We start from the raw sequence: 60,818 nt of genomic DNA on the forward strand, positions 1-60,818 counted from the left end.
AAGGCTTATAAATACTACAGCAAAGCACCCTTCGCGTTCTTTTCCCCAGTATCACCCCCATCATGAGAGCCCCAACCATCAACCCTACCCCCAGCCTCCCCTGACCCTCTGTAATTTTCATCATCTTGACCTCATATTAAGTGCAGTAGTAATGCAAGCAATGAACTGACGGAAGGAAACATAGTTACATAGTTACTACCCTGGATAGTTCCGGGTAAAGGTATTCCTAAAATGGTTCTGAAACTGGTTCTGTAAGTGCATAATGAGAATTCAGTACCTGAAAGTTAAGGAGCTGAACACGTTGAGCAGTACATTTAAGCAGTCCCACCAACACTGAATATGGCCCTTAGGGTCAACAGACAACAAATAATAATAGATGAAAATGAATAATTAGTACAACAAGGGCACAAATCTAAAGCCCCGTTTACCTCATGCTTAAAATATAATCTCAGTATGCAGATACCTTATCTGGATTCTGCTGCATTATGATTGGCTCTCTGTAGGTTGGCCATTAGTTGATTTTTTCTCCTTGCTTCAAGGTCTAGTTTCAACCGTGGATAAAGCAACTGTATAATAGAGTCACTTGCCCTTGCACATATGCAGTGAAGTGCTTGCTATGGTATATTCTTGCTTTCAGTGCCTCTAGTTCTCAGTTTCTCGCCTATCCTTCTTCTTTCTCTCTTCTTTCTTTATTTTTTTTTGCATTGGCAAACATTGACATGTCATTTTATCTTCCAACAACAAACAAACAACAAGTGGCTAAATGCAGCGATCAGCAGCTGAAGGATGACAGTGACCGGAAAGTCATGTGTCACTCGGAAGTGATTCAGTTGAGGCTATGAGAAATGTTGCTTGTCAATAGAAGGACTTCGGTCCAGATAAAACCTACAAAAGTAAACAGATTAGACCCAGAATTGTTTCTAACATAAAGCAGCACACTTAAGTTGGTGCAGCATTTTGTAAGACCACTGCACTGCAAAACAGCCTCTGAATATAATTTAAAAAGAAAGATAGATAGAAAGACAGACCGGCAGTGTGTGTGTGTGTGTGTGTGTGTGTGTGTGTGTGAATTATGATGATTAAACATGGCTCAGTCCCCAGGAGATGTTGGGACTGCAACACTTTGTTTTCCTAAATAATTAACCAGCCCACTAAAACATCACTACTGTGCGTGTGTGTATGTGTGTGTGTGTGTGTGTGTGAGAGAGAGAGAGAGAGAGAGAGAGAGAGAGAGAGAGAGAGAGAGAGGACAATAACAGAGCATCCAGCTGTCGGCCATAATGAGTCCTTTAGGATGAGGAGAAGCAGGAAATGGGGGGGGCAAAAAAAACTGAAAAGGAAGGAAAAAATTGTACAAGAGGAGAGAAAGAATGGTAGCAGGAGGATGACGAAGGAAAGCAAATAAATGGAAAGTATGAGATGGTGACGAGAAAAGAGAGAGAAGATTAAATGAAACAGGAAGGTGGGAAGAAATGGGGGAGGCAAAGGAGGATGAAAAAGGAGGCAGAAAGAATAAAAGAAAGAAGGGATCAAACGTACAGGTACAGGGGGAGTGGTGAGAGGATAACAAGGGAGAGGAAACAGCAATGCATGAAGGCACAATGGGAGAAGGGATGGAGTGCTGGTAGATAGGAAAATGGAGAAAATGAAGAGAGGCAGAAAGAAGGGAAATGAGCAAATAAGTAAGGAGAAAGGGGGAAGAATAGAGGAAAGAAAGGAACAGGAGGCAGGATGGGAAGGGTGGAGATTTTAGAAATAATGTGGAGAACAGGGGATTGGAGAAAAGAAGGAGGTGAAAGCATATGAGGCAAAGACAAAAGTAAGGAGAAGGATGAACGTGTGAGCAGAAGAAAGAGAAAGGTGAAGAAGACAGGGTGAGGAAATAATTAAACAAGGAGGAGGAGGAATCACGGAAGGAGAGATGGAGGCAGGAAGAGGAAATCAGGGGGGAAAAAATCAGGAAGGACAGGAAGTGAAAAGGGTAGCGGTTCCACAAGCAAGGAGTGAGGGAAGAGGGTAGGAAAGCAAAGGGGTGTGGAGGAAAAAGGAAGAGGGGAACGATGTCCACTTGGCTGGTTTGGTTTTGGAATGGAGATATCTTTATTCCATTCACTCATAACATTCATTTGAACTCATCATCTTTATTAATGTCATCCATTCATTTGGCAGATGGAAAATAAATTCTTTGTGTTGGGGCACTGAGCCGCGCTGTGCCAAGTCTTATCAGCCGACACTCGAAGCGTTCATGCACAACTTTGTTATTAGGACGTGAGACGGTACGAGGTGACGGTGAGCCATGGGGATGAATAATTCTGAGTGTTGTTAATTATTTCCAGAGGGGATTTGGAGCACAGGGGCCCCAGGTCGGTTTCAAATCGACGAGCTGACCTGACAACCTGATGAAGGGAGCAGCATCCTCCTGCACAACTGTGTTTGTGTACGTGTGTGTGAGAGAGGAAGGGAGGGAGAGAGAGGGGGGTAGAGATACAAAGAGAGAGGAGGGGGAGGACATACAGCTCTTGAATCCATGTTCTCATTTTCTTCATTACCTCCGTCTGTGTTTGTTTGTAGGATTACTCAAAAGGTCATGAACTGATTCTTACGGAAGTGGGTGGTGGTGGAGGGTTTGGGACATGTGAAAAACTCTCATCTTAATCCGGGTCAGATGCAGAAATGCTCTTGGAAAGGATCTGCTACAGTCACACATGATGTTGGAAAAGAAATCAATCATGTATCTCATTAATAGACCTTGTCTTTAGGTACAATTTGGTCCGGATCAGATACATTTCTTACGCTATGTCCTGTTACTCCATTACTTTATGGCAGCACAGTGGAGTAAGCACTGTTTCCCCACCATTGAAGTTTTATGTTAACTAGTGTATAGTGTTTTGTAACGTGACATCTTCGGGGCTTGACAGAAGTATGAGCTGTACTACAAGAAGGTAGACAAAAAGGCACATTCGGACGATTCAAATCTGCCTCATCCAGTCGACAACTGCGAGGTAGCCAGGGACGTCTGGTGTTCAACTGTCCACAAATGAGGTTCTCCCCAGTGTGCAGTCCCTCCCCGTTTAAAACAAAACCTGCCTTTAATCTTCCCCAAACCGGGACCAATGGGGTGAGGGGTGCAGAGAGGTGGACAGAGATGTCAGGTGTTTTTCTTTCTTTGGAAATATTCTACTAAATCATTTGGTGCTCCCACCCAGAAAGCGGCGTAATATTATGAACATGTAAAGTAAAGATCCTCAGTTCTCTTATAAACATATTTCTATATTTTCCCTTGACAAAAGCAGGAAATGGCACAGGTCAGTGATGGACTGATCGGGATGTATGATCACAGGTAATCGAATCACCGTTATAGAGACATGCGCACAGTGGCTGGTAGATACAATGAATGTTAAATATATTTATTAGAAATGTAACTGCTTATTGTAGTGGCAGTGACAGTGCTGTCTCTGTGTCCGCTGCAATCATTATGATCTTCAGGCGGTAAGAAATGTTTCCTGCTTTCCTGCACATGTCAGACAGTTTCCTGCTGAAGATGACCAAGAGTAAGGAAAAAGGACTGCAGTTCAAAGTCTGAAATGTGGACTGCAGACTCTGTTTGGTGGAAAATCTGTCTGAATCTGTGCACCACAACTTTAACCCCTGACAGATTACAAGAATAAGTGTGCAATATCAGCAGCTGAGTGATTTTTTGGAGATGTGCGATCTGTGTTTTAGCGTTAGTATAAGAAGGGAGTGCATAAGCCCAGAGCTCAATGAAGCAATACAATGACACTGAAATGGAGAGATGGTAAATGTATGATTTTTTTTGCAAAGGGAGCTAAAATGAAATTGAAGAAAAAGAAAGAAGGGTCAGATGATGAATGGAAGAGAGTGAATGTTAATGTGATCGAGGTTTGCAGGCTGTACAGGTAACAAGTGGACAAATGGATTGGCTTTATGTGCTAATGGAAGGGTGGTAGGATGCTAAAAGTCAGGCTCTCAGTGTGCAGTATTCTGTTTTTACTTGCAAAAAAGTAAACACTTTTGCAGGAAAATGTACATTATCAGTAGGCTCACCACTAACATGCATTCACCACAATCTGAAGTCGATAAAGAAGGATTTCACAAAATTGTAATGGAAACCAACTTTGAGGCTTAATGCTTATATAGGATAGGACATCAATTCCGGGTAACAGAAGTGTGACATCTTGAATTTAATCCATGAAAATTAAGTAACTAAAACCAACAATATAGAAAGAACCTTTCTGCAAGGGGATCTGTGTGGCAAACCATCATATGCACTTGAAAGCAGATTTAATACCAAAATTACCCTTCATACAAGTGTAGAGGCGATGCATAAACATGTTAGCAGACACTGAAAATTAGTACTGAAACAGAAAACAGCAGCCTTCTGTAAACATTTAGGTGATTTGTGAGTACCACTCCTGATCATCAACACCATCTGCACCAAATACCCAAGCTCAGCACATGATTGATCCTTTCTGTTCTTCCCACTTATGGCGAAACACAGAGAGAGTGTAGGATCACACATTTATAAATAACTCTGTCAACATACTGCACATTAACCTTCTGTTTAGTCAGTACACTTCTCCTATAAGGTACAGGCTTTGGTAAGATTCAAAACAGGTACTTGTTTTGAAGGACATGACACATTGAAACATCTCATTCCCACAAAGCTGAACGGCCTGCGATCCTGGCAACTTGAGGTGTTAATGTGCCTGTCATAGCGTTACTCCATGTTTCTGATGAGAAGGTTGCACACAGCTTTTACAAGCTGTCAAGGGACATACAATTTTAGTTTTAACTCAAAGGTGATTGTTGCTGCTTGTGTTGTTCTATTCTCATACCATTGTTGTACTACTTCCAGAAAGTTCAGTTTCTTTCTGTCTTTAAGGTCAGCATTAGCAGTGGTTTTAGCAATTGGTGTTAACATGCTAAGCTACTGTTAGCTAAAAGTTAAATCATTTTGTTGCTTGTGCTATTCATATTAACATTTATCACAAACAGTGGCAAGAAATACAACAAGGAGCACAGGTTTCTCTGAGGTCATTCTTGAAAGATTCTGAACAAAGATGTGAGTGGCTTTGTTGTGAAAGTCCTCTTTATCTTAGTTTAGAAACAGCACATTTTCTGTCCCTCCATTTGAAGTAGGTCCTTGAGCTCAGGAGTCTTCCTTTGTTTATCACACGTGTTTTGCTTGAAAGTCCAATTTTGAGGATTTTTTAAGGTAACAGTTTCCATCTTTAGTTAGTTTGCTAGTCGCTTTGAGTCACTTCAAGTGGTGGGAGAGCAAGCTTCAATTACGTGGGCTGAAGCCTCTCCTGCTACTAATTCATTGCAGGTTTATGTCAAGACCAGTGAGCCTAAATAGGTAGGGTTTGCCAACTTTCTCACTACCAATACTACCAACTGTCGCTAATACGAGACAGTTGGCAACCCTACGTCCACCCATAGGTCCAATTTCTCTCTCAACTCTGAATATCTGTAGCTTTCCACACAGATCTCTTGACTTAATCAGTCCCATTTACTCACTCCATTTAAGATATTATATAATGATTATGAATTCCCCAAGTGCTAACAGATTGTGTGAAGCCAACTCCATGTTCAAATCTGATCTTAATATCCTTTCAGAGACACAATCATTAGTGTCCTTAAACCATTCAATGGCCATACTGTCAGCTTTTTTTACTTTTAAAAATTGGCCTATTTTTTGTGCAAGACTGGAAAGGAAACACAATGATAGAGAAAAAGAGTAAACTTTAGAATACACATTATTTATTTAGTATCTGTTATTTAGGTCTATATCTGTGTTGCTCACCGGTTTAAAAGATGGATGAAAAGAGACATCAAGAAAGTGGATGACTAAAGGCTTAAGAAATAGCATACGTACTCATTACTACATATGGGTGTCATTTCATGAGATGTAGAAAAGTGCATATGGATAATGAGCCTAGAAGCAAGTGCAAGTGCTCCATGACTCATATATTAAATGTAAGATATACAAATATACATACAGATGGCATGTATTGTCATTTCTGAGGTCACTTAGAAGACTTATACTGAGGAACAAATGTCAGGCCTTAAACCAGCAATGTATTGGCTTGCATTTGTTACTGTTCTTAGATATCTCTTCTACAAAACAGGCTATCTTAAGTGTTGTTACTTAATTTATTCAAAGCAAGGGTTATCCTTATGTCTGTTTTTGTTTCGGAGTGGATTATATTGTCATATGGTCCAGGCTTCAGATGGACAACAGATAGTGGTGACTCGTCTCAGCCATGTGTAAATAGAAAACATCTTTCTATAGCCATAAACATTCAGCTGATACTGCCTATATTTTGTAATTTAATGTTCAAAAGGGGGAAAAAAAAGTAGTTGTTACGGTTCTTTGCCTTATTTATTTTCTATTTTGTTCTTTCTATCATCAGCCTTCAGCTAAAATGTCCCATTAATAAATAGAGCTTCATATATTTTTCAACAGATCAAATGTCACCCCTCCTTTGTTTGCCGCAAAAAACATTGGAGTCAGATGATCGACTTGCCTGAGTGTGTTTAATAAAGAAATCTAATTAGGAATCTTGATCAAGAGAAGAGATGGACACGGTTCACGGGACATCAGTGCAGATGTTCAATCAGACAAAGTAAGCAGGTAGCTAATTTACGCATGGTTACATTAAGGCATGTGCAGTGCAGGAACCCTGTTGTTTGTGCTCCAATTTTTGTTATTATTAGATACATGCAAGTAAGTTAGTCTCCTTTAGTAAGGTTTCACAATGCTAAAAATAAATAACAACACGTCAGGCAATACAGAAATGGCAGAAATGTGTCCAGATTCTATTCATTTTAGCAGCTGTACATACAATTAATTGAACTCTCCTACTGCAGGCTGAGTTTCACTGGAGGTAGCTGGAGTGTTACTTGACCTGCAGCTGTAATCAATAATCTTAATATTTAAACATCCCCATGTTGTTATTATTACAGATAGAGAGGGGCAGAGAGATCGAGAGAGAGAGAGACTTGATAACATTATGAATTTATATAATGATGTGTTCATGACAGTTGTACATGTAAGTCCACTTCTTGACAGCTATAACAATGAGCATTTATCTGTTCTACACTAAATGAATGGCCACAGTATTGAAGAGTGTATGTTACCACTATTGTGTAGCTCGGTGTGTAGCTTCAATATACAATTGACAATACACACAATTGACTTCGTGTTCTTCTGTATTTCTGGGACCAACTTTATGTCATCCATCTTCACGTTGTTTCACATGGGTATGTAACTGCGTAACAGGGCCCTTTACAGATATTTGCGGTCCTCCACATCCGATGTGGCCCCAATTTATTTTGATTACGATGAAGCATGCGGTAACTATGAAAGGTCTTCAGTCATTATGGAACTGCACACACTGTTGACGTCAACCCCCTCATGCTGGTATACCAAGGCTAAAGACACAAGTGAGGGAAACATGGAACAATAAGCTTTAGAATGCTAATTGTAGTCTTTACTAAACGAATTTGTGCTGTTACTATGGCAATCTTATTTTCACATGGGTTTGTTTGGACAGTACATGTATCAGTGGAGTTTTTCAACAGTCAGGTTAGGCAGTAACTCTTATTCCTGCTCTGCTCTTTTAGATTTCCCTCACAGATTCATAGTCAATAGTCTTTCTCATTTCATTGTCTGAAATGGGAATTGGTTTGCTGCTGCAGTTTATTTAACATTAATTTCAGTCCTGGTGCTGGATCCAAACTGCTGATTTCCATTCTCAGGGTTCTCTAGTTTCTTCTTTTTCTCTAAATGACCATGACTTATCTTTGTTCTTCCTTTCAGACATTTGCTGCCCCTGCCGGTCTGTTCCAATAACATAATAGGCTGTGTTAGATGCTGTAATTTTGGTACAAATTCTGCTTATTTTTCCTCAAATGGCTTTACATAGTCTTTAAATTGTCCAAAAATGCAGTAAATTACCTTTAGTTTCTGAAGAAAACAAAAACATTGTGGCCTTTGTTGCATGATAGCCGAAAGTTACAACATTAAAACAATCATCAAATAAGACGAATCATCAAGATCATCTATATTACAAAATTGCATGTTGTATGGCTGTTATCATGTGTGCGGCCCAAACACATTCATGTTAAGCGAACTGGAAACTTTGAACTGCTGAAATATGTGTGTGATTGCCCTGTTGATGATCAAATAAACAACAGGCTCCAGGTCCCCCTCGCCCTGCACAGCACAAAGACGCTGTGTCTTTAGATGCACCCAAGACACCCAAATGAAGTATGTGGAGAACTGCATGTGCATCTGCTATCCACCACGCATCTGCTGAAGCACACTTATGTGTGGTTTGGGAAATATAATCAAGGTTTAACAACGGTGACAAAATCATGATGACATTTATGGATTCTAATGAAAAATAGTGGTCCTTGATCAGTGATCACAGTATGAGAGGAATCTACTAATCTCTCTTTCAATTTACTGCTCATGTGACAACAATACTGACAGTGTTAGAAAATTAGGAACAAAGTCCAAATTTGATTGCAGCCTTAATCAACAACTGTAAGCAGATGGATGAGAAGCTGACAATGCATTTCTGCCTGCACAGATTTATCCTACTACATTTTTACCATTCATTACTCAAAAGAACATAGTCGGACACAGATTTCAATTTTAATTTACCATCTCACTCAGTGTGAAATGCAATGAACTTATACGTTTCATTGTCACGACTACACAGTGTGCAGGAGGCTTGAGAGTATAAACAAATGACAGATTGTCCAAAATCTCATCTGGAACTAAAGCATCTTTAGAAAGTATTGATGCTGGTATATCTTGCTGCTTTATGTCTGTCTGGCACCAACACATGGACTTCTTGGCTTGAAGAGGCAGCTACACTGGAACATCTGGTTATACCCTCCATCTCTCCTGAGGATAATAGTGTGTGTGATTAGCCGTTGTGTTCTGAGATTGCTTGGCTAATGGCTTACCTCTGTTGGCTACTGCAGGTAAAACAAGTGCACAGCTCATGCGACAACGTGCATACAGATGGTTGGTTTGAGAGTTTCAAGCAGATGATTTCATGAAAGCTTACATGAGTGACATGGACATGACCAGGTCCTCCTTCACCATCTGGGAAGTACGCCAACAACCAGCTTTACCCCTCTTAACTTGATGTGAACCCCCGCCATTGCTGGGAGTTTAAGGAAGTGTTGGATTAGTTTCCAGATGTCTTTTCAACCAACTGTCATCTGCTACAACAATCGAGGCCAGGAGGAAGCTTAGGAGATAGTGCCCATGCATGAAGAATGGCACATTTCAGTTCTACATGGAACTCTACAAGTCTGTAACAGGTGACATTTTTACTCTATGGCCCCTGATAAGTATTCAGCTATGTAATCTGTGTAATGACACCCGATACCAGACTTGCATTTAATCATTGCATCAACATGCTTTCTTGTTATCTGGATGCTTGGATTGGATCTCAAGCCAATCCATTCATTCATTAACAACAGTGTTTGATAACTTGTTAGTGCTTTGATAGGTTTAATTCAGTGCATCTGGAAGCGGCTCTAAGTCTTAGAGCGTTTCACTGACTGAGCAGCGAGCAAGAAGATGGCCCGTCGTTTTATACAGTACATAGATAAAGACAAGGCCACATCCGTTCAAGGCAGACGAATCAGGTAGGGCTTAGACTAAATGAATAGTACATGCTTGCGATAGATATGCTGAATTTTCAGTCAGGTTACAGTGACTTGTATAAGATTGTGACCGGTCAGTATTATATGGTTACTAGACACAGCTATCAAATGGTCACACAAGTCAGATACCTTCTATCAGAGGAGAAATGGGATTTTTGCCATGACAATACCATTCTTTTGAGCACACTGATGCTCACAATAACATTAAAGAAACATCTCGTGCAATAATCAAAATTGGTGTTCAACCTAAAATATCAAACAAGAAGAATTTCATCAATCAATCAAAATACTCACTCAACGGTGTAATCATCTACAAGGGAGTTTCTGAAATGTGTTACAATGATGAGGCTCAATTCAATTCTATATCGTCTCAAATCACAAACATTTTTTTTTTTTAAAGAGAAAACAAAAACATAATTTAAAAGAAGGTACAGAAAACAAAACATCATTTAGAAACCATGAGACAGTGGTAAGGAAAAAAAAAAATCAGCTTTTACCGGAGAAACCTCGCGCTGAACCAGGCTCAGGGTAGATAGATATAGTAAACTCAATCATCCATGTCATCTAGATCAAAAAATCCACGCTGGGGGTGATTCAAGAGTCAGGACTGCAACTTTATTAGGCAATTTCATATGTCCAACAGCAAACCTAATGAGAGAAGCAATCAGCGCTTAAGCACAAATAATAACACAGAAAATCAATAACATCTTCATCAACATAGCTTTCCAACTGCAAGTAGCCAGCCAAGACCACCATCCATCAGGAGCCTGAGAGTCCTGGCTTTTCTCTTCATGCAACAGATCATTCAGGTGGGAGGGAGACAACATGCATCATGTTGTCTGCGATGTCTGGAATGTAAGTACAACCATCAGTCCTGATTCTGTGCCAAACTCCTCCTTGGCTGGCAAGTATGTCCAGTCCAAGGCTTTCTATCTTCAGTGGATTGTAACTTGTTGTTCACCATGGAAGAAAGCAGTGAGGAGCTCTGTGGAGCTCCTACAAAAACTTTGTCAGTGAATAAACAACCTGCTTTTCTTCAGGGAGCTTTCTTGTCCTGAGTCACTCTGGCTTGCAGATTCTGTAAGTCAGCTGTGGGTGAGTTAGAAATAGCAAAACATTGAGCTGTTATCTTGTTTTTGTTGCTCAATTTACACTCTGTACTGTATGTTAGGATCTGATTTTTTTTCTCCCTCTCTTAACATCATAACTTGTTTTAGTCCGAGGTCCCAGCTCCTGCCACCTTATTTTATTTTGACTTACTGCATCATTTGTTTTGAAAACAATGGCACACCCAGTTTCACCCTCCTGTATGAGAACAGAGCTGATGCTAGAATTTAGAATTTCCCACTGGTATGCATGAATCAAATCTGCTTTGTCATATTTTGCTGTTTCAGGGACTCTAGTAACAAGACGATCCCCAAAAAGCAAAAAGCCTTCGCATCACATTTACTGGACAGTGTGGTGACTGCAAAAATGTCTGTTTGCCTTTTCCCTCCACTTCATCAAGACATTACAAAGTAACTATGTATCTTTCTATTGTTAAGTTGACAGATCTACCAAAAAAAAGTTCAGAGTCCCCTGTCAGTAAATCCACTTGGGAAATGTACAGACTTGGTAGATTTGGTAGGTTTAATTCAGCGCATCAACTCCTAAGATTTTGCTTAGAGCATTTCCCAGACCGAGCAGCGTTCTTTAATACACTACATAGATAAAGACAAGGCAGACAAGGCCACATTTGTTCAAGACAGACAAATCACATAGTGCTTAGACTAAATGAATAGTACATGCTTTAGGTAGATATGATGAATATTCACTCAGGCTACAGTGACACAATGCTATGCTGACACCCTTAAAGATTGTATAGGAACCTGGTGTCTGGTGAGTATTATATGGTGTAATACAAAACACAAAACAGTTACAGCAAAGTCAGAATAGAACAGAATAGAATATCTGTATTGTCATTGCACATGTACAACAGAATTAAAAGTGCAGTCCTTCTCTTGTGCAAAGGAAAGACATCATCAAGCTTCTATCAGAGGAGAAATGTGATTTTTGCCATTTTCGGTTCTTCAGTTAGATCCGAAGGTAGAAGCAAAGAGCGTGACATTGTTTGTGACTGGATATGAAGCTGCAACCTCTATGTATTCTGAATTGCTACAACTGTTTACCTAAACTTTAGACATCCAACCAAAAAAATATAAATCATAATAAATTATAAATGGATGATCATCTACAGAGCAAGAAGCACAAACCAAACCACCAAACTACCCACCTACGGATATCCAATCACAATGGAGCAGAATCCAGATAACACAGGGCTTTAATGCAGCAATGTGCAAAGGTGTGAAGTTGAGACATTGGATATCACCCAAAAGCATTTTAGCATTTTCATGCAAGGTGTAAATGGGGTCTAAAGACTTTGAACTCTATCCAGAAATCGGACAAAAACATGTGGTAAAGCTGCAGGAACAAAAGCATACAAACTCATGGCCTGTAACAGAGTGTGTGACCGGTGAGGAGTGCGTTCAGACTGTAGAACGCTCAACTGTACCTGAACCACCAGGACAGCCGGTTGTGATTGACTAACATTCCTTTCCTTTTATTTCGTAGTTATCTCAGTGTTTCAGCCCTGCATTACACCTCTGTCTCTCTTCTCATTCATCTTATTTCTGACTGATCGATTAGTCATGCCTATTTTTGATTGTCTCCACAGGGGACTTAATTAAATTTCTCAGGTTAGAGGATAATTATTTTTAATTGAGCTCTGTCATTGAATCTGCTCTGGGTTAAGAATGATTATTTTAGCAGAAGTTGACATCCCCGGTGGATTTGTGCCTGTGTGTTCTTTACCGTTCACCGCATATTCGTTATCTTCAAACAGTAAATTATTCTCGTGTACATCCACTTATTCAAGCGGCGGTAACATTTGGGACATTCTTGGCAGTGTCAGGGAAAAAAAGCGAAAAAGTGGCTCATACCATCTGTCTATCCCAACTCCCAAACCCACGCTCCCTCAAATTAGATACATGAGTGGTGCACTGATATCTGTGTGGACACGTACTTTAGCTCAGACTATGATGCCACAGACTTCTCCTTTACTGGTTAGAATAAATTTCTGAGATTTTTTAATGTAATCTAAAATAACAAACAAACACTGTACTCATGGGAAGAAGAATTATGCTTTATATGAATAGATGTTCAGTATATTTTGAAAGGTTGAAACACACACACACACACACACACACACACACACACAAACCGAGATATCTGTAAATGTTACCAACTGCTAGCTGATTGACTAAAATAAATCTATTCAGTGCCTTGTTCATTCTAAGTGGGCAGACACACCAACAGCTCATGAAATGGGTGAATTTTGACAGAGTTCATGGGCATTCAGGCTTGTTTTTGAACATCAGCGAGGTTGCCAGACCAGAAGAAGAGCAACTGTTTCATGCACGGTGCCCACTAAAATAGATGAACATTTTTAATACTATTTTGAATCTTCAACAGCAGAATGGCAGTTTTTCCCCATTTAATGATGTTTGCTTTCCTGATCCCAATACATTAAAGATCCGAGTTCCAACAGAGCCGCCTTTCCGCAATCTCGTCGACAACCTAGGGCTTTAACAAGAGAAATGACCATCGGCAGGTTTATAGTGACATTATGTTGATAAATTCTTACATTTGCATTTGTGACTTCTGTCCGGTGTAGCGTTTCCTTTTTTCTCTCTCTGATTAAATTAAAGTCTCAGTCTCCACTTTGCTCCACATGCAGCTGTAAACATCCGCCAAGCCCAACCCAGAAATGAAACACAAGATGTTACATCCAACATAACCGCTAATTCGCCTGCTTCCATTACAGTTTTACCAATTACTTATTTATGGTCTGGACAAAATCGTCCGAGCATAAAAATATTTTGCGGAAAAGGTTTTATTTTTCAAAATTTGGGTGATTCCATTACACATTTTTGAATTTGTAACTTCAAATTCCACAAAACGTTAGTCAATGGAAACCACACGACACTCAGGTTTTCTCTGTCACACACAAACATTGTTTTTTCTATGATTGCCTAAACTCTTTTGAATTATAGGTACCTTGGCCTTCATAAAATCAGCAACATGCCTGTCAGTTTGCAAGGAGATGGTGTCTATCAACAACAACGAGCACAAAGGCTCCTGCTTTACCGGTCTCATTGGTCTCACAAAATGTAAATATGCTTTTATATTTATTCCTGCAACCCCCCTGCTTTGTGTGTGTGTGTGTGTGTGTGTGTGTGTGTGTGTGTGTGTGTGTGTGTGTGTGTGTGTGTGCGCATTTGTGTGTGTGCGCGTGTGTGTGTGTGCTACTTTTCATGCTCAATGAGACATTTTCATCTACATTAAAATCATAAAAAAAGGGTCCAAAAACACCTGCTGAGAATCAAACCAAATGCCTCTCCATTTTTACGGCTACATTTAGACCTATTGTGCTTGTCCGTGACTGAATAATACAGTATTTACCCCTGCATTATCATTATGTGGGCATGTAAGCAGAGGATGGAAAACAATGGGATAGTTAGAGGGAAACATTAACACAAATATGAAACAATGTGAAAGGAAAAACCTGTCCTTCAGCAGAAAAGCCCCTCTAGCCTGCATGTGGTCCTAATTAGAAGGCAGGCTTTCTGACGCTAAATTGATTTTTAATTGTTCAGTCTCTGTATTCATCCAGGTGGCCAAGTTCCCCCATTTCATCTGTGTGTGTGAGTGTTTCTCTCTCTTTGTATTTCTCTCTCCCTTCTCTCTCTCTCACACCCTCTCTCTCTCTCTCTCTCTCTCTCTCTCTCTCTCTCTCTCTCTCTCTCTCTCTCTCTCTCCATGTATCTCTCTCCCTCACTCTTCCTGGCTCTTTATATCTCTCACCCTCTTTCTCTTTCTGCCTCTTTCTCACTGTCTGTCGACCTCCCTCTCCCCCTCTCTGTCTCTTTCTCTCCCTCCCTCTCTCTCTGTCTCTGTCCCTATCCACTTTGTGCATTCGTTGTCTTATCCTCTCTCTCTCTCTCTCTCCCTTACGCATTTGTGTTCTATGATGTTTGTCTCTCTTTCTCCCTCTGTCTCTATATCTGTCTGTCTGTCATTTTCTCTCTCTCAATCTGTCTTTCTCCCTCTCTCTTCTGCCTCTCATACGTGTCTCTCCTTCTTCCTGTCTCCCCCCTCCCCCGCTCTCTCTCTCTAGTTCTTTCTCTCGGTCTCTGCCTGCCAATGTAAGCTGACAAACGCAGGCGTTCTGGCATAATTGTCAGTAATGTTTTTCTGCTTTAGTCATTCTGGATGTGGTACAGGCCAAACAGTCAGCGTGGATGTTTTCCATTTTGTTCCTCCTCGTGTCTTAGAGAGAAGCCACTCAGGCAGAGCAGGCTAATGGCCATGACAGTGTGTGTAAAAGCAGTTTGACAGCAGCGATCTACGTAAGCCATTGTTGAAGGAGGCCTGCGGATCTGGCTGATCTGATTATTATGCTGCTGGCTGAGCCAGTGGATCTGGCAAGTGGAGGACATGGGGAGTCTGTTTTGCGGGGTTATGCCAATATATCCATTTGTCAATATTGGCCTTTTATTAATAACCAGCCCTGCGCCTCCTCTTTGTCCACTTCTCGTGATGAGGTTCTGCCATCACACCATTATTAATTTTTATAACAGATCAAACCAGACGTTACCCGATATAACTGCTATGAAAGCTGCCATAACCACTTGACTGAGGAAGTAAAAAATCATACTTGTAGGCGTGTTTCCTAATAAAAGGAGCTCATTTTGGCAGTTGTGTAAAATCATGATAGGGGGCATTGTAGGGAAGACTGGCCAGCGTGGCTAGAGAGGTGGTGGGAGGCAAACGAAGAAGACATTTTGTCCAGGTATAACAAAAGGTGGTTTAGTAACAAAGAGAAGCGCTAGGCTTCAATCTGGACTGTTCCATTCCTCATTCCTGCAGGTAAATCCAATACCACACCACAGGTAGAAGAGGTAAGCAATAAAGTTCTTCCTTACTTATCTCTCCCCCTTACTTGGTCTAACTAAGTGACATCGCTGATGACGTCCCCAGTGTATAAATACAGGAAGTGGACTGATATCTCCTGCCTTTGTCTCTGAAACACTTAGTGGGTAACATAGAAAGAAAATGATTCACTTGTGCAATACAGAGCTGAATGAACCAATACACAGTAACTAAACTCAATACTTTAATCAATTTTTAATAAAGGGGATTTAAAATGAATGTTGTAGTAGATTTTACAAAATACAAAATCATATCAAAGATTGGTTTTGATATGTTTTCAAAACTAAGATAAGAAGGTTTGTGATTACCAAATATAGATTTATGGATTTTTATGTGTTTTAGCTAAATTTGATTAATCATTTTGGGTTAGTTTGTGTTTCGGGGTATTTTAAGAAGCAAACAATACATTATCAAAAGAAAAGCATCAACATGACAAGAAAATAGAAAATATACATACAATAATACATGAACAATAATAAACGTTAATAATAAGTCTTGCATGAAGATGAAGACATCAAAGACGCAGGGAACAGTTAGTGGATTCTGCATGATGTGCCTTCTACAGTGCTTTGTGTATGGTGGAATTTGCAGCCCCATCTTCATTATTGTTTAACACACATGCATACATACACATGCATTCATTAAATTCAGTTCAGCCACATCGGGTTAAATATGTCCTGCTGGGCAAATCACACCCTGCATATAATACACCCTCTTTTTCAGCAGACCTGCATTCATAAATGTGGAACATTCACAGTGAAAATTACTATTCAATAATACCTTCACACTCATTAAAAAATATCACCACAAAAGCTTTTCAAGTCAATCTTTTGTACAAATCTAACCATGCCGTTCCTACCAGCCTCACCTAGAGTCAACAAGTCCAGCTCTGTTTAACAATGTTCCACCAGGCTGTGTTGATTGATTGATTGATGATTTCTAGGTAAGGATCGCTACCAGCAGCTTTCATGCCCACATTAAGGGACTTCCTACATATAAGGAAAGTAACTACCCCCTTCTCTATCCCTTCCTATTGCCCAATACAGCACTGCCCTCGGACAGTCTGGGTTAGAGTTGTTATTTCAGGAATCTTAGACGTCCCATTAATTTGTCTGGTTGTAATGAACAAACTTGCTCGTAAGCTGGTGACTTCCTGTAATGCCTCTTGCAGGGCTCAAGGGTCAAAGAGGCTGTTAAGACCTGTTCATGAATGAGGGAACATGTTTGCATGATGCTATTTGCCCTCTCCAAAATGTTCAATCTGCCACTGTTGTTTTATTAAGTACCTCCCTGGGTTTGGTTTCTCATACAACAGATTTCCTATGAATGGTATGGATAGCCTGATATCGTAGAGTGTGTTCAAATAGAATAGAAACAAGATATTTTCATAAAAAGTTAAATTGTGTTTTAACAAATGGTTGAGCAAACTTTTAAAAGGGTAAAACCCCAACGCAATAGTTAGTACATTATCCATGTTGCACGCATGTATCTAAGATGCATGTCTTCATCTCTAGTGTGAAAGCCAAGTCACACTTTAGCACTGCAATATACACTAGTCATCATCATCATCATAATCAGCATCATGAATCTGGAAAAAAGAAAGATCACAGCCCTCTGAACCAACCAGCTCCCAGCCACTGTGGGCCTCTTTCAGAGCTTTGCAGGAGCTGAAGTTTTATTTTGAAAAATCAATCAGACAGACAAACTGGTATGAAATGGCAGTGAAATAATGCAATGGCGTAGTGTAGTGACCTTTAAACACAGCCTGCCGCTACATCCCAACCACTGAAAAACCCTGACCTTTGTAGAACCATTACCGAAGCCTCTAATCAGAAAGGTGGGGGATGGGTAGGAAGGAACACACACAAACACACAGACACACATTGAATTTCCATGCAATACTACTTTTAGTCGTTTCTGCACTTCACTAAACAAGCAGTATATACCGTGTTGTGTAATTGAACCATGAGTCTGCCTAGTGAGGAAATGTATGTGCAGGTGGCTTGTAAATGTTCAGTCAGACTCTTTATTTATGTAAATGGAAAGTAAAATGTAAAAGCCCCAGACTCGAAATGAAGTAAAATGGCGGCACAGCTTGGGATGGTAGAATGGTTGTCTAGGTGGAAGGTTGGAAGGTTTCTGTTTAAGTGTTGTTGAGCAAGACTCTGAACTAAACCTAACTGCTCTTGGTGTGCAGGTTGGTACTTTGCAAGGTAATACCCTTCAATCAGTGTATAAAGTGCTATAGTCCATTTACCATTAGCAAATCAAATCAAAAATTGTTTTATGTGAAGACTAGTGGTCCCTAAATATCTGAAGTGAAGCCAGTGAAACAATCAGGTCATTAACATATCCTTTTAACCTTCCATTATGCTGTAATGTCCTTTTACATGTCAACACAAATCAAAGTAAGCTTACTCTGAATCACAGACCTAGATTTTGTAATTGTAAATCAATTTATTTGACCATATAAATGTCTTAATCCCAATATGCCACCCATGCATTTCCTCAATGGGAGGATTCCGCATTGTGTGCAAAACATTATGGCGGACTTCTATTGACTATAAGTCATTTTTCCCCTTAATTACAGTAAGGACAAATACTCAAAGTACTGAGTGCAAGGAAACAAACTGAAAGATATCAATAAGAATTTTGACCATTTTTCCATGGGTAACACAGCTCCCAGGGGCAGAGACCCCTCCAACATGATATGGTGACAAGGTTTTTAAAAGAAATTTATTTAAGAATGTTTGAATGCAGGATTTTCTACTCAAAATTTGAAAATTTCCCCAGTGTTATTACTGCCTTTACTATTTACTTTAAGTAAAGCATTTAAGCACTTCTAACTTCAGGTGATTGCCACGGCTGAACATGCCCGCTACAAGCACGTATACATTCTGCTTCATGCATATGTACTAACAAACACACACACAACCATTGCACTGACAGTAAGGTAGACAAATCAACACACACAACACAAGCCCACACACTGTGTAATCAGGCTGAAACATGCACACACGCATACACACATGTGGAGCGTGGCTGCTTGCTGAAAGGCCAGATGTGATAATAGCTTCCTGTATGTTAATGCTGCTGCTGAAACGCCTCTGTGCTCGTCAGTATTCTGCTCGGTCTGCACTCGCATCGTTTTGAATTGCAAAATGCCAAAAGTGGAACGACACATTGTTTGTAATGCCATTGGCACAGTGCATTTAGAGAAAATACAGAAAAAATATCCTGTGGAGTGTTTCAATAGATAATTATGTGTGTGTCAGTGTGTGTCTGTGTGTTTGTGTGTGTGTGAGGTTGCAACACGTTCAGTGTGAACATGTTGGTGTCTGTGTATGTACGTGCTTTGAGTACATACTCAGACTGAACAATATGACCCCAGCAAGTGGGAGAATGGCTGTAATTGTTACTGTAGAGAAGAAAATTGATCAATAGTTATTGATTATTTCATGTCCATTAGGAATAACAGCTGATGTTTCACCCAGAAATGAGATGACACGTCGATGTGGAGTGAGCTGGGACTAAAACAGGATTGATCAGAAAGAAAATGTGCAATCTAACAGTCAGTTTAGTTGATGTGTCACAACTTGATCATTGACAGCTTTGCTATGAGAGGATAAATCGATTTGAGTGGGCAATTTCCTCTGGATGAAATAACAACAGACTCCACCGACTTTGATTTGATTTTTTTTGACACGAGAAGTTTACCTTCATATTTTATATTTTACACAGTGCAGTCCAAAGTCATTTTATCAGTTTCTTGTGCATTGTTTTTCATTAACCACCTAGACGCAAAAAATCCCTTACAAACAGAAGGACCTGTCAAATACATTAAATAAAGACCTGATAAGAGGAAAATTACCCCCCACACTCTCTCCAACATTTTTCTTCTAGAATCAAGTGAAAAAGAATTTTATGGATTTTATTTCTCTCTTCGAATGTTGTAGGCTCTTTTTCTTAAGCACACAGAATGATTTGCTTGATTAAAAAAACAACAACAAAATCACTTTTTCTTTTGTTGTTTCAACAGACTTCTTAGAATTTGTGATGTTTGATGTTTGAACCCACACTGAGCCACGTGTGTATCTCTTGCTCCAGGTTACACAACTACTGGTCTGGTTACTTTAACAAAATGTCCACCATATTGGGAACGCAGTTTCAACCTTCCCCTCACATTGCCAACCTTCGGGATTCCACTCCACTCATGTCATCAAAATCAAGCAGAAAGAAATGACCAGTTGCACATTCCTACTTACCTGCTCTTACAGTGGAAATCCTCTACCCCTCCCTCTGTCTCGTAATGGCTGAAGGACACCATGTTTTTTCTGAAACTGGAGAAAAACAATCACACAATGAGGAGATAAGTTCTTTCACAAATGGCAACCATTCTTATCTTGCGCCACAGATCTACAGGTTATGCCAGACTAATGACTGGATACTCTACTCTACTGGATACATTTATGTGTTTCTTCATGACAGGCAGGTTAGCATGGAAGTGTATGAATGTTGTTTGGCTGTTGTGGTGGAGTTTCTCCCCTTATTTTTTCTTTTCTTTTCTATTCTTTTCTTTCTTTTTTTTGTCTTTCCTCTCCCTTTTGTCTTGCCACAGCCCATGATGCATCTTGTAACCCCTGGTATCGTGGAATGCTGTCATCCTGTAAATGCACCTATGAGATCATCGCACTAGCAACACTAATGTCATTTGAAACTCCACGGTTACATTGTCATTTCCTTTCATCATATTTTCACCGGCTGTGCTTAGTTGCTGTTGCTCTGTTTCTCATCCCTTCACCTTAATTCACATGCATATCACATATCCATTGTTTTTGTATTTTTTCCCCCCCTCTTCTTCCCTTCTGTATGTATAAAAACAATCTTCAAATTTGTCCCATAACTGGATGTTCATAATTCTGTCAGATGCTATACAGACGATATTTTTTGCAGATATGTGCCTAGAACTTCTTTCCTCTTAGATTTTGAAGAATCACTGAAAAAGAGAATTAGCAGGTTTGTCAGATATGTCCAGATTTTCACGAGCCAAAATTTATCACCCAAGTAGCGAAAAAAGACAAATTGAGGGAAAAGTGTCTCTTGTACTTCACCTCCAGAGGGATAAGGTGCCTCTTATCACTTGTCTCTGTGATATGATGACTTGCCATTACAACCGATTGCAACAAATCAATTGTTTCAAGAATATGCATATATAAGTTTTCTTTTTTACTGGTAATCTTATACATTTACAGAAAAAAAGACAAAAACAGTATGGATGTGTTTGTATTGGAAGCAATGGAACATAATATCACTGAGGAAAATAAGACAACAGTTTTGTTTTGTGTGTTACTTAGGCAATGTTCTCTCAATGTTAGGCAATGTTCTCTATTTAGTAGCTTGTATTGTAGCTATGTAATGAATGTTATGAGGATATCTTTTGGTACAGAACAGCTCATCCAAACATGTAGTTCTTACATGGAAAGTGAGCCTCTTGCATGACATAATGCATTTGTCTTGAGTGGAGAAATCCATTCTCACCGATATGAAAAAAGGAAAGCCTTTGCCTGAAATTCTAGGAAATGGAGATTGGTTGTTTTTCAGCATAAGGAACGTCTGGATCTGAACACAGAAGAGAGACCACACCAACTGAGTACAACTTGTGCAACACTGACATCTGCAGGCTCTTTGTATGCTGGAGGCGATGAAGTGCTGTGCGTGTGTGTGCATGTGTGTGTGCCTGTAGGCCAGCCACACTACAGTAAATAAAGATTATCATTACACTATGCAAACTGATTTTTCCATCTCTACACAGCTCCCTGTTTGTGTGTGCATTCTTGGAGTCCACAAACAGTTACACAATACAGAAAATGCTGCTTTGAGACAAACACACACACACACACACAGAGACACACACACACACAAATACACGCACGCACAATTACATGTAAAAACTGTGGTCCATTTTCACCTTCGCCACACTGTGAAATGGCACAGCAGAAAATGGCACTGTTTAACTGTCACTCCAATCATTTTCGTCTCTGTCCTTTCCTTTTCCTCCAGCATGGTTTGAATGCATCCATTGCGGCATGATCCTGTACGAGTCCTTGTCAATTACCCCAGTAAAATGAAAGCTATATTCCTCCCATCTCAACTTGCAGAGCTGAAGTTCTTGAGTGAACTACTAGCGGTAAATTCCAATTCTAACTTGAATAGATGTTCCAAATAATAATTCTTTGGTCTTGATCTAGATTTAATGCTGCTTCCTCCGAACTACTGGGTAGCGTTGCTTTCCTCCATATTTTATTACACTGCTCAAGTAACATATACTTAGATGATTGAATAAGATGAGAAATCGTCACATAACAAATCTGATCCCTGTCATCCCTGTGTTCCAAACAGCACAATTTAATTCAGCCTTTGTGAATATGAGATCCAATGTTCTGCATCATTGGCATCTTCATTTTCCAATAAGAAGTCCTCGTTATCTGCTATTGTTGCCTCTCACACTCTTCACTCCTGAACACTAATATCATTTGTGCTGTGAACTTTAACAAATCATTGCACAGGCATTTCAGCTTTTTTATCATCAGTTACAGCTGCGGTTTCACCTCTATTATCTAAAACTGGATAACCATATTTTCTTCTCATCCCATTAGTTTTCCTACTTTGTCTCCACACCTCATCAATTTGTGTTCCTCTTTCAAATGAATTCTCCATTCAATTCTGATTTATTCAAATAAACATACAGCCTACAAGATATGTCCAACCCTCTAGTATCGTATTCTGCCAATCTCATCCCTCCACTTCAATCATTGATACAAACACTTTTCATTGGCATGAAACTGGTAACTTGTGTTTGCTTCGTTTCCTGTGCAGTGGTAAAAAATAAAGTTGTCTTTAAAATAAATGGGAAAATACATTTTGAAGAAAGTTTGTTAACAGTATCTGGAAATTAAAAAAGCAGACACAGGCTGAAACCACTTATTTATTCTATATTTTCCTCCTTAAGGAGACATTTTCAAGGTTTTTTTTCTCACAGATTCCTTTGCTTTTATTTATAAATAGAAATTCTATGAAGGAAGCTATTGTGATTATTTTTTTATTTTTTTGCTAAGTAAAATTCTGAATTCTGTTTGCTACATACAACAAATGATCTCATGCAAAACAAGTAAACACACTATGACTTCAGCAGGGATCTTTGTACTTTGTGACTGTAAATGTATAGCGACGTTTCCGCATCTGCGCGCTCAGCTCCACCTAAGTGCGTCAAGTTATTTAATCGTGCTGGAAGTTTCACGGTCGGCCTTCACAACAAAAGACCGAATTGTACTGCTGCTGCTGTTACTTTAAATACCACTAATTATAAAGTACTGTATATGATTGGCTCCCGATGGAAGATCCAAGCCGGAAGTCATCTTTCATTCTAAACATTCACAGAATAGATTTATGCACCAGATTCCAATAATCTTCCGAACTCGGTTACTAAAGTTGAGCTAAAGAAGTGTTGTTATCATAAACTCCTCAAGACCACAACAACAAAAGAAAGAAACCGGAAGTAAACAAATACACCTCAACAAGGTAAACCAAACCCGGAAGTAACAGCTAGGATACGTCGAAAATTGAGTAAACATAATATAGAAATATAGCACAGACAACCTTGTTTTTCCTCTAATATCATGACATGTATCGCTGTATTGATATTAAGAAATTAAAGTTATTATAATGATTATTGTCTGACTATTATTATTTGTATTAGTATTAGTATTAGTATTGACAGCAGCAGCAGTTCTTGCTTCTTCAATATAAAGTGAAATGAGAATTATATCCCAACTGTTGAAATAAAATTCAGCTGCACAAAGTTTGACAAACAGCCTTAGTTGGATAATCGGAAGAACAGAATATAATATCGAACCACAAACGGACAGTGCCTTAGTCTTGAACAACTTAGATAAGGTTTTAAAGAGACGCTTGTTTATGATGTAATGTTGTTATGACTATCTTGTTTTTAATCTGGTTTATGTTATTTCTCTGTAAGTGGGTTGAGATGGAATGTATTTTATTTTGAAAGTCTAAGTGAAGTCCATTTACAGGAAGTGCGGGTCTTGTGCCGCTGTGTCTTTCCGCTCTGAAGTATTGAGCAGAAGTTTGTCCCCGGTTCTGTTTATGAGCCCCGGTGGTTTATGAGGTTTTCGGTGAGATGAGCAACCACTCGGTCCCGACGGACTTTTCCGAACACATGCTGGACCTGGACGAAGACGACGACCTGGAGGTTTTCAGCAAGGTACACACACACACGCACACACACACAGACACACAGACACAGAGTCCATGAGACACTGAGACACATTCCGCTGCCTTTCTGCTACGTGGATGACAGACACACACTGATAAAGCCGCTTTATTGTGTTGAATTCATATTTCCTGTTTGCATGTTGGTGCGCTGTCGGCGTAAGAGTGGAAGGAAAACAAAGGTCCTGGATCAGCTGATGGGCTAACCTTCGGACCTGCCTGTTCCGGCTGCTTTTCCTGATTGTAACGCCAATTTTCCTTTCATATTTCCAGTAATTTAACGCGACAAACGCATACAGTAGGTTAGCAATTATTGTATAGCGTTTAGTCATTTGAAGGATTCACTCCTCAGTTCAGTTTGTAGCCAATCCACCAGACCAAATCAAAACACACTCTTTTGGCCTCCTACTTCAGGGGAAAGTATGAAAGGCACTTCACTTCACTTTCAGCTGAATGTATTAAATGAAATAGCAGGGTTTCACCAGCACGAAATTCCTGGAAACTAACTTAAAAAGTGTTTTCCAGGCGGCCCAGAAAGGTTTGTACTAAAACCTTTGGAAAAATCATCTCAGCAAGTGGCTACAGATGTGGGACCATGTTTAATGTAACTTGTCAAAACTTTGTAACGTACTTATCAAGTATCTGAGATGATCCAGTAACAGTTGGGACATAGACTCTTGGTTCTGTCAACAGGGACAGAGGACGTGTCTCAGGGGGACATAGGAAGGAACTAAGGACCTAGGAAACTTTGATACCTTTGCAATCCCCTCCTCCTGTTCTATATGCAAACTCCAATGTGCACAATATGCTTCATCTGACCTGTAGAGATGTGGAAAGTGGTTGAAATGCATCCAACAAAGTTTGTAACTCCGCCTGCTCTGGATCGAGCTCCTTGATGCAGTGAGTCTCTGTATGTGGTGAGGTGTGACAGTTAGGGCGGGCTACATTTATCACTTAATCTTTCTTTTCCTTCCTATCCGTCTGTGCTGCACGAAGATAAACTAAACTGAAACCAGTACTGTTATACTCATTTATATCCGTTTATGTGGAGATTCCAAACACTCAGAGAAGACACATACTTCCTTTTAATACCCGCTTCCCTCTCTCCTAAAGTTAAAATATGTGCCTGTTCTTTGAGGAGTGGCTTTTACCCTCCAGTAAAGCAAAGACTATAGAACTAGCTGCCAGCAATTCCTAGGAGTCACTGACACACTGTCAAACCACATTACAAGTATTGTTCTGTCCCTGTGCCACAGTGAAACACCTGTCTGATGAGTGATGCTCTAATCGATTGAAATCTTGTATTGTATTGTGTTTTAATTTCAAACCATTTTTTCCTTAACTGATAGTTAAGGCATCTTGCATCAATCACTTATCGATTAAGCATTAACATTGCTACTGGGCAGCAGTCTCAATGATGCCCTACTAAAGCAGGAGGGAGTTTGCAGCTGTTAAGTGTGTTTTATACACACTGTTACTCGTGACACTTAGAACACTACAACTCAGATTGACTGTGATGCTGTGGACTTCAGTTATTTAGGGGATTTAGAAAGAAAATACATTACAATAGATAACTTATCTATAGGAAAAAGAGAAATAGAAACAATCTCCCCTTGACTGAAAACTGTGTATAGTTTGAGCCACATATACTTTAACCAATCAGAGGCCAGATCAAACTTTTCTCAGCGATCTGCCAACTCACCAAGTTTGCAAGACTGCAAGCTGTCACAGGGCCGAGAGATGGGGGGAGGGGCAGTGTGAGAGCTGTGGTGCAGAGATGGACAGCGTGGAAAATAACTGATAAAATGGAATGATATAATTATGTTGTTGGTGAAATGATTCTTTACTGGTTCATCTCTTAATGACAGTTAATCGGTTGAAGTATGAGAATAGTTGACATAAACATACTGTGCAGTTCTTGTTTAGGCAGCTTATAGGAAGACTAAATGGTGATGTGTGACCAAAACAACAGGACGAGAGATACGTTTGAGCCTTTGTGTGGTTTGACAGAATTTGCATAGGGATCAAATGATGACCGCCACAAGGGAAAGTTCCCCAATTCCATGTTAAGGTTGTAGCCCCATCATCATAAATGTCTTCATCTGTCTTGTTCCCCGCAAGAGCAATTTAGTCCCCGAGTTGCACCAAAGTAAAGAAACCACAGATATGAAAATGCCCTGAAAAGAACCAATGGTTTTTTAAAGAGACAGACTGAAACGGACAGAACAGCCAGAAAAAAAAAGACTGGAACATTCCGGAATTAATCAGGACAATTGGAATCATAGTTTGACTAAACAGATCTTCTTTACCTTTTAATTTTGTTCGCTACATGCTTTATTAGCATTGGTAACACCGATTCCACACTAGTTATACAAGTTATCTCTTTGTGCTGCTGAAAAGCCGCATCAACAGGTTTTTGCATGTATTTGTATCCTCTGTTATCAGGTTTTTCTATCTGTTCCTCGCAACTCTTCTGCCTGGTTGTTGTTTTATATCGTCCCGTATTGTTTTATATGCAGGGCGGCGAAATAAACCTGATTCATAATGGGGGGTCTGCAGAAAAAGTTTGGGAACTACTGTGTTCGCCACATACATTTTCATTAGGTATAGTACACTTGAAAGTAATTTTTAAACAGTATGAAGAAGCACTTGCTTTGTTTATGTTGTTATCCAGAAACTGAAGATGCATGAAATCACAAAGTGTGTTCAGGGTCGGTGTGTACATGTACACTCAACTCCCAATTGTTTTTGTCTGCACTGTGACTAAAGAAAGATCTTAGCAACAGGTTAGAATTAATAGGGTTCTGTGGTTTACATGACGAGTTTGCCAGGTGAGGTCATGCATGCATAAGTAGCTTATTGTGATTCTAAATTAAAATGTCCGATTAAATCAAATTACAATTGTATCCTCTTGCTCTGTTACTCTCAGTGAGCTAATGTGGATTCATGCAGATTTCAATCTGAAATGTTTGCATCTCGCAAATCCATTAATTGCCTTGATTGAAGTTTTAACATCTGTGTAGACATACGGAGTGAAATCACAAGTCCCTGTATTAAAGATGTTGTACACCTTTGTTGAAGGTACAGATAAGATGGAAGCACATGACTGGTTGACATGGTGACAGGGTTTTGTTGTAGTTTTAGATGACAACATAACAGCATCAGTTCATTCTGGAGCTATACATATATACAGTATTTATACAGTACATAGGGAGACTTGAACATTTATGTGAAATGGCATCACTTCTTCCCCACGCATAAAAATGTTACCTAGGCAACAGAGCTGTTACTGACCTAGCACAAACTTGTTCGCATCATTAAATACTATTGCTTTGAAAGATTGTATTCCTATCTCAGCACCTGAACTGACATCATTCTCAAAGTGAACATTAGATGTCTTTTAAATCTAACTCATGTGAAACAAAGCCATTTGTTCTGCTACAAGGTTTAATCTTATAACAACTGGACATATAGTTGGCACCCACAAAGAGTGATCGGAGAGATCTCCATTTCCTTCTACCTTAACTCCATCACCATAGCAACCACTTTGGCACAGAGATAGACATGGATTTTGTATTCACGCTTAATAAACTTTATTCCTTTCAGCTGATGTTATTCACATTAATGGGCCATATGTGAAAAGAGCAGATTGACTGTTTGTGCGTGTGGATACTGGAAAAAGAGAAAAAATAGTTGTTATGTTAATCGTAGAAGCTGCAGCACTGGGCTTTGTTGCTGTGTGGAACATGTGGGCGGTGCCCTGAGCTCTGCTGACTCCAGCAGCTCGTCAGCTGTTTTTACAGGAAATAGACACAGATAAAAGCGACACACAGATGCCGGTTCACTGCCGTTTGCATAAACTCGGTGATTTGCATCTGACAACAGTGTCCGCTGGGAAATGCATTTTATCATTTCTATCTGCTCATCGGATGAGTCATCATTTTCATATTAACCACTGATGCGCCGAACAGTAAACACAACTTTTGCACAGTCTGTCTTGCACTTCCATGTCTCTCTGCTGGTTAGGACAGTTTCTAATCTGCCTTCCTATCCTTTGCCTTTGCCCTGTGTTATAGTGTAGCTCAGTGGACAGTGGTTTGGATTTCAAGAATCCTGGAATTCCCCTTAATCATCACTTTTTGGTTGTTTTTTTCTTACTGTTCATTGCAATAATCTATATTTTAGACCCATACAATGTTTTTCAGTGTCATCACATAAATTAAGCAGTAGTCAATTGTTGCTGCTGTTTTTTTTTTTTTTTTATCTTTTTACAGTGGTAATTTTAGTTTTTAGCCTCAAAAACCAGGTACTGGCTGCACTTGGCCTTACGTGGGCTTACTTTTTAAATCAAAACATGTTGTTTCTCTCTCAGTTGACTGTTAAAGGGAGAAACATTCTTTTCAGTCCATTTTTGAATCTGAAGTGATTTTGAATTTGGAGTTCTAGTTCCTATGTGTGCATGGCATCACAAACACTCAAACAAGACCAACAAATACAATTCTAGGTAAGATTTGCTGACATGCTGCCCCTCCACTTCCCTCTGACTGCATGTGATTTACCATCAAACCAACACGTGCTCATTATCAGACTCAACCTCAATGAGACTCAGTGTCTTAGTCTGCACAGAGATTTCCTGGGATAAAGGAGCCATTTGAAAAAGTTAGTGCCGACGGAATTCAGACGGATCAAGCGACTTGATAAGTAGGCTGAGGAAGAGGAGGATAGACTCCATGATCAGACCGATTTACTGTTTGTTTCACTCTTTTCTTGCTGCGTTGGGCAAGCACAGCATATTTCTCACATCAAAAACTGAGAAACATGAAGGGCTTTGTGAGTTCAGCATTTATTTGTTGAACATGATTCAACAATGTAAAAGTAACAAGAGTCGATACGCATTAGTTCTTTTTAAACGGCTGTGTAGTGTTTGCAAATGTAGGCAAATATTTGAATTGTTCAGCAACTGACTTGTTTTACAAGATCATCAATGACATGCTGATGAAAGAATGGCAAACATAACATCGTTAAGTAGCTTGCACCCCTGCTAAACTGTTTCATATGAAATGTTTTATCAAAATGAACTTATTAAGTGATTGAAAAGGAATTACCTAATCATCTGAGTGGCTGAACTAATTTCTCAGACTTTCTCAGACATTGTTGGCTGGCTCACTTTCCTGTCACCTCGCTCCATATTTTTTTCAATGATGTGTCAAATGTGAACTGGATGTTTGGGATGAGGGGGCGTGGTTACAGACCTGACAGGAGTTTAGAGAAGAAAACGGTTTTAGCTCCAGCTGATTGGCCGTATACTCATACACGTTCTCATCCAATCGTGTGTGTAGTAGGAGAAAGAACTGGATGAACAGGTATGAATAGGTGTGTTTGTTCTGTGTTGGTTGATATTGATTAAAAAAACCTAAAAAGTAAATACAATTAGCTATTGATTTGTGATTTGTGTTAAACAGAACAGTTTTCATGTGTTCCTACAACATCGACACCCTGGAGGTTTCAGGTGAGTTTACAGTCATGGGCTTTGTTGACATGCAAACAGTACACACACGCACAAAATAAACTCTAATGGAGGTATTTGTGTGTTTACATGTCCATTTGCACCCTGTATGATCAGGGCCAGTATGAGCCAGGGCCACCTCTGTTAGCCGGACTAAGCTAAGACTGATGAAGGTCTTAGCCAGACAATTGATTGTGTAACTAATAGTTGTATTAATGTTGCACGAGACAAAAATTTCTTTAGTCCATTTCAGAGCCATATACTCTAGTTTATATACATATATATTTCTTTCCTGCATTGTGTGTGTGTGTGTGAGAGAAAGAGAGAGGGGGCGTTGGGGAATTCTGGGAAGTTTAAGTGGCGACACAGAAAGTACAAGTACAGTCTACAACATTTCAGTTCATTTCGTGTTACACTGTGTGTTGAAGCAGTTTTTAGCCGTCCGCCTTTTGAACTCCTGATATGTGTTGACATTCTTCAGCTTCTTTTCTGTCAAATATAGAGCTAATGTCATTTACTACTATTAGATTCAGTAAAACACTCTGGCCCACTGTGTCAGAGTGACTACATGTTTTCCGACTTATGCAATACCTGCTGGCTCTGCATTGAAAGCTTGTGCGTGTTATTAAAGTCACATTGGTTTCATCTCTTTGGTTCAGAATGCGTCTCTGGCGGATCAAAGTCCTCTGCTGGGTAGCTTGCCAAACTCTCCCAGCTCTATGATCAACCAGTACCAATTGGATGAAGAGGAGGAAGGGCAGCAGGATGGCAATATGAAAGACCTCTTCATCAACGTGGACAACCCTGAGAGCCACGTTACTGCCATCGAGACCTTCATCATGTACAGAATAGTAACCAGGGTGAGGGGTGTGTGTGTGTGTGTGTGTGTGTGTGTGTGTGTGTGTGTGTGTGTGTGTGTGTGTGTGTGTGTGTGTGTGTGTGTGTGTGTGTGTGTGTGTGTGTGTGTGTGTGTGTGTGTGAGTGTGTGTGATAAACATTTAATAAAGTTATCTTGCACAAACTATTCAGAACAAAATATATAAACTGTATATCCGCCTGGTCTTTGTAGTAAAATGGAATTTGTCTCCTTAGACCACAAGGAGCGAGTTTGACTCCAGCGAGTTTGAGGTACGCCGGCGCTACCAGGACTTCGTGTGGCTCAGAAGCAGACTGGAAGAGACGCACCCGACGCTCATCGTCAACGTACGTATCAGTACACACACTGCTCATCACTCTGCTCAGCACGTCCACGGTGTAAACTGATCCAGATTCCACAAAGAAAGGTCAATAGAAATTCCAACAGAGGCTTTGACATCATTACTCCTGCAGACTCCTTCTGTCAAAACACAACCAGCCAAATCAAACGTGTGTGTGTGTGTGTGTGTGTGTGTGTGTGTGTGTGTGTGTGTGTGTGTGTGTGTGTGTGTGTGTGTGTGTGTGTGTGTGTGTGTGTGTGTGTGTGTGTGTGTGTGTGTGTGTGTGTGTGTGTGTGTGTGTGTGTGTGTGTGTGTGTGTGTGTTAAACCATTTCAAGACTGGAGTTTGCAGTGATTTTCAGTAAACATTGTGTGTACATTGATTTACTGTTTGAGTAACTAAGGGGTGATTACTTCTTACTACTTACAAACTATTTTGAGTTTGTGGTTTGTATCGTTTTCAGCCACTTCCGGAGAAATTTGTGATGAAAGGCATGGTGGAGCGCTTTAACAACGACTTCATCGAGACCAGGAGGAAAGCTCTGCAACGCTTCCTCAACAAAATCTCTGAGCATCCCATCCTGTCTTACAGCCAGCACTTCAAAGTCTTCCTCACTGCACAGGTGAGGAAGACTCTCTCTCTTTCTCTCTCGCTCAGACACACAAAGACCCATTTTTCTGATGTCTGAAACATATAGATTTAATCTTCCACCTGCCCCTGCTAACAAATTTAATCTAGTGCACTGTTTTATGTTCTTGTTCACAGGATGCAGTACCAACAAAAATCCTGAGGGCTAATGTCACCTTTTCTCTTATCAGCAGGTAGAATGTAATGTTTTATGGCTCGTGTCGCATTTGTTCTCCCCCGCAGGAGTTGACACCTCACAGGAAACAGGGTCCAGGCTTCCTGAGCCGCATGGGGGAAACGGTGAGGGCGGTGGCGAACTCGGTGCGAGGGGTGAAGAGCCGGCCGGAGGAGTTCACCGTCTTGCAGGACTACGTAGAGGACTTCAGCAACAAGATCTCCTCTCTGGACAGAGTGACTCAAAGGGTCGTCAAGGAACAGAGAGGTACTACAGCGTGTTTACAAGGACTGCAAAGGGATCTTCCTCTTTCTCCACTCAGTCCATCTTTTTGTTTGCCATCAACGTTTACGCTCAAACGTTTTATGTTAGACAGCGACACAGCGGCCATCTTGTAGTTGTCACAGGTGAATGACAGCATATTTCTGTCTCCATTCGTATCCAGTCAATGCTCTGTTGCCGGAGTCAACTCTTGTTGGTTTGGAACGAGTCCATGTCTCTGTGTGTGTGTGTTTCTCTCTCCCCACGTCTCTGCTGCTGCTCTGCTGAGGTGCTCTTATCTGTGCGTGTCCAAAAATCTCACCAAACGATTGCTTGTCGTATTTTAATATTAGACGTTCTGGGCTCCGGATAAAAGCTTCTTTCATCGTTGGAGGGACAACGCCAATGCACTCAATCGCCAATAACACACACACACACACACACACATACATACACACACACACACACACACACACACACACACACACACACACACACACACACTGCACACCGTCTCATGGTCTCTCCGTCTGCAGAGTATGTGGACGAGCTGAAGCAGTACAGCCCGACCTTCACGCAGTGGGCGGGACTGGAGGAGGAGCTTGCAGTGCAGTTGAAGGGCGTGGCCAGCTGTGTGGAGCGTTGCACCTTGGAAACGGAAGACAAGATCAGCCACCTGTCTGAGGTCCTGGCCCCGGCCCTGCACGAGTACGCGCTGTGTGTTGAAACATTGAAGGTGAGCCGAGTTCAGCACATCAAATAAAAGGTTCTGTCTCAGTCAGTCGGGTGTCTGGGAGGTTACATGGCAACGGCCGGACCAATCTGTGAACATATCTTTTGCCATTCATCTGAACTAGTGTTGAGCTTTAAGATGAGATGCAGATACTTCGGTCATTCTATTGTGTGGCCTGTGTGTGTGTGTGCGCACAGTGCTACTCTACCAATTTCACAGAACATGAATTTTAAACACACTTAAACACAAAACCATTTTAACAGTGTCACCTCCCTGAGGAAATCCAACAGCATGTGGCCGAATATGGACCTTGACTATCTACAGGATAGAGACACAGCAAATTGTATAAACCTAATTCACATTTCCATATGATTGTCTGTGAAAAGGCAGAGACAAACTTCACACCAAATAACCTGTCAGCTTGTTCCTCACGTCACGAGCTACAGTAGAGCTACAGTAAGTTGTATTGGAGATAATGCCTCTTGTCTATCTGCCATTCTGTCCATCAGGCCGTGATGAGACGACGAGACAACATCCAGGCTGAGTTTGAGGCCAAGAACGAGGCCCTGGCAGCCAGGAAAATCGACAATCAGGAGGCAGTAAGTACAGCTTTACATCCATTCACACCGACAGAAAATCATACACACATACTCCCTGCTTTCCTTCTAAGCTCGCTGATATGTTTGTGTCCTCCAGTCATTTTCCCAGAGATTAGGAGTGAGGCCTGTCTCACAGGGCCACCATGAGCTCATATCCTCCAGAGAGGATTATCTAAATATCCAGACTCGCTGGTAGGAAGTCATTCTTCTGCTCGGCAGTGCTCAGTGGGAATAAGAGCTGTCAATATTATCTCTCGCTGTAAGCCCTGCAGCTAATCGCGGCGTAATGAAAAAATCCCATATCCTTTTTTCGACGATGCCTCGCCTCAAAATGTCACAAGACGAAGAATGAAGGTCGAAAGTTAGGCAAGCAAAGGGCAGGGCTATTTTTACCCAGGTGTGTGTGTGTACACTTGCATACTCAGGTGTGTATTCCCTCCCCCAGCTAATATCAGAATCCATCTGCAGGGTTTTTTAATTAAGAAGCAAGACCTACAGACCGGAATTATACATTCCTGATTTAATTAGCGAAGCATGTGAACGGATGAGCTTCATCCAGCCCTCAGCTTTCTAATGCCGATCAGTCAGAATTTGTATTTAATGGATCCGCGCTAATGAACACGGAAATGTCAAAAGGATGCTTTTCATTCGATTTCCAATGAGGCTTTTGATGAAGAAATGAAGTGGCCACATTCAGAAATGAAGGAAGACCCCAGGAAACAGATTAGGTGCTGGGCTCCCGTGAAGAATTTATCTTCAGGAGCTGGATATCATTTCACTCATTTTATTAAATATGTAGTAAAAGAGTTGATTTGTAAAAAGTCAACATCAAACAGAATCTAGAGGAAATTACGCCTCAACTCTTATGCTGTTAAGACCCCTTATTAAAGTGTGATCTCTATATCTGGATAAGTGATCTACACACAGTAATAACATCCAACGGAAGAGAGCTTTGCGTGCTCAGTTGAGAACGGGAGTGTTAGCTCTACGTTTGGGAACAAGTCTTTTTGGATGGACTGAAGAGCAAAACAAACTTGGCTACCTTCGTGTAGTGTATACCCTAATGAAAATAAGAACATGCTGAGCTACAATACACACACTTGAGGGAAAAACTTTGATCTATAAAAGGGAGGGTGCGAAAGAAAAAGTTTGGGAACTACTGGGTTAATGTAAAGTCATAGAAATCAAGTTAATGTCACGGTCTGAAGAGAATCCCACTATGGATCAATTTAGAAGTCTGCAAGGGTGGAAGGTCCAGAACTTACATTGTCAGTAAACCTGTCAAAGTCTTGCATGTGACCACATCTGAGTGAAATCACTTACATACTGCCAGAAATCACTTAGGCAATTAGGGCAGAGAACGCCTTATTTGGGATGAAAGTATCAGCATACGCATAGCCTGTATAGAGGCTATGCAGAGAGTGTACACACACAGACAGACACACACACACACACACACACACACACACACACACACACACACACACACACACACACACACACACACACACACACACACTGTGATGGACAGCCTTGGTAAGCTTGCTGGATCAATAAGGCAGATCTCTGATGCCATATCTATACCTTGCATAATATCTGGATATGTGGAGACGACAAGGTCAGGCATTAAAGCTCGCAGAATACATGATGATCAGAATGCGATCTGACCTGTCTGACCACATACTTACTGTAGGTGTGTGTTAGTTATTTTTCTGACTGGAAGATGATGAAAGGAGGACAGATGGGCTTAAAGGGTATGACAGCCCACCTACTGAGATCTGATCACAGCGCAGACAGCATGCAGCTAATGAGGACGCATGTCGATACTTCATCGCTCACCGCCTTGTGCTCTTCACTCTGACACTGATTCTGCTGTGATGATTGATTAGAATACAATCTTGCACGCCATTTTCTGTTGATGTGTTTACCATAAAGCTCTTATTGATCCACAAGTGGATTCCTCAGAAAGGAAATGAGTCTGAGCTGGATTCGCCTCATCCCATAGTTCAAGAGAGTCACTCGTCTCTCATGCTTCTTCCTCATCACTCATTTGAAAGATTGGGCTCTTGCTGTGATCTTGTCAGCTCCAACAGCGGGGAGATCAGCTGGTGCTAGCCTAACAGTGCGGCAGGGTGTAGAGAGAAACGACATCATCATTACATCATCTACCACTGAAGAGAGCCTGGGGTTGGTAACAAGTGTTTCTCCCCTCCGCAAGGTGGAAAGTCCGGAGCGTCTCAAAAACCAGCTAGGAGACGGTTTCCCTGACGATGTCATCATCAGTGAATGCTTTGCGTGTTTGATTGGCAGTTGCAGGAGGAGGTGGACAGTCTGGCAGACAGGGTGGAGTTGGCCAATAACACTCTGAGGGGCGACTGGACCCGCTGGCAGAGCAGCATGAGGACGGACCTCAAGTCAGCGTTCGTTTCCACCGCGGAGAAGAATGTAGATTACTACGAGAAGGTAAGACACTTTGTTCTGTTTGATGCAGTGTGAGGTTTAGTCTCTTTTGGCTTGAAATATGGAAATTGAAACTGATTCCGAGGTTGTAGGGTTTTCTGCTTTAATCTAAAGTTTCAAGTTCATAGACTAAAGGAGTAAGGCTGGACAGAAGACTCAACAGGATTTCTCATAATGCTGACGGAAAATGTTTTGACCTCACACAAGTGCAGCTTATCGTGAGTTTTTGTTGCAATGTGTCTAAAATAGTCACAAAGTAGGATTTCAATGGCCGCATGCCGGAGCCCTGAATGTGCTGCTGCTTAGTCATATCGGAAAATTTGGGACCTGGCAGATAGAATTCACTTTATTTGCTACAGCTGAGAAATCTGCAAACATATTTATAGTTTGCATGAAATAAGCCTTAAAACACGGGTTGGAATGGTGGCTGCGTCTCTGTGTTGTCTCTGGGATTCGAAGTGAGAGAGGACAATGGAGGCGCATAAATAGAACTGGGAAGGAAGAGTAAGAAACTGAGAGGAGAAGAGGGATAAAGAGAAAGCAAGCGAGAGAAAGAGAGAGAGAGACGCATGAGACAATTGTGAATCCCGAATTATGAGCAGGGAGCTCAGCTGAGACAACAGGGAATTAGACACTGGAATGAAGAAGAAAAAGAAGAAGAACAGAGCTGGAAGGAGAGCAGAAGAGGAGAATGGAACAATGAAGCTGTTACAGGAACAATCATTTACCCGTTTATGGCTTTTGGTAGTTGTGCCGGAGACTTACAGTGCAGAAATGTGGTTCAATCGGCACTCAATGTAATTTAGTGGTGTAGTCTGGAGCTCTGTCAGCAGAGGGTAGCAGAGCTTCAGATCAGGCAAACCACCGGCCCTCACAGAGGATATCAGCTCTCCCATTTCCTGTTGTGTCTTCAAGTGTTTTTAATGATTATCAAGGACATCCTCCTAATTAGCTCCGCTTTCCTTTTCGTTGTTTGATTGCTGTGTCTGGCAGGGCCCTTGAGCATGAATTAGTCCCAAGGAGATGAAGCAGCATCTTTTTTTACATCCTCAAATTGGCAAGTTGCCTCCTCCATTCATGCTGCCAACGTCTGTCCATATTAAACTTTAGTCAGCAGCTGCTAATCTTTGGCTTATCAGAAACAAGATCAGTAGCATGCACAACTATATCTGTATTGTTTAATTAAGGTACTTAGTCAAATAAATAGTTACTTTAAAGAAGACGAAGACTATTTAGAATCTTCAAACAATATTTTAACGCTATTGAAGTTTGATGAATACACGATTTTGTGTAGAAAATCCAATACTACACAGACAAAGCTGAACATATCAAGCTGCAGGAACTATCACTTATTGCTATCGATAAGCAAATTCCCCGAATCCTTCAAACGGTGCTCAGAACGGTACAACGGCCCGAGTCAGCTCAGCTCTGAAGTCTGTTTCAATACGTCTTCTGCCCGCGTGGATCCGATCAGAGTCCCTCTCAACTCCTGATCGGATCACTGCGGGATAAAAACGTGCTTTTTCAGATGATAGGTGAGGAGAGTGTGAACTGAATTGCAGGGATAATGGAGGCTTTGATTGGCCGAGCTCGGTGCCGCTGACGGAGGCGGAGGTCTTTCTCACTTCGCTTCTATCCAGCCGGAGCATATTTTGGATTGGTTTCATACATGTTGGGTTCCCTTAAGTTTTCCACAGCTCTGATATGTTTGTTTGAAGGAGGCCAAAGGGTGAAGATAAAGGAAAGGAAGGAAGTAATCACTGTAAGAACTAATTCTCCACAAATTACATCTTCATTTATTCAATGTGTTATCAGTCACACAGCACTTATTCAACATGAGGTTCCCAGTATGGAAGTTTACACATTTACAGTATTTAATGCCGGGTGAATGAACATGAATTAGTAGTTGTAGTGATGTGCCTTATTAGAGGCTGTTTAAAAGGGAATTAACTCAACAAGATGAATTATGTGGCGTAGTCATGGCACATTAACCCTCAGCTGTTGCATAGCAATCAGCAATCTTGGCACACAAATCGTTTTTTTCTGTCATAAACAAACTTCTTTCTTATGTAAGAGTAGAAATGTTGCAGCACAGCTTATTGTTATTAACCATACGTGACTTGCCGCTCTGGGATGCTAGTGTGAGCTTATCCGCGAGTAAAATGATGGTAATGGTTCAAACTAAGTCATGGTAATGAAAATCATTTACTGCAGCAGAACCAGAGTCACAATGAATTCAATCATCATGAATTCATTATAAATAAATGAAAAATAACTTAAATAAGTAGACTAAACACAGATCCCACAGCAATGATGTCACATGGCATTGTTACGCAGGGGGGAAATGGTTCACAACACAAAAAACACACAGTTGTTGCCCTCTTTTCCTTAACCGCGATCCTGTTTGCGCTGGTGAGTCAGTGCATCAACCAGACCAACTTGACCTGATTTCCTTGTTATCTCCGAATTCCCCACATGAACTAAACATCAATAGTATCTCCGAGAGAACTGCTCCCATCGCAACCAAGTGTGGATGTTTGCTGCGAGGCGCCCACAGCTGTTATTGCTGAAAGGGGAAATGTTATAGCATCTTCCTGATAGGATCTGAGGGCAACCTAAATATAGAAATGCAGATTTTTTGAGTTGTCAGTTTTAATGCCTAGAGCGGCCTGTCATGTCTCTAGTTTGAAAAATGGAGCACATGTAGCTCTGCCAAGCCTGTGTCAGGATGAAAAGTCTCCGGTATTGTTTGAAACCAGGTAGATACTTTGTCCGGAGCCTCTCTCCTTGTTTTAACCCTTCACTGCACCTCTCCCTTAATATGTCAGGGGTCCCTACACATAGAGGCAAGTTGTGGCCACCACTTATTTACAAGGAACAAGAGGACCACAAATGAGTTAGCTTGTGATGTTACAGCATTGCAGCTGCTGGGACGATATATAGTCCACCTGGCCTGGGAACATCTTGGGATCACCCCAGGAGGAGCTAGAGAATGCGGCTAACGGCTGAGTTGCTTTGCTTGCAATCCTGCCTCCGTGACCCGAATGCAGATCAGCGGTGGGGAAACGCATTAAACAGCACCTCCACAAGGGAGAGCATCTCAGTGTTGAACATGCTTCTAGTCCTAGGGAAGGAACTCCACGTCTGATTGCAAGAATGGCTATGACTTTGATGAGGAAAAGCTTGTGTTCGTTAGGTGGAAATGTGAGCTTTTAACGCTTTTCTTTGAGGGGAAGTTTGGACTGACAGACTCTGTTACAGTTAAATCTCTCAGCTGTCACTAACACGTTCTTCCTGTCCTAATGTGAATGATCAGGAAACTGACAGTGATGATAGGTGGTGTTATTTATATTCAGGTGCACATGTGGTCTTTCTGTAGCCTCAGGCCTCTAAGAAGGATTTATTGGAATGATCCTGTATAAAAAATCTAATAAGATCACACCTGGGAGGGTTTTATTTCCCCCCAGTCGGGGACAAGGGAAGACTTGAGAGTGAAAGCGGACATATAAAGGTGACGGGGTAGCGTGAGGAAAAAGCGAAATGTAAAAGAGGAGAGACAAGGCACTTACACACCCAAAGTTTGGAACTCGGTTATGATTCTATATCCAACTATGGTAAGTAGTAAGAAGTTGTGATTGCTTGCTCACATTCACACGGTCATAGTCTGATTACTTGCTGCTGCCGGTCTGTCAGAACGGCTTCAGTTAGATTGTTTATCATTTCTGTGTTCATTCATAACCTTTTTCTTAGCACTGCTTTGCGTTGTTAGTAATTGTTTGTTCTGGCATCTTATTGTTTTTTGCTTTTGTTCATAAACAAGCAAAATCCAGATATTAGAAAAAGGGTGGTTGTTCCCTCGGGAAGCTTGAACATGTTTCTCTTTATTGTCTATAGTAACTTTCTACCCCTGTGGTGCATTAATGCTGCACACTGGCTTTCATATTTGTGCTGTACAAGGTGTTTACATGCTCTGACTGTGTGTGGGTGAAGCGGAATGATGTGCAGATATTTGATTTGCATAAGTTTATGCTGTTTTCATCACAACCTCGCATGTTGTCTTACACAGACGAACGAACGTGATCGCCCTACAACAGCATCAGAAATATTCAACATGTACCTTTCGTCCAACTAATGATCCCAAACTGACTGAAGTTAAGGGTGTTCAATGTCAAACAAAGGAATAATGCAGCCTTAAAAACACAGGGACCAATTTAAGAATAGACGACTCTAAATCCCCTCCTCAAGCATCGACCGCTGTGTCTCACGGCTGTTTGCTGACTGTCACCTGGTCAAACACAAACATACAGTAGGTCATCGATTAGCCAGCAGTCAGGAAGAGAGAGAAGCCCATGTTTGTTCTTTTTGAGTGCTGTCTTTTAGTTCCAATTATCAATGTTCCCCAAATACTAGCTGGTATCCTGCATTGATATGTTATTGACATGCAGGACTGATGAGGAGGTCTGCAGCGGTGACTTTGCAAAGGCAGAACCTGCTCTGCATTGCCATGGTTACATCATAGCAACAAGGAATCGGGGTGAGAAGGCTTCAGAAACGTGATTGGTTTGATTTCTCATGTGAGCTACGGTCTGTAGATGGATTTGTTTTGGATAGCTTTTGTCGAATCACACAAGGTTTGAAAGGTGGGGACTAATACAGCAGCCTCGGTCCTCGTATCTTGGAGAGCAGACAGGAAGGGCGTGTGGTCAAAAAAACAAATCATGACTGCTAGCTTATCTGACTAGTAGCAGCCGAGAATGTGGACCAGGTGGAGGGTGACAATGACTGATTTCTGGTGATCATGAGCCGCAACAAATCAACTCCCTTGTCCAGGAGATGTGTGTCTTTCCTAGCCAGCCACGGTCCAACGCTGGGAGACGGATGGTCAGTGTCCAGACTCTCTGCCGTGTTCCGGGAGATGAACATTGGAGCATAAACTGAGCTGCTTGCTGCCCAAAAGATCTTGGAGAGAGAGGGGCGATTGCAGACATACTCATGTGTTGAAGAGCAGCCCTCATAGAACAGGCTGAGCCCACATTTCAACTATAGGTGTTATCAAGCCCATCCACAGGGATCCTGCTATACGCTTATGACTGCTAGCTGGCGACTTGGAGAAACTTATTAAACTTTCCTCCAGTACATCATCATGGCCACCTAGAGACAATCGGACAACAAATCAGATCATTCTGCCGGAGCTGACAGTACCACGAGATGTGTGTCTGTAAAGGGCCCCTAAGCAGGAATGGAAGGCAAATGCATGGCCTTTAGAGTTGACTGCCAGGTCTTCACCGGACACTCTATTCACTAAGCCCTCAGTGCATTGTGGGCCATCACTCATGCAAGGAATCTGTAATCAGACAGAATAATGTCCCTGAAGCAGCAGGGGAGCACACACAGGCAAATTGTGTGTGTGTGTGTGTGTGTGTGTGTGTGTGTGTGTGTGTGTGTGTGTGTGTGTGTGTGTGTGTGTGTGTGTGTGTGTGTGTGTGTGTGTGTGTGTGTGTGTGTGTGTGTGTGTGTGTGTGTGTGTGTGTGTGTGTGTGTGTGTGTGTGTGTGTGTGTGTGTGTGTGTGTGTGTGTGTGTGTGTGTTGCATTGCATTGCATTCTTCTTTTTTTATGTCTGTGTGTGTGTGTGTTCTCCTAGTTCTGTGTACCTGCTCACTGTAAAGCCTGGAGGATAGCTGCTGGCAAATGAGGCTGGCGCCTTTGCTTTCTTAATGATCCATCTAATGAGCTCTTTAGCCCTGGCTTCATCGGACCCAGTGTGTGTATGCTGTCCAGTTGTGTGTACGTGCTACTGTTACTGATAGTTCCCTCAGCCGTGACACAGCAATCAATGATCCTGGCACTGGAATCAGGTGTTTGGAATAAATGCACTGTAACTTTGGAAAGCAATGGATTGAATTGGCGTCACAACAGCCTTGGCTCCTTTTTGATTGTTATTTCAATAGTACAGTCCAGATATGAGTCATGCTTAATTGTCTCACAATAAATATGCCACTTCAAAATAACTGCAGATTGAAAGCTGTGGAACATTTGTGTTATCAAATGAAAAACTCCATTTAATAACATTGTTTCTCTCTCTCTTCTTCACTATGATTCTCTGTGAAATCGTCTGGTGGAGATGAGACAGATAAAACTATGATGTTTGGCCTACTTTTACTGGATTTTGTTGTTTTATTTGTATTTAGATTTGTATCTGTGTTTGTTGGTCTATACCTTTTTGTATGTTTTGCAGTTTCTGCTTGCATAGGTTTCTGACTTTGCCATAAAAGTAAAATAGGCTCAAGGTTATTGCATGAATACGCTTTGTCTTGAGAGTAAACTGATGTATAGAGTTATTTGCACTACAACATGGGGTCATAACATTCCCTCGATCAGTGTGTCTCAAAGTGTGGGCCTCGGCCGTGAGGGTACTTCAGGTGGGCTGCAAGAGGGAATTTACATTAAATAGATTAGAGTTTTTTTAAACACCATGCAAGTTTTACAGATTTCAGGAGGTTATGTCTCAGTTTTAGGGTTAATTCTGTTTAAGTGTGGTCTTTAAAGAAACTGTTCTGTGTTCTCTTTCAGTGTTTGGCTGTTTGGGAGTCGTTCCTCCTGTCACAGAAGCCGGAGCCCAGCGAGGAGAGAAGCACAGACGACACCTCTTAACGGCTGCACATCAGCTCCTGCTTTAACTATGCAACTACGCTCCCGTCTGCCCGCCTGTCTCAGCCAAAATTTGCACTGCAAATTTGCATCAAGTGCCTTAACAAGTGCATGTGCGCACACACACAAATTCTCATTTCTCTCTTGCCAAAGAGGTTAATCCCAGTCCCACCCTTTCCAGTGATGATTGTAACTCACACACAGTGATGTATATATGAGCGTTTACTCTAATATTTCTTATGTATGGCCAAAAATGTCTGGAAAACGACTCATACTTCTGGGACCAATTTGTTTATGCGTTTTGTATTATTGCCATTTCTTTATATCAGTGATTGACCTTGGGATCAAGACGTATCATGTCCTCAACATTTGAAGGTTCTGCCTGGCATTTGGTTGGATGGTTTGTGTTCTTGTGTTGTTGTTTTGTTTTTTTCAAATTTAATACTTTAAAAAGAGTCTAAGCTAGATTGAGTGGCAAAACTCTAAAGCCCTGTTTCTCAAAACTTATCCAGGGGCAAATAGAGCCCTATAATACTAAGGTCACCTGTGACGAGTGGTCACAGGTAGACGTTGCCAACTTTGATGTGATCATATGCCAAAAGGTTTGGGAACCACTGCCAAAGAAACCTGATCCTGTGTCATGAACATGATGTGACTGTGAGACGTTCCCTACAGGGATTGTACAATGACCCAAAAGTTCATGTAACAAATATCAGGCTCTGGGGTCACACGGGGAGAAATTCACCACAGATGCCACTATAGCCATGTCCCAGCTCACTTAGCTGGAAGCACCCAGACCGTGAAGGTGTGACCGATAAGGAAGCCATCGTAAAGAGCATTCACCTAAGGCCAAGTTTGTTTCTATAGTTGCTTGGTCAGCAGTGTTGCTCACATAATTATTTGCATACGTACAGTATGTTAGGTATGCAGGTTTAAACGCTGTATGAATTAAGGGACAATTTGGGACGTCAAACATAAATGGTTCCTGCTCTCTGCACTAGAATGCCTTTAAAGATCCCAACTGCCAATTTTACTCAATGGTGAAAACAATGTAATGACAATTTAGGAGATCTGTTTTTTTTTACCTTTATGCTACAAACTGGCAGTGGCAACAAGAGTTTGTTTGCGCAGCCGTTAAACAAATGCTGCCAAGTTTACATTAGTACCACTACAATTTTTTTGCATGCATGAAATCTGGAGGATGCAAACGCAGGATAGCAGCAGTTTTGTAGGCTGCAGAACAGAACAAGCATGACATAATGGAGATATCAAGAACACAGCATCACACTGAAACTGAAGCTCCTTTATTGACCCACCCGCAGTGTGTATGGGAGCGTGGTTGCATGATACCTTTTATGACATGTAAAATCGGGTGCTCTGTTTTATGGATTACATGCATTCAGTCTTAAAATACACTTTTTGAAAGCAAAATCGCCTAATGGGACACAGCTACAAGACCAAATGCAGTGCAGGATGTGATCACAAACATATCCTGTACAGTACAACCCAAAGGTGACTCATCATACTTTCAAGCTATTAATTCTTCTCATTTGTACCTTTGGCTGAAAGCACTGTGTCCTAGCAACAGTACACATATATAATACTAACAACTTCTAAACATGTTTTCAGTGTGGAGTGTGTTCACTGTGAAAAAGAGAAAATAATAATCTAAAACTCAAGTTTGTGGATTAAAACCACTATCAGAAGTGTTGGTGCTGTTATGAGACTATACTGTGCCACTATGATCATCGTGGTCAGTCGTGTGTGTCAGCTCCACGAATATACGGAAAACAAAAAGTATACCTAGATCTTTCAAACATTTATGTTGCTGAAGCTTTTTTTAATTAAGAATCCTTATTTTTGTACACTAGGTCCCAAAACAGAGGTTGTCAACTTAATTCAAATGAGTGCATTTAAGTAAACGTTAGACTTTTTGATTACATATACAGTATAGAGATGGAACAGCTTCTGGAAAATGAATACACCACAAAAGAAAATGCTACCATTTCATTTGGGGCTGGTCCCATATTTTGTAACTTGGCCTCACACATCCATGTGGTGTAGCAGTACAGTGGACACTAAAGAGGACAGAAGACAGTTCCGCCTCTATCCGTCTCTTTCTTCCTTCCTTCCTCCAGGGACAACAGAGAACGTAGAAGAAGAAAACACTTTATTATCACTCTTGCATTGTAGATCATCTCTGACTAGACTCTAATCCTTGAAATGGTACTCAGGTTCAGCATTAACACGACTAAATAATGCCTGGAGATGATGAAGTGTTATGTATTGTTGATGTCCGCAGCTACTTCACGATCAAAACAGTAGGAAAGACAAGACCACACTAGAGAATGCTTACATTTTGTGTTTACATCATCGTGATGATCTGCTGCCTGCAATGCCTTTGTAACAGAGTGCTTCAATAGTCCTTCCACAAAGGTTTTACATTGTTACCCTTTTTATCTGTTTTTGTTTGTAAAGAAAGAAAAAGACATGTGATTTTAAGAATTTGTCATAATAATAATAAAGACTTTTGTCATACAATGGCTTGTGTTTGTAGATAAAGACATGAAGTGCTTCTACGGTATATGGAGAGAGAGAGAGAGAGAGAGAGAGAATGATGATGTAGCAGTGTACTGAAAAGAGGTGGGTCTGAAGGAGGGATTTAAACATTTCTAGGGAGATTGTCACTTTAACGAGTGCAGGAAGTGTGTTGTAAGGAAAAGGAGCGCAGTATGACAATGCTCCATTTCCAAAAGTCTTTGTCTTACTCCTGCCTGCTGAGGTCTTAAGAGTTGCGCAGGAACGTAAAGTGGCAATAACGTCAGAAAGATTCACTGGAGCCAGGCCCATGAAGTATCTTATAGGTAAGGAGTACGACCTTTAAATCAGCCCTGGCACTGACAGGAAGCAGCAGAGCTCCAGCCAGAGAAGAGGACGTGACAGTAATCTTGTCTGGAAGTAAATGCACAAATTAGAGTTTCAGTACCTGCCTTGTTAAGGAACTGTCTGACTGATATATTGGATATGGATATATGCAACCATTGTTTTATAGAGACAGACAGATGTACTAAGCATGATGCAAATTACCGCCCAGGACACACATTTCTGCAGCACCGCATGTTTTCAATTTAGCAGCATATTTACTAAGAAAGATTATGTAAATGAGTTCAGCTGCAGTGAGTTCATTTAAATGCACAGCTGCTCTTGGAGACACTTCTTGCATCCATTATCCTGGTGTCTATGTAAGCGTCTAGCATTAGTTCCACAAAGGAGACTCATGGGTCACACTTTTAACTTTTAATCGGTGTGCCAAAGCCGTCCCTCACTCCTAGTAGACTGCGACACATTCATTTACAGGGCAGGACAGCTTCTGTCGCAGGCTCCTCGCTATCTCCCCCTGTCTCTCTCTCTTTCTCTCTCACCCACTCACTCTGCGTCTCTCTCTCCATCATCGATCCTCTCACAATACCATGTATAATCATTTGTTTTTGATAAATATCATTTCATAAGTTAAGTCCTCATTACAAGCTTAATTTTTTATTCTGTTTGTTTCCACTGGTTCTGCCATGTTGATTGATGCCAAAGAAACTTGGACTTTGACTCCTGGACTCCTGCCGCTCCATCCTGCTTTTTCAAGTAGATTGGAGTCAAAAGTAATTGTAAGGGATGGCTTTTTCTGATGAACCTTCCCAAAACAGTTTGAAAGACTATTTATATAAAATAGAAATGCTGGTACTGCTAGACGGGATAACAAATCAAAAGCAAAAGGAGATTCTATTCAGAAACACTCTCTCCTCCTAAGAATGACACCAGCTGCTATGCAAACTAGGGCTGCAAAGAAGCTGACACCTGCGTTTCAAAGACGTTACATCACAGACGCAGTTACCTTTGCCTCAAGGGTGACCAGCCATGATGAATAAGCCGGAGTGAGCCATATGCTTCCATTTACATTCTCTCCTGCCATTGTTTTGTGGCTTCACATCAGCGTAATGTACAATGCATATGCACATTTTACAGATGTCATATGGACAGATGCTATTTGTCTCATTGCCACCTCAGTCTGTCTCAAATTCTTATGGTTATTAGGCATTTTATAAACATTTATACAAACCGATGTCGCACCTCTGCATGCATCAGAGCTTGTTCATTTTGCTTTTTGGCTGGAAAATAAAAACTGCTCGTAAGTGTGCAGCTGTACATTGCAATAATAAGTAGGTTACTCTACACACTTAATCCTATGAAATATTAATACGGCTCTTTAAATAAGTCATCGCTCTGAATGTTCAGGCTTTTCTTATGCAGTGGGAGAGTGGGTGCAAGATGAGTACATTGTCTTATGAAATTATTTTTTGCCTTTAGAGGATTAGAGGATATTGTTTTATTTAAGCATCACACTCACTAGGATTATCCACTGTAGGCACTGCAGGTACAAACAGGAAAAATACCATAACTGAAATTTTAGGGTTAAGTCTTATTGTCATATGAGAGAAAATTCACTTCAGTCTTAAATATCTGATATGCACATTATATTGTTTTGAACTTTTATTCTTCTACCTGTTATAACACAGAGCCAACACATTATGCTTGAGCAGCTGCAGTGCTATGTGGAATGCTATGACTTTTTCCCTAAAGATTTTTATTGCTTAATAATGGACATTTAATGAATTATTTGTGCACTTCTTCAATGTAGATCTCTAATAAAACATGTATTTACCCCTTTTGAAACTGTGTGTGTTATGGAATGGTGTAGTGAGTGACTCTCTCTCTCTCTAATGGCATCCCCCAGAGGTGAATAGAGAGAGAGAGAGATTCATAATTTACCAAAGTGAGAAAGGGCGTTCATGACTGCAGTGTTGGCCCGACATGAAATGAATGTCTGCTCATTATAAATGAGTTGCAGCCATGTACATGTTTGCTCAACATTGTGTCAGCGTGGGGGGAACGCGTGCACATGTACAAATTATTAATTCAATGGATTTGGCCCTTGGATTTATGTTAGAGGCAAGCTTCTAATCATTTAAATCTCAACTGATCGCAACCATCACAAATCTACAAAGCGACAGCATCCAAATAGAACAATTGACCGGCTGATAGGGCTACAAGTAGGGTTGCCAACAATCACAGACATACTGTATATCTGTGTCTGCCAGAGGGTGTTCACTGCACGAGCCTCTGCTGTGCGCAAAGAACACAGGTCAAAGTAGCTGTTCAGCACTCATAGGACCTTTCCAATGTTTCTAATGGAATTCAATATAAATTTTTCAAAAAAGGAGAACTAAAATGAACCAACAATTAAAAACATCTTAGACAACAAAACCTTAGTATGCATTATGCAGCCATAGGAGCATACAATGAAATGTAAATAAAACAGATTGGCCTTAAAACTCATAGTGCTTGGAGTGAGTCGATAATGGTAGGCAGCTTTTCTTACTTACTTGCATTTCTGGCCCCCTTACTCTTCATTATCTTATGTGAACATCTTTTTCTTTAGTGCTCCCTGGGTTGTATCATTTAGTTGCCAAGTGTATGAAATGCATAACAGTGATTCATAGCTGAAGTTGATTTCCTAGGGCAGTAGTCTTCAATGTTTTTCGGGAAAAGGACCCTAACCTGATGGAGAGATGGGGCAGGGACACCCTCCTATATATATTGTATAAAATTGTGTTTTATATTAAACTGGGCCTGGTGCCGTGCATAAACACATACACTGTCGTTTTGGGAAATTGGACCTAAAATTAAATTTACCCCAAACTTACAGAAAATAATACTGGTGTCCTGTAGATGCTGTGTTTTAAAATTTTAGAGCGTAAGCTCTTGAATTCACCAAGATATGGGCATTTGAATAATCAAACGCTTTGGTCCATGTATACACTGTCGTTTTAAGAAATTGGACCAAAAATATACTTTTGCCCCAAACTTACAGGAAACATTACTGGTCTCCTGTAGATGCTGTCTTTTTTAATTTTAGATCTCTAGCTCTTGAATTCACCAAGATACGGGCATTTGAAAAAATCAAACGATTTGGTCCATGTATACACTGTCGTTTTGGGAAATTGGACCAAAAATTAAATTTGCCCTGTTCTACCTTAAAACAATACTGGTGTCCTGTAGATGCTGTCTTTTTTCATTTGAGAGCTCTAGCTCCTGAATTCACCAAGATATGGGCTTTTTAGAAAATCAAACAATTTGGTCCATGTATACACTGTGGTTTAAAGAAATTGGAACAAAAAATAAATTTGCCCCAAACTACCTTCAAACAATACTAGTGTCCTGTAGATGCTGTCTTTTTTCATTTGAGAGCTCTAGCTCCTGAATTCACCAAGATATGGGCTTTTTAGAAAATCAAACTATTTGGTCCATGTATACACTGTCGTTTTAAGATATTGGACCAAAAAATAAATTTGCTCATATCTAATAGAAAACAATACTGGTGTCCTGTAGATGTTGTCTTTTTTAATTTTAGAGCTCTAGCTCTTGAATTCACCAAGATATGGGCTTTTTAGAAAATCAAACAATTTGATCCATGTATACACTGTCATTTTGGGAAATTGGACCAAAGAAGTAATTTGCCCATATCTAATAGAAAACAATACTAGTGTCCTGTAGATGCTGTCTTTTTTCATTTAAGAGCTCTAGCTCCTGAATTCACCAAGATATGGGCTTTTTAGAAAATCAAACAATTTGGTCCATGTATACACTGTCGTTTTGGGAAATTGGACCAAAAATTAAATTTGCCCCAAACTACCTAAAAACAATAGTGGTGTCCTGTAGATGCTGTCTTTTTTAATTTGAGAGCTCTAGCTCTTGAATTCACCAAGATACGGGCATTTGAAAAATCAAACGATTTGGTCCATGTATACACTGTCGTTTTGGGAAATTGGACCAAAAAATAAATTTGCCCCAAACTACCTTCAAACAATACTAGTGTCCTGTAGATGCTGTCTTTTTTAATTTTAGAGCTCTAGCTCTTGAATTCACCAAGATATGGGCTTTTTAGAAAATCAAACAATTTGGTCCATGTATACACTGTCGTTTTAAGATATTGGACCAAAAAAATAAATTTGCCCCAAACTAACAGAAAACAATAGTGGTGTCCTGTAGATGCTGTCTTTTTTAATTTCAGAGCTCTAGCTCTTGAATTCACCAAGATACGGGCATTTGAAAAATCAAACTATTTGGTCCATGTATACACTGTCATTTTAAGATATTGGACCAAAAAATAAATTTGCCCCAAACTAACAGTAAACAATAGTGGTGTCCTGTAGATGCTGTCTTTTTTTAATTTCAGAGCTCTAGCTCTTGAATTCACCAAGATACGGGCATTTGAAAAATCAAACTATTTGGTCCACGTATACACTGTCGTTTTAAGATATTGGACCAAAAAATAAATTTGCCCCAAACTAACAGTAAACAATACCGGTGACCTGGCGATGCTGTCTTTTTTAATTTTAGAGCTCCAGCTCTTGAATTCACCAAGATACGGGCATTTGAAACATCAAACTATTTGGTCCATGTATACACTGTCGTTTTGGGAAATTGGACCAAAAATTAAATTTGCCCCAAACGACCTAAAAACAATAGTGGTGTCCTGTAGATGCTGTCTTTTTTAATTTGAGAGCTCTAGCTCTTGAATTCACCAAGATACGGGCATTTGAAAAATCAAACGATTTGGTCCATGTATACACTGTCGTTTTGGGAAATTGGACCAAAAAATAAATTTGCCCCAAACTACCTTCAAACAATACTAGTGTCCTGTAGATGCTGTCTTTTTTAATTTGAGAGCTCTAGCTCTTGAATTCACCAAGATATGGGCTTTTTAGAAAATCAAACAATTTGGTCCATGTATACACTGTCGTTTTTGGGAAATTGGACCAAAAAATAAATTTGCCCCAAACTACCTTCAAACAATACTAGTGTCCTCTAGATGCTGTCTTTTTTAATTTAAGAGCTCTAGCTCCTGAATTCACCAAGATATGGGCTTTTTAGAAAATCAAACAATTTGGTCCATGTATACACTGTCGTTTTAAGATATTGGACCAAAAAATAAATTTGCCCCAAACTAACAGAAAACAATACCGGTTACCTGTAGATGCTGTCTTTTTAAATTTTAGAGCTCTAGCTCTTGAATTCACCAAGATACGGGCATTTGAAACATCAAACTATTTGGTCCATGTATACACTGTCGTTTTGGGAAATTGGACCAAAAAATAAATTTGCCCCAAACTGACAGAAAACAATACTGGTATCCTGAAGATGCTGACTTTTTTAATTTTAGAGCTCCAGCTCTTGAATTCACCAAGATACGGGCATTTGAAAAATCAAACGATTTGGTCCATGTATACACTGTCGTTTTGGGAAATTGGACCAAAAAATAAATTTGCCCCAAACTACCTTCAAACAATACTAGTGTCCTGTAGATGCTGTCTTTTTTAATTTTAGAGCTCTAGCTCTTGAATTCACCAAGATATGGACTTTAAAAAAAAAAAACAATTTGGTCTTTCACAATACATTACAATCATTTGGCAGCAACTTTTATCCAAAGCGACCTACTTTACATTACCACCCTTCACAGAAGGAAGGGGAATTGATGGTTTTTGCAGCTTGCTCAGAGGCACCTCAACAGGGGCTCGAACCAGCAACCCTCCGGTTCCCAAGCAGAAGCTCTACCCAGTGAGCTCCTGCATCCATGTATACACTGTCGTTTTAAGAAATTGGACCAAAAATTAAATTTGCCCCAAACTACCTAAAAACAATACTGGTGTCCTGTAGATGCTGTCTTTTTTAATTTTAGAGCTCTGGCTCTTGAATTCACCAAGATACGGGCTTTTTAGAAAATCAAACAATTTGGTCAATGTATACACTGTCGTTTTAAAAAATTGGACCAAAAAATGTATTTGCCCAAAACCAACAGAAAACAATACTGGTGTCCTGTAGATGCTGTCTTTTTTAATTTGAGAGCTCTAGCTCTTGAATTCACCAAGATACGGGAATTTGAAAAATCAAACGATTTGCTCAATGTATACACTGTCGTTTTAAAATATTGGACCAAAAAATGTATTTGCGCAAAACCAACAGAAAACAATACCGGTGACCTGTAGATGCTGTCTTTTTTAATTTTAGAGCTCTAGCTCTTGAATTCACCAAGATACGGGCATTTGAAACATCAAACTATTTGGTCCATGTATACACTGTCGTTTTGGGAAATTGGACCAAAAAATAAATTTGCCCCAAACTACCTTCAAACAATACTAGTGTCCTGTAGATGCTGTCTTTTTTCATTTGAGAGCTCTAGCTCCTGAATTCACCAAGATATGGGCTTTTTAGAAAATCAAAGAATTTGGTCCATGTATACACTGTCGTGTTAAGAAATTGGACCAAAAAATTAATTTGCCCCAAACTAACAGAAAACAATACTGGTGACCTATAGATGCTGTCTTTTTTAATTTGAGAGCTCTAGCTCTTGAATTCACCAAGATATGGGCTTTAAAAAAAAAAAACAATTTCGTCTTTCACAATCATTTGGCAGCAACTTTTATCCAAAGCGACCTACTTTACATTACCACCCTTCACAGAAGGAAGGGGAATTGATGGTTTGGCAGCTTGCTCAGAGGCACCTCAACAGGGGCTCGAACCAGCAACCCTCCGGTTCCCAAGCAGAAGCTCTACCCACTGAGCTCCTGCATCCATGTATACACTGTCGTTTTAAGAAATTGGACCAAAAATTAAATTTGCCCCAAACTACCTTCAAACAATACTAGTGTCCTCTAGATGCTGTCTTTTTTCATTTAAGAGCTCTAGCTCCTGAATTCACCAAGATATGGGCTTTTTAGAAAATCAAACAATTTGGTCCATGTATACACTGTCGTTTTGGGAAATTGGAACAAAAAATAAATTTACCCCAAACTGACAGAAAACAATAGTGGTGTCCTGTAGATGCTGTCTTTTTTCATTTTAGAGCTCTAGCTTTTGAATTCACCAAGATACGGGCATTTGAAACATCAAACTATTTGGTCCATGTATACACTGTCGTTTTAAGATATTGGACCAAAAAATAAATTTGCCCCAAACTACCTTCAAACAATACTAGTGTCCTGTAGATGCTGTCTTTTTTAATTTTAGAGCTCTAGCTCTTGAATTCACCAAGATATGGGCTTTTTAGAAAATCAAACAATTTGGTCCATGTATACACTGTCATTTTGGGAAATAGGACCAAAAATAAATTTGCCCATATCTAATAGAAAACAATACTGGTGTCCTGTAGATGTTGTCTTTTTTAATTTTAGAGCTCTAGCTCTTGAATTCACCAAGATATGGGCTTTTTAGAAAATCAAACAATTTGGTCCATGTATACACTGTCGTTTTGGGAAATTGGGCCAAAAAATACATTTGCCCAAACTACCTAAAAACAATAGTGGTGTCCTGTAGATGCTGTCTTTTTTAATGTGAGTGCTCTAGCTCTTGAATTCACCAAGATACGGGCTTTTTAGAAATCAAACGATTTGGTCCATGTATACACTGTCGTTTTAAGAAATTGGACCAAAAAATAAATTTGCCCCAAACTAACAGAAAACAATACTGGTGACCTGTAGATGCTGTCTTTTTTAATTTGAGAGCTCTAGCTCTTGAATTCACCAAGATATGGGCTTTAAAAAAAAAAAAACAACTTTTTATCCAAAGCGACCTACTTTACATTACCACCCTTCACAGAAGGAAGGGGAATTGATGGTTTGGCGGCTTGCTCAGAGGCACCTCAACAGGGGCTCGAACCAGCAACCCTCCGGTTCCCAAGCAGAAGCTCTACCCACTGAGCTACTGCCTCCATGTATACACTGTCGTTTTAAGAAATTGGACCAAAAATTAAATTTGCCCCAAACTACCTAAAAACAATACTGGTGTCCTGTAGATGCTGTCTTTTTTAATTTTAGAGCTCTAGCTCTTGAATTCACCAAGATACGGGCTTTTTAGAAAATCGAACAATTTGGTTAATGTATACACTGTCGTTTTAAAATATTGGACCAAAAAATGTATTTGCCCAAAACCAACAGAAAACAATACTGGTGTCCTGTAGATGCTGACTTTTTTAATTTTAGAGCTCAAGCTCGTGAATTCACCAAGATACGGGCATTTGAAAAATCTAACAATTTGGTCCATGTATACACTGTCGTTTTAAGAAATTGGACCAAAAAATAAATTTGCCCCAAACTAACAGAAAACAATACTGGTGTCCTGTAAATGCTGTCTTTTCTAATATTACAGCTCTAGCTCTTGAATTCACCAAGATACGGGCTTTTTAGGAAATCAAACAATTTGGTCCATGTATCCACTGTCGTTTTAAGAAATTGGAACAAAAAATTAATTTGCCCTGAACCAACAGACAACAATACTGGTGTCCTGTAGATGCTGTCTTTTTTCATTTTAGAGCTCTAGCTCCTGAATTCACCAAGATACGGGCTTTTTAGAAAATCAAACAATTTGGTCCATGTATACACTGCCGTTTTAAGATATTGGACCAAAAAATAAATTTGCCCCAAACTAACAGAAAACAATACTGGTGTCCTGTAAATGCTGTCTTTTCTAATATTACAGCTCTAGCTCTTGAATTCACCAAGATACGGGCTTTTTAGGAAATCAAACAATTTGGTCCATGTATACACTGTCGTTTTAAGATATTGGACCAAAAAATGAATTTGCCCCGAACCAACAGAAAACAATACTGGTGTCCTGTAGATGCTGTCTTTTCTAATATTAGAGCTCTAGCTCTTGAATTCACCAAGATACGGGCTTTTTAGAAAATCAAACAATTTGGTGTATGGTTAGACTGTCATTTTGGCCATATCGACCAAAAATTGAATCTTCCCCAAACTTACAGAAAATGATCCTAATTTCATGTAGATGCTGTTTTTGAAATTGTATAGCTCTAGCTCTTTCCTTGTCCAGGATATGGACCAAAATCTGGGATTGAACCAGGGACATTTAGATCTTCAGTCTAACGCTCTCCCAACTTAGCTATTTTCGCTATTACTGTTTCAATTTAAGCGCTCAGGCGCTTTCCACTGCCAAAATATGAGTTATGGTTACACTGTCATATTTCCCCAAATTTGACCAAAACTTAAATTTGCCCCAAACTTGCAGCAAATGCCTCGTGCCATCTAGATGATGTGGTTGAAATTCTGGAGCTCTCGCTCTTTCCTTGTCCAATATATAGGCCTTTCACAAAAATGAAAGTTGGATTTTTGAATGTTTTACCACTGTACTATTTGTTACACCTGGATAGCTAATGCAAGTGTTGCCATCTCTGTTGTACTTTGAACAGTTATAATAAAAGATAATACTACCTCCCACCACCACTTAACTTCCCCACTTATTGCCTAAAACTTCTTTTTTATCTTCTTGATTTTTACAACCAATCAAAGAAACCCTGGAACTAGCTGTGGTAGTTGCTTAAGCAGGTAAATATCGCTGGATTGGAATGGAAAGTGATGGATACAGACATGCTGACATACTTCTGGGTTTTTGATAGTCAAGCGGCAGAATCCTGCATTGTGGCACTTTGTTGAGTATCTGTCACACTGAGAGATTCTCTTCAAAATTTATCCCTCAAGTGCTGTACAATGCTGCAGAGAAGCCTGTTTGTCATTATCCTCTTCAGCATCCACAGTGATTTCAAAGCCTCCGTCACTGTGCCAGGCTGGTTGAGGTTGGATGCTGCTTGTTGGCAGATGTTGGGCTCTAAGCTCAGTTTAGCCACTTGGTGTGCTTGGTGATGTGGCTCAGCTCAGCTGGCATGCAGACATAAGAATTTCTCCCTGCAGGAAGTGATGGGGTCCTGGCAAGCGATGCCTCCATGAGAGGACTGACAAGAAAGGGAAATTAAACTTGAAAAGCTCAACCCCCATACCTCTGCAGTTAAGCAGCAGGGCCTCACTGTATAATCCTCTGTATTAGATCCCATCATTCCCTCTGGCTTGTGTGAGATTCATTACCGTCATCTCTGAAAAAAACAAGAGGGGAGCAGGAATAATTAAGAAAGTAAGAATGAAATCATAGCGAGAATGCAAAATAAATGTTTTAATCTGGCTCTGCCACTTTATCTGTGGGTGTGGGTGTTGGATCACTGCAGATGAAATCAGTTTCTTTCATATCCAACAGCAGAACGATGAAGTGGATCATTTACAGAGAGGAAATACTGTTAATTGTGTGGTGCATTGGTGCATATAGCCATAAAACATTCCACTGTGCTATCAGAGTAGAATGTTGCTGCTGTGCTGTGTATATGCCCCAGCTGGTCCACAGTGTAGGAGTGTAGCACAATGGCATTGCAGGTATTTTTAATACTGTTTGGGAATAAATAAAAAATGATTTGGTTGTACGTAAAAAAAGACGCCTGATATCTTCTTGTTGACTGTGTGCTCACCACAGCTCTGTCAGTGGAGCGTGAGTAAGCAGGGTGTGGAGCAAGTCATTACCAGCAGGACCTGCTCCTCCTGGCTGCAGTTGCTCCTGGATGGACCATCTGTCGACATCGCTCACATCATGTCATCGGTCATGTGGCCTGACACTGGTAACCGGCAACAGCTATCTTATCTCAGATAATTTAATAAAGCAGCTGTGCTAAACATTTACATGTTCACAAACACAGATCTGATATGAGACACATGTGAAGAACAAATCTCAAAGTCTAATCACAGGTGACAAGACAAGAGACTGTTGAAGAAAAGGTCCCCTGATTGGACCAGGACTGTTCTGGAGCTCTCTCCCAACACAACCTGAGCTCAGGCAGACAGGGCGGGGCGAGAGGAGACAGCAAGGAAGAAACACACACAACCTGGCCACACATAACCTGGTACTTCTTATATGCGTGTTCAATTCCCCCCTCATACCACAGACACCCCACATTTCTGAAAAAAACAAGACAAAAGTGTTTTTCACATAATATGTCTCTCTCTCTCTCTCTCTCTCTCGCTCTCTCTCTCTCCTGGGAGGCAGAGCTCTATCTTTTAGTCCGCATGAGTCACAGACAGAACTGGAAACACCAACACAGTCTCTGCTTTGACCCTGTCAGATGAATCCGTGGGCAGCTTGCTGCCGCTCTGCTCTGCCTGAAAAAATAAACCATATACAATAATCTTCTCCTCAAAGTTACATGTTGTGTCTGACTTTAACAACTTTGTCTGACTTTAACAGGGTGGAAAGGATTCAATTTGTGTAATTCAATGTGTATAATGCTATTCAGGGCTTGTGGGTCATCAAAATACTGGGAAAGATATTTAAAAATCAGAGAGAGAGAGATGTAATGGTAATATCTATATTGTACCTCTATGATAGTTCAGTATAAGCTCAGTGTGTGTCAGCTGTGAGGGTCAAACTCATCTGTCTCATCTGTCCTCCCTGCTTCCATAATGGAGGCTTTGCTGATCCAGTCTCATCATTTAAGCCAGCAGCAGCTCTCACACTGTACAATTACACCCTGTGTTTGAGGCTGCACACACGATGACAGACACACAAACAGTCAGCAGAGACAATGTTAGAATGCTTTCATTTATCCTGTTCAATATATTTGAAGTGATGCTAATGACACAGCCACAAAATTCACAGGAGCCACTTAAGGGGAATACACACAGTGGTTGAGAGCAATACACACGTGGACACACACACACAGTATGTCAATGTGCCATGGCTCTGATTGTTTAGCTGTCCACAAGATACCTTTTGAAAGTGACACAACAACAAACTGCCTTTCAAACAACATGTGACACACATTTATATGATAACAAAGAAAATCCATTTATGTCATGCAAAATATGACTCGGTGTCACATGGCTCCTCTCCTGACTCATGGGTCGTATGGAACACACTCATTTAATAATCATGCATCATTCTCTTCAGTGTGTATGCAATGAGCGACTCAGGTATTCAGTCTGTGGCAATTTCTTCATACTTTTGCCACCATCTCTCAGAAATCTGCAGCTCCGTGCTCTTTCCCCTCAATGGAGCCAAGCCAGCTTCCCAACACGCTCTCGCCCGCCTCGCACATGAATAAACGGCTGCCAGGCTGAATGGGCGGTTGATTACTCGATGTCCCGTCTGTAATTTACCTCCTGAGCATTGCAGGCATCTACCAGGTCTGCTGCTTCTATCCTTCTTGAGTAGGAATGGAAAGAGAGAAGGAGCAAGAAAGGGAATTGGGTTTTGGAAGTGTGTGTAAGGAGCCTAATGTTACAACTTATATATATATGTACCTATGGAATATTGAAAAGGAGAATCAAGGCTTCATTTTCTACACCAAAACTGACTGACTTGATGGTGGCCCCATCTCTGGACAGAATCTTTTTTAACTTCCACTCACTTCTAGTGACTCGGATGCCAAGATTTGGATTTATGACACCCTTTCAGACATTTTCCCAATCAAGAATAATCAGGATTCCAAAAAAGAGAGTTCCCCTTGTTGGACAGAGTATCAGATAGTGAACAAAGAGATGTCATCAAAAGATTCCAATGAGACTTAGAACAGTTGTGTCTTTATATTCTCTACATTTATTGTCCTCCTGTTCCTCATCCTTTTTTTTTTTACCTTTGGATGCAGGCAAAAACCTCCAGAAAGGAAAACAAACCAACAGAGCTTTTCCATTCTGCAGCAAAGACGGGACATGTTTTCAAAGCCAACTACTCCATCATTTGAATTAACTTTATTTTTCTCTATTTTCTCAAAACTAGGAATACTTACCTCCTCCTCATCATAGAACTTAGAACATGGATCAACACTCATGTAAAGTCATGTAACTTTGTTTAACTACTGTCAAGCTTAATTGTTCTGAATTGTGTTTTGTTTGGAGTTGGAGACATGTTTCTATTTATGTGCTTGTGTTGCTTTGCGTGACATGTCTCTTAAGTTGTCCAGGTTCATGCCTGGATTGTCAGACACTATCACCAAGACTTTCAGCAAGAGGAAACAAACCTCTGTTGGATTTGCACCCTCAGTCTTTTGTTGTAATCCCAACAACATGACCTTTTCTTCATTCTTCTCTGTTTATTCTGAATCATGGCCACAAACCAAGAGCATTAAAGCTCATTCTGTTTGAATGTAACCGCTGTAACAGGGCCATGACTTATAGCTTCATTATGTGTGGGATTGATGAGCTGTATCTCTCTTTCTCAGCTCATCAGGATTCTCACTGAGCTCTCTTGTCCTATATTGTTGTCAGTAAACCGCACTGATCATCCTCATCCAGTCTACACAAAGTCACTGTCCTCCTTAGAAGATGTCGCATTTAGGACTATCTGACTTCCTCTAGGATTAATGTCATTACCCTGAGAAGCTATAGGTGCTGCATACAGATGCATTTTAGAGTGTTCGTCACGCTAATACACATTTAATTGAAGCTATATGTGAATGTAGAATCCCACATGGCAAAATAGCCTTTTCAGTTTGAATTTGATAAATTATGCAGCAGCAAGTCAATCAATCCATCCATTCATAATTGCTACAATTCAAAAAGTAGAATATTTCCTAAACAAGTACCTCAAAACTGCAACTGTACTGTACTTGATTAAACTGATACTTTCACACTGTAGGCAGCAAATCATACTGAATCATACTCAATTTTAACAGGGAGTGCAGCTGATAAATACAGGAAGCTGGCAGGGAGAAGCACTGATGTGAGTAATGTAGGAATGAGCTGCGGTCATTAAGTCATGTTATTATTATTTCCTCACCGCGTGGGATGTTACATACACACAATGACAGAAATAGACTGAGCAGACTGACTGTCAGCATCAACACACAGCTGCAAGATAGAAACGTTAAGGAGATGTTTGCAACTCCAACTGTTGATACAGTTCTATGGCAATTTTGATTTATTTTTCACTTGGAAATAATTACCAAGGTAATAAAAAAGTCTCAAGTCCTTTCAAGTCAAGTCTCAAGTCATCAATACCTTTTAGTCTTTTATCAATGAAGCAAGTCTTAAGTCCACTTCATCTATTACCTGAACATCACAGGAAAGAGAATCATAGTGTCACCAGATAGTTCAAGAAAGTCCCAAAGTTTCAGTTCTTACATATTCGTAATACATTGGCTTTTTTAGAGACTTACTTCCGAACTACCACCAAGATTTAGATACCTACAGACAGCGTTATGTACAATACTGAGGCATTATATACAACACTGAGGCATTATAAAGCAGCAGGGACCTGTGACATTGGACACTGTTGTACTGAACAAATCTATAAAGTGATAGTTTGACAAATGTTCCTGCTCTGTGCCATAATAAGACCAGTGAGCCATTTAGAAACTACGCTTAGGAGAAGCACACAAGGGCAGAATTCCATCGATCTGCTATTACTAATAATGAATCTCTATCCTGAAGGCAAATAATTGCACTTTCATTATGTGTTCAGTAGTCTGCTAAAATAGACTTTGTGTTGAATCTTAATTGTATTCACTGGTAGACTCTGAGAAAAAGGTGCTTCTTCAAAGGGAAAGTGTGTGTGTGCGCGCATGTGTGTGTGTGTGTGCTTGTGTGTGTGTGTTTACACCTCTGCTGCAAAGAAAAACCAATGAGCACAGAACGTCTTTGTGCAGTCGATAGTAATGATGCCACAATATACAATTAAATCCTCAGAGAAATTATCTGTTCAAAAAGAATTCACACATAATTTACATCTATGATTATGTTGTAGATGTACATGAATAGTGGCTCTAAAGAAAGCTTGATTTCATGCAGTATTTCGGCTGTCGTGTCTTCACAGTTATCTATGGTGATAAAATGGGTTACAGCATCTCACACACACAATCTCTCTCTTTAATACTCTCATTGGTCAAACAAGCAATGATAAATCCATAAAGGTTTTCCCTTCATAATGCATGAATCAACCATGCAGTTTTCAGAGATGCTGCTTTGTCTCATTTTGCAGTGTGTTCACTTAGTAAGTACGAACAGCTGCTCTTTGACTCGTTTGCACAGAAAAAAATAGCCACAAATACTTAGTAAATCTGCCTCAAGTCTTCCTTTTGGTGTCAAAAGCTGGATGAACTGCAGTCTCCTCCCTGGGAAAACTGCTGCATAGAGTGAAATGATGTTTATATCAATGACAGATACTAATGGATGATGAAAGCACAGATCCATCAGCAGAGACAGACGGTTTGCTGGTTTGTCTTTTCAAAGGATGAATGGCTCACAAAGCTCTCTGCGTGGCACAGCAGCATCTTACAGTCTAGACTTGCATGCTTCAGTCTAAAACCTGGGGAAAAATTTTGCAATAAAACATGGAACTGTCTCAATTGTGAATCGTCTTGATATTTCTGCCAAATTTGTACTTTTTGGAATATTCTTTATAATTATATAAGTGATATAATACAAGGTGGTCATTTTCTACTCTTTATTAATATGTGATGCTGTTTGACACCTTCAATCTTGCATCGGAAATGTTTGTTGTTGTTTACATGTTTGTCAGAACCATCCAGACCCAGAAAAATAACACTGCATGACGACGGAAGAGAATTAGGGTAAACTAAGGGTGATGAGGTTATTTTAAGGAACAGGTGGCGCTCACATGTTCAGCATAGTCAGCAGACCACCA

The 60,818-nt window shown here is 40.4% G+C and overlaps 1 protein-coding gene across 1 annotated transcript; it reads left to right on the top strand.

Moving 5' to 3' along the window:
- The first annotated feature begins 23,843 nt into the window (after window positions 1-23,843).
- On the top strand, window positions 23,844-44,780 carry snx7 (sorting nexin 7). The gene is made up of 9 exons (XM_076158071.1): window positions 23,844-24,025; window positions 30,199-30,399; window positions 30,632-30,742; window positions 31,199-31,357; window positions 31,606-31,804; window positions 32,335-32,534; window positions 33,041-33,130; window positions 35,441-35,593; window positions 42,162-44,780. The coding sequence occupies exons 1-9, from the start codon at window positions 23,942-23,944 to the stop codon at window positions 42,240-42,242; spliced, it is 1,278 nt and encodes a 425-aa protein (XP_076014186.1). The 5' UTR covers window positions 23,844-23,941; the 3' UTR covers window positions 42,243-44,780.
- The last annotated feature ends 16,038 nt before the right edge of the window (window positions 44,781-60,818 follow it).

The sequence above is a fragment of the Genypterus blacodes genome, unplaced genomic scaffold, assembly GCF_046128005.1.
Source record: "Genypterus blacodes isolate CSIRO-AG114 ecotype Tasmania unplaced genomic scaffold, CSIRO-AGI_Gbla_v1 ptg000076l_1, whole genome shotgun sequence".
NCBI lineage: Eukaryota > Metazoa > Chordata > Actinopteri > Ophidiiformes > Ophidiidae > Genypterus > Genypterus blacodes.

Coding starts and splice junctions, on each gene's coding strand:
- snx7 (XM_076158071.1), top strand. CDS start 23,942: ATGAGCAACCACTCGGTCCCGACGGACTTTTCCGAACACATGCTGGAC. Junction 31,358..31,605: donor AAGTCTTCCTCACTGCACAG/GTGAGGAAGACT, acceptor TCTCCCCCGCAG/GAGTTGACACCTCACAGGAA. Junction 33,131..35,440: donor AAATCGACAATCAGGAGGCA/GTAAGTACAGCT, acceptor TTTGATTGGCAG/TTGCAGGAGGAGGTGGACAG.